Source organism: Gymnoscopelus braueri, assembly GCF_963280865.1.
Source record: "Gymnoscopelus braueri genome assembly, chromosome: 8".
NCBI classification, from domain to species: Eukaryota; Metazoa; Chordata; class Actinopteri; order Myctophiformes; family Myctophidae; genus Gymnoscopelus; species Gymnoscopelus braueri.
Genome location: NC_137609.1, coordinates 55,403,357 through 55,475,445, shown reverse-complemented (window position 1 = coordinate 55,475,445; position 72,089 = coordinate 55,403,357). Strand labels below are relative to the sequence as shown.

Genomic DNA, 72,089 nt, shown 5'->3' with positions numbered 1-72,089 from the left:
AATAGTAAAATATGGCTAATTAGTTTAGGCGTAAGGGGTAAGGCCCCTGAAGTTCCCTCTTCAGGTTGTTCCACATCCTGCGGTGCATGATTATAAAAGCAGAACGCTGTTTCTCCTCTCTCTGAACGCAGAGCGCTGTGAGCTCTTAGATCGGCTGTGTTTGGCATGCGACGCTGACGTATGACTTTTTTTTTATCAATTAGTCACCCAATGGAGAATTCATGGATATTGTTTATTTTTTGTCTCATTCCTAAGCCAATCATTTGCTGACCGGCAGCGGTTCCGATAGGAGACACAAAGAGTCTCCTTTGTGTCTCCTATCGGAACCGCTGCCTACCGGTCCACTGGTCATGAAATTATTGGCTTAGAAATGAGACAAAAACTATAAATATCCATGAATTCAGGTCTCCATGGGGTGAGTAATCCATTTTGGGTGAACTATCCCTTTAAGCTGGTTTTGAACTAGTCCGTAACCACTTAAACCCCATATGGTTGAGCCCCTCAGGGCTCTATGCCAATATCTTTTCTGTTTTCTGTTATTGTGGGGAAAGCTTGTCGATCTGCTATTTTCAGCCAAAGTTTTCCCCACAATATGGATGCCGGGGTTTAGGTGGTTAAGCTACAAGGTGTAATGAGGATTTGCGAGCCATTTGAATGCCCAGCCCTGTGTGACTGTCTGCCACCCTGCCGCCATAGTTTATTTACAGACCCTTTCCTGAAAATGCGATCATAAGATAATAAAACATTGTTTGCTAAGCCACTGCCAGCAATTTTTAGTTTTCCTTACCTTTTTAACACACCGGGTGCCAGCGTTTTATTAAAACAGATTACTTTGAGTGCCAGAGATCTCACCGTTTGTAGCGCTGTGCTGTTTATAGCTGTGGACTCACACCCACACGCAAACAATGGATGCGTGCACGAAGATCGATGGTCCTGGCTAACGCCTGGAACAATAACATCTCTCACGTGAGTCGCCATTACGGAGTAATCGGCCATCGAAAATGACTCGTTTTCCCCCATGTAAAAAGTTTCGGAGCTGCAGAGGTTTTCATCAAGGAGATAGAACCGGAGCGGACGGGGAGCCATGTTTTTTGGCACAGTGATCCATCCGTCCCTTCCTTCTCAGAATCACCGTGACATGGAATTTTATTCAAAGGACTAATGACTAAACTAAATGTGCTGTCAAAATTATCAATACAGAACACTTAATACTATGTCCAGAACACTTTTTACTAATCGCCCGCAACATTCAAGCCTATCAAGCTGTTGCTGTGCTCGAACGCTTGTCCTTCAGATGTTTTATTTATTTATTATTGTTTAATAATAATTAGAGGATGAACCCATTGAGATGAATCATCTAATTTTCTCAAGGAGGTCCTCAGGCACAATACATGAATAATGATGATACATTAGTTAATCCAACAACACAAAACGATCAAAGTGGTGATAATATCAACAAGGACATAAGGGTAATAATAAGGGCTTCCAGTAAAAAAAGTTAACAATGTTAAATAAGAATAGAGAAAATTTCCCCACGAAAGCTTTCCCCACAATACTGACCCTGCATGGGGTTTAAGTGGTCAATGCTCACACACGATCAGCACGACGAATGAACCTGTTCTACACATGCAACACTGTGTCACACGCATGTTGCTTTGGTCACAATGGAATGGGAAATGTTTACTGAATGCCTGCCCTAATAATCACTGAATGACTCACGTCCACCTGTACTGTATTTGTTCTTTGTGTGTGCGCGTGTGCCTTCCCCCAAAGACACTGGTTAAGCCCCCCCCACCCACCCAAATAACTCCCGAAACCCCAATTTGCCAGCTGCCTCGGTGTCGTGTCGAGATAAACTTTAGACTAAAAGTTTCAACGTCGTGGAATCGAATCGCACTCCTGATGCTACTTTTTCCCTTATCTAAAATGTGTCGCCAATTATTTTATTTGTGAGGCTAAGTTTAGGTTTAGGCATAATTGTACCACATCAGCCATACTTTCGCAAAATTAGGGATAGTTTCAAAACGCATTATTTTGCCACATTAGGCTTAATTACAGGGCAGGCTGGCCAGTCAGGGCGGGGCTGCTATTTCACTTGGCTCAGTTACAGTAAAGACACGTTAACATGCTCTGGTGTTTGATTTCTCTCTGAACGTCTGTCTCTGCATCAGCTTCTGTTTAGCGTTTTCTGTTCTGTGTGCCAATGTTTATACATGTCTGATTCATTTCACTGTTGACTCCCTTTTCTTTCTATTATTGATGATCCATGCTGAATGAATGAAAAGGGACTGGAGGGAGGGAGCACACACACTTGACACAAATCTCTCTCTGTCAACTATATGGAGACGCTCTTCAAGTTAAGGCCGTGACACACTTAGAAGTGTCACTGACGCTTATTTTCTAAGAGAATGTTTTAAGATAAAAAGAGGTTACATTTCTGCGATGCTCCAACTCAATTCAGATGGTCTGTTCTGTGCATCAACGCTCCAAAATAGCAGTGAGCTCTGAGGACAGAGCTCGTACACAGGTTTTGCCGCATCCAACTGACACATCCAGTGTGGCTGCAGCCATTATAAGCAAGGGATAATCAATGGGTAGCAGGTCAGTATTGAGAAATAAATCCAGACAGGGTGATTATTAGACCCCGACGCGATAGCAGAGGGGTCTAATAATCACCCTGAAGGGGTTTATTTCTCAGTAATGACCCGCTCCCCATTGATTATCCCACTTATTCCATAGGCGGCGGGTAATGAAGGCTAGGCTAGGCTAAGCCTTCCCAAATGTTATTCTGGGAAATTCTGGAAATTGTGCAAATTTTATTTAATATATGTGCGCAGCATTATTTAGTTTTTTTTTTTTAATAATAAATCAGTAAAATCAGGCAAAAATAAGAATTAAATAACAAAACCCTAACCTAACCCTAAAACCGAAATAAAGTAACCAAAAACTGAAAAGAAACGTAACAAAATGATGCAATTTTTTGTGCCCGTGCGTGTGGACTATTTCGGCGCCCGCGCGCGGCCGACCCCCCCGGCCTCAAGCCAGATCTCTTAGCCTTCCCAATTGTCAGGCTCACCCGCCGCCTATCTGTATTACACGGCTACTAATACATTCATTATTAAATTGAAAGTAACAAAACATAGGATTTCATTGCTTACGGTAACAAAAGTATTCCATACATGTCTGCCAGTTGCCTCGGAAAACAACGGGAAGTGTAGATAAAAAAATAATATTAGGTTACTGCATTGTCTATTTTTCACTTCAACGGTTTTCAAAAACATTCTTGAGAGCTATGTTTAGCTAAATAACATTAGCTGAGGTTTCCAAAAAGCACAACCATTTTGCCATGAGGGCGGGAGGTTTTTATTTTGAAGGCCAGGGAAAACAGGTGCGTTTTAAGTCTGCTTTTAAACATATCTAAGTAGGTTCAGCTGACATAACCCGTAGAGTTAAAGCTGTTTCACAATGTTAGATCGGCGACTGAAAAGGCAAGAGAGAGGTTTGTGTTGGGCTGTGTGCTTCAGAATCCTGGGGTAGAATCACAGTTTAGAGGCATGGGATTGTGATGATGTAACATAATAACAGGTTTAATTTTTACCAGGACAATTGATGCACTTTTCCACCCTTGTCCCCCTCTCTTGCTGCACCCCCCTCTCCCCCCTCCCCCCTTCTTCCCCCCAATTTGGAACAGCACACTCACTTTCCCCCCCTCATTCTCTCACCGACAATATTTGTTCTATCGTTTTCAAGAAGTGCGGTTAACCTGGCCGTGTTAAAACTCAATGAACAAGGCCTGTTGGACAAATTGAAAAACAAGTGGTGGTACGACAAAGGAGAGTGTGGAAGCGGAGGCGGGGGCGAGAAGGTTAGCCACCACCGCGCCGTGCCCACGTGTTGGTTCACCAAACATGCGGGTACACTTTTTATGTTTGCCCTGGCAACAGGCGGCATCTGCCGGGTCGACGACCCCAACCGTCTGGAAAAAGACCGAACTGGCGCTCCGCCGCGGGCTGGCACTTGCTCGCCTCGGACAAAATGGCCTAGCGCGTTATGTTGGTGTGCGAGTGCCTCCCTGCGTCCGAGCGTCGGACTGTTAATCCTGACAGAGGAGGGCAAATACTGTCGAGGTGAAAATATTTGCTATAATGTTTGCGTGATGATATACGCAGTAAAATATTAATTTGTCTATTTGTGAAATGGAGAGTTAAAAGAGTTCAAGTCAATACTGTGTAACCTTTTCAACTAAACAAATCTTATTTTTTCATATTCACCTGTTTCCTAGGCTGTGTGTTTTCCACTTCCTGTCGATTTCATTGGATGAACGACAGGACGACAGGAAGTGGAAAACACACAGCCTAGGAAACAGGTGAATAATCTTTCTCAGGTATATTTTTCACAATAACCATTCCGCATAGACGCGTTTTTGACAACTTCTTCAAACACTGTTTTTAGCGTCCGTCCCCCAACACTCCACGCCAAAATGAGTCCCTCATGGCTCTATACTAGTCTTTCCTGTTTTCTGTTATTGTGGGGAAACCTTTTGTTGAAAATAGCCGCAGTGCAACGCCTTGTGTGCTTGTCGAGCGGCTATTTTCTGCAAAAAAAGCTTTACCCACTATACGGATGCTGGGGTTAAAAGTTAACACATTTCCAAACATATTCTCCTCTCTAGACCATGCATTCATTTGTTTCGGGTGCTTCCGTGGTTTTGTTTGGAACAGACTTCTGGGAATCGTAGTTCTAACTGACCATAGACAAGACGCTGTAAAGACCAGAGCTACCAGAGATGTCGCCAAAAAGACTACAACATTGAAGGTTACACAGTAGGAGGACATTAACTTAACTTAAGTGTCACGCTGCATACAGTAATGACATGTTCACACGTCCCTTTGTGACTTCAGTTAAATCAACACGCTATGGCGTCCACTTCTCATCGGTCCATATTTTCCTGTTGACAGTTCCGCCCTCCCACGCTTGTTGTGAAAAAAAAGGTCCCGGCAGTATGTCCCTGTTCCAGAAAGCCATGGAGTCGGGACCCCTACGTACTGTATGTGTCTGTTAGCTCAGAACCCCTCAAACACCCCCCACTCCCCCCTATCTAAACAGAAAAACGCCTTAATTAGCCCCCCCCCCCCCCCGCAAAGTATTTGTTCTCAAAGTGGGGTCCACAGAGGGTCCTCCAGCTAAATAATTAATAGTTGGCAACTGAAAGGACCCTTACAGTTCTTATAACTCTGAGAGTACAAATATAACCAAATTCTATTTATTTTTTAACTAAACTTATAACGTTTGAGAACCACTTGCCCCCCGAAACAAGGTGTTTGCCCAACCAGTTCACACAGAGACATGTACACTCGTCTTCCCGACTCCGTCGCTTTGTTTATGTGAAGAAAGAGTAGAGAACTGCTCTTTGTTTGTGGGTCTTCTTCTGAACTGTGAATAACATAAAATAACATGTCCTATGATGTTATTTATGTTATTTCCCCCCTCCCTACCTCCCCCCCCGTCCGTCCGTGATTTGAAGAACGCCCGTAAACCTTGCCGTATTGAAACTGAGCGAAGCGGGAGTCTTAGACAAACTGAAAAACAAATGGTGGTACGATAAAGGGGAGTGTGGACCCAAGGACTCGGGAAGTAAGGTCAGTCTCTCCAACCAACCACCGGATACCCCCGAAGAACCCCCCCACTCTGTTTGTCTCCATGCACACAGGGGAGGAAAAAAAAAGAGTGTTCATTTAACTCTGACGCTGTAGAAATGGACCCATAAGGGAGCCAGTGTTAAAATGGACCCGTAAGGGACCAGGTATGAAAATGGACCCGTAAGGGACCAGGTATGAAAATGGACCCGTAAGGGACCAGGTATGAAAATGGACCCCTAAAGGGAACCAGGTATGAAAATGGACCCGTAAGGGACCTGAAAAGTCAGAGTTAAATGAGCACATGGTCTTATTGCCGGCAGTACTGTTATGTTAATGCGACAGGCTGGCTAATATGACACACGCGCTCGCACACACACCCACAAAGACACACACACACACACACACACACACACACACACACACACACACACACACACACACACACACACACACTCATAGTCTCGGAGGTAGTGACTCGACAAACAGGTATTGACTGAGGCCGTAGCTTGAGGGATACAGCATGGCAGAACCGCGGTAGGACGTGGCGCTAACAGTCTGTTATAGCAGCTAAGCTAACGTGCTATGGCTAGGCCTGATTCTCGTTTTTCCCCCCATGCACTTCTGCACATAAACCACGCCTACAGGTAATGTCATTGGTTGATCTAATTGTCGGCTTGCGGAACCTAGCACAAAGACAGACTGGCGGAGAACGATAACCCATGATAACCAGTCAGTTGTCCATCAATCTCTTTCACGCCGTAGACGCAATACAATTAGTTTATGGGAACATTTTAGATGATAATGACTTTTTTCAGCACTTGACAACAAGACGGGCACACTCACAGAAGTGGGCTTGATCCCTGTGAGGCGTTAGCTGAGTGAGTAACGGCTAACGCCTCTGTTACTGTGCGGTAACAGCGACCACTGTAACCGCTTAGTATCAGTGGGCACTGTCAGCATCATCCAATGACGCGCTATCCAATGACAATCGCCTGGGGCGTGGCCTTTGCAGAAGTGCGTTTGGTTGGGAAACAATGGCGCTGTGGCTACAGAGGGGCTGGCGCTCCACATCGCTCGTCGCCTGTGGTCTTGGGGCATGTTGGGTTATGTCACACACCATGCTAGTGAGCTACGCCGCACATTCCCGGTTGATCCTCCCATGTTTGACGCACCGCACGGTAAAATCTGAAGTGTTCCTTTAACTCTGAAAGTGTAAAGCCTGGTTTATAATCCGTCACAAGATGGTGTTGCTTGCCAATACGAGCTGATGTGCAAGATCTCGTGTGCACGATGCAACGTGTTGTGAGCACGATGCGACGCATTGTGAGCACGATGCGGCGCATTGTTAGGGCGATACAAAGCATTGTGAGCTTGTACATCAACTCTTGTAGGCAAGCAACAACGAGTGGCATTGTTTTACCACAGACTAGATAAAATACGCTTAAAGAAACAGTTCACCCACAAAACTTGTTTTCTATGAATCACTCACCCTGTGATGTCTTGACTTCATGGATAATTTCAGTTTGTGTCACATTCCCTCACGGTGAATGAAGATGAATGCAAAACACTGAGAATACTTTAATAGGCGACCAAGATTAACAACAGCAAAACTATGTCAAAAATATTTGTATAAACTTCACACAGCTCTCACTGTATAAAAGGAATCTTGATACAGTTTTGCTGTTTTTAAATCTTAGCCGATTACTTCTCCTTTATTTCAAGACTCCAAAGGGTGGGTAATTGTTGGGAAAAAAAGTCATTTGGGATTGAACTCTTGCTTTAAGGGTCTTTTGACGTGTTTACCCTTTCAGAGTTGAAGGAACCCTCCAGACAAGCGCACGCCAAGAACCTGGCACCTTCCAACGAAGCATGCATGAGCAACCTTTCACATTAACAACCATTTTGTTTGCACACAAAGACGGGACGCACGACTCGGACCGATCAATCCTCTTTAGAGACCACTGTGGACAGGATAAGGAGGAGGAATTTAAACGTCTCCTGTTGCCTCTGCAAGAAGCCAACAGGCTTTAGACTAGTGCTTAAGTCACATAAATATATAATTAACCTAAAGGCTTTAGACTAGTGCTTAAGTCACATATATATATAATGAGGGAGGGAGCTTGTGAGAGAAGTAAAACTCAAATGAACACAATCATTATTTCCTCTTTAACGCTGACGGCCAGGTATAGCGAAGGGCATCACAGTGCAGTGAGCGATTGGGGGGGTGGGGCTTATACAACAGTAGACACGGGGGGCTCTTATCAAGTGAACACGTGAAATGTTGTAACATTCTGTGTTCGTCTGTGTTCGTCTTCTGTGTTTGTTTGTTTGTTTGTTTGTTTGTTTGTTTGTTTGTTTGTGCGTGTGTGAGTGTACTTGTGTGTGTGTGTGTGTGTGTGTGTGTGTGTGCTCACGTGACTGTGTACGCATGTGTATAAATAACAATGGTGTTGCATCCGTCTCTGACTTTGCGTTTGTCTTGTGTGTGTGTCCCTCAAACTCCCCCCCCTCCACAACCCACCCCCCCTCCCCCCCCCCCCCCCCCCCACACACACCCCACCGCAGGACAAGTCGTCCCAGGCCCTGAGCCTGAGCAACGTGGCGGGGGTCTTCTACATCCTGGTGGGGGGCTTGGGCCTCGCCATGCTGGTGGCCCTCATCGAGTTCTGCTACAAGTCCCGCAACGAGGCCAAGAGAATGAAGGTGGAGGCCCCGTCATCACCCCCTCCCCCCCCCGCACCCCCATTACCCCCACCCAACATCCAGCCCCCCCTCCTGCCCTAGCCCCAGTCCCACCCAGAGCCAGAGCCCTGGGGGTCCCGGGCGGCTCAACCAGAACCCTGGGGTTTCCACCCCAGGTTCCCGAAGCGCCCGCAATTCAGCCCAGTTTAGCGAGGTTCCCGACGTCGATAATGTGTAGTCGTTGATTTTTATCGTAAAAAAAAGTTCCGTCCCCTCGCCCCTCCAACCCCCCACCCCCCTCTCTCGACCCCCCCTCCCCCCTTCTCTAGCGCCCCCTCAGGTCTGAGACTGTAAGTGATATTTTGGTCATTATTGGCTGTGCTGGCTGTGTGCGCGTCGTGCTGCCGTGGCTGTTTTTAAAGTGACCCCCGTGGCAAATGACGCTTTGTTGTTTTCCCCACTTTTATCTGTCGTTCTTACTCGCTCATCTGTTGGTTGTTTGTTTGTTTGTTTGTTTCACAAATACAACAAATGACAAGTGAAATGTGAAGGAGAATGCAAAAAAAATACAAAAAAACTACGGCTTGAAAAGTGGCATTCGACAGGAAAAGACTAAAGTAAAGACTGAGTCGCTAGCCACGCCCGATAAAAAAATATTCTGGCGAGTCAGGGGTCTGGTAAAGCTAACGAAGGCCGGGTTTTCTCGGTTGAAAATCTAACCGGCCCGATGGGGAAGATCCAGAATGAACCAATGAATTGAATACCAAGGCCCTCATTGGAAACAAGTCCGCAAGGACTTTTATGAACGGACCTGTTAGGCAAAGTATTTTAAATGTAACTGTGCTGTTTTACATGTTTTGCCTAATAAAATAATCAATCAAAAAAAAAAAAAAACATTGCCAAAGAGTGCCACTTTGGCCACGCCCCCATCTCAGAAAACAGCTGCACTGAGAGACTATAACAAAAAACTAAAACAAAAGATTTATACTTTTCATTTGCACATCGTACAATGAAGTCGCGCGCTGGAAATAGCCAATCTATGTGTAAGCTCGACACGTGACACGTTATTGGCCTTTTCTGTAGGCAGAAAACAGTCAAATCTAATAATGATTCATTTTGTTATCTTGGAAATAATAACTTGGATAGAGACTTTGTTTGTACATTTTTATTTAACTATGATGTTTTTGTTATTTTGTTAGTTTTAGTTAAACGTTTTATTTGTTTAGATTCATTAATAGATTTTTTACCACAAAGTCAAATCTCCAAATGTGGTTCCAAACACAAGCATTGACGGACGATGGGCCCATATTTTATTCTGTACGCTCGCATACACCCATGTCTCTGTGGTTGTACCGTACTGTAGCGTAGCGTACCGTACCGGGCACCAGGACATTGACTTGATTCACATTCATCCCCCATAACCCTCGGCCCCTGGAAGGCTCCGTCGTCCTGCTTCACTGACTTAAAATTGAGCGCTGCCATTTCCAATTCTAGAGGACCTTCCATCATGTCTTTATCCTTGTGAGGACGTTTAGCTCAACGGCAAGATCACGCACGTACGCACACATCTCTGTCTGCTGGCGGGCAGAAAACGTCCAAGTTGATCATACCACAGCTTCACACAAAAACACCAAACTACCAGTGGTGGAAAAAGTACTCAAATTCTTTACTTAAGTAAAAGTACCAATACTGCAATATAAAAATACTCTGTTACTAGTAAAAGTCCAGAATTCAAAATTTACTTGAGTAAAAGTACAACAGTATTGGCATCAACATGTACTTAAAGTACCAAAAGTAAAAGTACTAAAATATTTGAAAATAGCCGATCTACAAGCTCACAACGCGTCGCATCGCGACGCGTTGTGAGCTTGTAGATCTGCTATTTTCAAATAGCCTATGTATAAAATAGGGCTAAAGAGGTTAATGTATGTTTCATAATGTAATAATTTATATATGAAAAGTAACTAGTAACTAAAGTTCTCAAATAATTGTAGTGGAGTAAAAGTACAATATTTGTCTCTGAGATGTAGTGGAGTAGAAGTAAAAGTATTGGAAATTGGAAATACTCAAGTAAAGTACAAATACCTCAAAATGTTACTTAAGTACAGTACTTAAGTAAATGTACTTAGTTACTTTCCACCACTGCAAACTACTTACTTTTACTTTTGATATATTTGAATCCTGAAAAGTATCAGTTTTGGACATACAGTATGATGTTTCCACCCGACAGAGATGACTTGTGTCTCTGTACTTGTGAGTATATCGACATTTTTAGGATGGCAAATTTATGAATTCCACTTTTTTATTCATCGTTTGCCATTCTAACCCTAAAGCCGACAATAGCCGATCTCCAAGCGTGCCATGCTGTGAGCTTGTACATTGGCTATTCTTAGTGCGTGACAGACACCCAGCAGAACTCTGAACTCTATCCACTAAAATCGTCCTTCGCTGTCCAGCGACGACGACCCTTAATGTAATGACAGAGCTGTCCTGTGCTCACAGCATACTGTAGAGGAACCGTAAGCAATATAGAATAATATAATCTACAGTATTATCTTAACACTGTGTGGGGTCACTGTCGGGCAGAAACCTTGTATTTCCATATTTCAACTTAACTCTCTCAGTGCCAAGAGTATTTTCATAAAGTACTCCCCCAGTGCCAGAAATGTGCGTTTTTTTTAATTTTTTAATTTTTTAATTTTTCATTCAAATAAATGATCTGATTGGGTTTTTAAACCCATAATACAGTTCTACCAGTAGAGAGCAACACATCGACACATTGATGACCTCGCTGGCTCACTCGCCCCCTCCCAAACAGGCTCACGTCACATCCGGTCATAACCGGATGCTGACATTTTCGACAATCGTTGATCGGGCTAAATTACGATGCGATACACGACTACGATGACTGATCGTCACCCAGACCAAAGAGAGTAGACGTGGACCTCTCCGTTCGTTTTGTATACCGTGTGAAAAACCGTGACTTTCCCTATTCTGGACAAAAATGACCGCGGGAAAAAAATGAGAACCGGAAACGGAATCTGCGTCATGAAACCGGAACCCAATGAGTCTGAAGGAGTCAGGAAGCGAAAGTGATCATGAAAAATAAACAGTATAGCGCGACCACAGTCAAAAGTAAAAACTCGGGATTTCTCGTGCTGGCACGGAGGGTACTCGGGAAAAACTCGGGATATCTCGGGGCGTGGCACTGAGAGAGTTAATACATTTTTTTCTTCACTGTAAATGAATGCCCTATACTTCGTCATATGACAGTGTCACGCAAACATAGCTGATCTACAGATGTGACATTCCAAAGTTTCAGTTTTCCTGAAAAGCACCGGCTCCATACTGTACAAGGTTTCCCCCCCGACAGTGACCATAATAGCGAGGAGTGATGAGGGCTAATAAAGTCAATATAATCCATAGACATCTCAGGAGATAAAGCTAAGCTACTGGTGTGTGTCATTTTCCGTGTATTAAACCCTCAGATGTGTTCAGTGTCCAAGTCCATGTGTGTCGTCCAACGTGGTTCTGTGCCCCGTCCACACTTCCACCATCATGTCTTCAATGTCATTAGCTTTGATGGTAGATGGTTGGTCAGCTCTCCCCGTGTCCCCCCCCCCCCGTGTCCCCCCACTGCCTGAATCTATATCACCCTACACTGCATGCTTATGACAGCTACTTGTGCCGTTGTTGTACGTCTTTTAATGCACAAAGGTTATGTTCAGAGAGAAGATGAGTGAGTGATGGCAGAATTGCATTACTTTAGAATAATAATATATAATGATGCAGGATCTGAAGAACAGTGACACTTTGGTAGAGGTTGTGTGTTGTGTAGTGACCATGCCATGATGTAACTCCACATGTCGGTGAGATATCAATAGTTGCTCCATTGATTTAGACATTTACATTACACAATCATCTTGACTTACGTTGCGTAGTGAACGTCACTCTTTTAGCATGAAGACAAGATTATTGTAACATTAAAAAAATATATATATACATTAGTTGAGGATCCGCATTTACAGGTCCAGTCAGATTGTTCTTCCGAATTATTATTATTAACAATGATTAGATAAGATATTTTGCCAATATTTGGAGTTGCATCGTGGCAAGGTAACTAACTACACAACACAAGCCTCTACAAAATGTTGCGTTAAACATCAAAGTGGTGACGCTAGTGTGAGCTAAATGTCTTAGATCTTCTAACCACGCATGCCATTATATGCGAAAACTGTAGCGAAAATAACAGATCTACAAGGTCACAACGTGTTGTGTCGTGACTCATTGTGACCTTTTAGATCTGTTATTTTCACCGATATTTTGAGGCAATATAAAGGTTCTTTCACTGTTTGAAAGTTCCTCATGTACATGTCTCTTTCTTTCTCTCTCTCTCTCTCTCTCTCTCCCCCCCACCAGCTGACCTTCACAGAAGCCATGAGAAACAAGGCCCGCCTGTCCATCACGGGCAGCGTGGGGGAGAACGGGCGGGTTCTGACCCCCGACTGTCCCAAGGCGGTCCACGCCGGTCCCATCCGCCAGAGCTCCGGCCTGGCCCTGGTTTCCTCCGAGCTCCCGTGAGGACCAAAGAGCTCCAAAGTGCCTTATTCCCAAACCACACCCCCTCCCCCCCACCACCGCCACACACCTAACCTCGCGTCACCAGGCTTTTCCACACCGCGGGAAGCTTGTTTTTTTTTCGAACTGACCAGTGTGATCCGGTCACACGCCTATAAGCCAATGTTTCTAGAAATTGGCATCCGGTTAAATATATCTGGTTGGCGCAACTTTCTTCTTTTTTTTTCCCTCACATGGATGCCGAATCGAGTATTTTGCCAGTTTGCTCGCTCTACGAGTCGGAAATAAACCATGGAGACCCAACCGAAGTATTCCAAGAAGCACTTGAAGTAACTTCATCAAATTACTGCATTTGATGGCCGGGGGGGGGGGGGGGGGGTCATTTTGGGAGGAGCAACAGGTTGATCTTGTTTTTCCGCCCGCCTGGTGACGCAAAGTTATGTCCGCTCTCTAGACCGGATCTGAAAAAAAACTGAAGTTGATAAGCAGTCGACCCACACACACCACAAACTACCGCAAAGACTACGGGATAACGTGCGTAACGGGATGCCGCCAGCGGACCGGACGGATAGACTTAAAGGCACACGACGACGCGGACAGAGCTAAAGACGTAAAAACTGACCGTGGCTCAGCGGCCGCTCAGAGGGACGGACGGTCTTGACGTTACACTTGGTGGCCACACGGAGGGGAGAGGGGAGGGGGGAGGGGGGGGGGGGGGGAACGTACATTTGAATCCAAGTGTCATTTTTTTGGGGGGGGAGGGGGAATTGCGGCGGCCAAGTCCACCGGAGATGCTGTGCCAACCACTGTCCCGAACTGTTCCCGAGACAGACATGGAGGGTGACAAACTACGAGAATTATTATATCATAAATATATGATAAACGGAAGACCAGAAAACTGTCTACTTGAAATTGAAACTGTGTATTTTCTTTTTTTTTTCTCTTCTTTTGATCGCTGTGAATTTGGCAACTCGAGTTACAATGGAGATTGTTGTCGTTTTTTGTTTTTTTTCTGGACAGTATTTTGGTAACCAGACATGAGCAGCGTTCAAGAGACACTTTTAAGGACAGTTAATCTCATGTAATATCAATAAAGTGACACCGGGGAGGGAGCTGTTTCTCCCAGTGCCATGAAGGAGATAACGATGAAAAGTATTTGTACTCATAATAAATAACGAAAGAAAAAAAAACGCTAAACAAATATATGACAAAACGTAATTAAACTGTGAAGATAAGTGAATATGTATATTACATGAAAACAAAAGGACAAATCTAGCTGTACATAGACCAGACTGTACAACATGCTTGCTTTGTAAACATAATGTACAGTACATAGCAGATACTGTAGTGGATAGACTCCTCCTCTTTTTGTAATCATCTTTAAATAATTGACTCATCGCAATAACGAAGAAAGACGCCGCTTGACAATGGAGACGGGTGTGAGGAAGACGACGTTAAATTGCGTAACGTTGCTCAATACATACTGTACGATGTAGGGACATTAAAAAAGCTCAGACGAGAAGGGTATCGACTGCCCAAATATTCTGATACCCGTTATCTACGAAATCCATCTATTCAACTATGAATGTTAATGTAGCGCCAATCCCTACAACCACACTCCTCACTGTGCGGCCGCTGGTCAGAGGGAGAGCTTTAGAGAAAGAAAGGGCAAAAGAAAACTATTTTATTTTTCATTGTTTGATCTATTTTTTGTACTGAGCAATTTTAAGGAGAAAGAAAAAAAACTAAAAAAAACCTAAGCGGTCTGACTGCTGGTTTTAAGTGTCGACATTTAAATCCTCTTATCTGGTTAGAACTTTTAGACCATGTTGTGTGTGAAAATGAGCTGGAATGAAACGAGAAAATGATGTGGTTTTTTTTCTAAGTGTTTGCTCCTATAAAAGGCACCGAGGCCGTGTTAACGAAGTCACTGTTTGTACGTTGAGCCACGCTCCTTGTTGAAACACTGTGGATTCTCATGCTTTGTTTACACGTCGTTGCACGGCGGGGGTTTGCCCGCCGGAATTAGCCAAACTAGAAGTTTACGATGTGTCGCAATGCAACCAGGGGTGTAGTGGAGGGGTAGCACAGGGGAGCGACACTCCCCCACTTGTAAAAATGTGGATTTCACTTTTGGTCGATTGATTAAAACCACTTGAGCTCCAGCATCCATATTCCGGGAGGAACGTTAGCCCAAAAATAGCCGATCTACGAAGCTGAGATCTGCAGCAAAGAGAATTGGTGTTAGGGTTTCCGCTAGGCAATTTTGGGGCCGGCCACCTTGACTGACAGGATTATATTTTACCAGCCAAAGAATAAATTAATCAGCCGTATTATAATTAACGTCACATGCGTATTTGCAGATACGTCCACCCAAATGACAATTACACCTCGTTACGTTAGCGCTGCGCTTCTTTCCACTTTATCACAGATGCAATCTGTTTTTTAGAGTTAAAAGTATACTAGGTAAGATCGCAGATCAGTGTGTGTGTATACGCAGTGTGTGTGTATACACACACACACTCCCCCCTCCCCTCTCAGACAGCTATCAAAGAGAGTGTTGTCTTTGATGCATTCTTTGATTAGAGAGAGCACTAACGAGCACGGAACGAGTTTGACACTTTTATGGCCCAATCAATCAACTCAGTGCACCAACCCCTTTGAAGTTCAACGGGATCAATTAAGAGCTCCGGCCGAGCTCCCCTGATTCCACGCATCGTAGGCTTTGTAGTTCGGCTAGTTCCAGCATGCGACGCTGGTGCACAACGACGTATAAAAGAGGCGACAGTCAGGTCTGTGGCAGGGCAGGCTGGGCACACTGGCATAAATATATTCCTTCACCCTCATTGACTGTAGCGTCCTTGTCTCTTTGGCAACGGCAGGACAATCTTTAGGCCTTCGGGCTGCAATAGGATCCATTTAGCCTTCAGCAACACCAGCCACGGGCATCGTTTTGTCTCCAATGTTTTTTTCATTTGGTCCTTGTTATACCTCCATCCAGCCAGGCCCCTTGTACGTACTTTGGCTGGCTGGAGACGTAGCTTTCAGTGGCAAGACCAGTTTGAATTTCTGGCCACGATGCCTTTTGGTTCAGCCACTCATTATGTAAAGCTCCAATGGAATATGCTGTCTTTTTATTTGTTTTTGTTTTAATTGTACATCTTGGTTTTGATTATAATTTTTTTAGTAAAAAAAAGAAAAAAAAGAAAAAAGAAATGTCTATGGTTTGTGAGTCGTTTTTGTGGGTCGATATGAAGGGGTGTTTAATACAGGATATGTATAACTGACAGGCCACGTCCACGGCCGGAGATTATGTTTTTACCCTGTGTGTCTGTGTGTCCGGAGCTGATCTCACAAACTAGACGGATAATCATCAAATCTTCAGTAGGCCAAGGAACTTAATATTCAGGCCAAGGAACCAAATATGTTTCCAATCAGTCAATGGCGAATATGTTATTTAATTTGTGTGAATTCATAATCTCAGACCCACCGTCTCTCCAGGCTATGGGAAGCGTGTTGGTAAGTATGGAGTGGAACTAGTCAGTAAGACTAGTCGTTAACAAGGTTAACTGGTCACTAGTTACACCAAGTTGTCTGTGAGACAGAGAGACAAATGGGAAGTTTTCAGTTGTAGTTTTACGGCGTTGTTTACATACAGTGTTCTATACTGTATGTAAACAACATGGGGTCTGCTAGAGGTTCTGTTTACATACAGTATTCTATACTGTATGTAAACATGGGGTCTGCTAGAGGTTCTGTTTACATACAGTATTCTATACTGTATGTAAACAACATGGGGTCTGCTAGAGGTTCTGTTTACATACAGTATTCTATACTGTATGTAAACAACATGGGGTCTGCTAGAGGTTCTGTTTACATACAGTATTCTATACTGTATGTAAACATGGGGTCTGCTAGAGGTTCTGTTTACATACAGTATTCTATACTGTATGTAAACATGGGGTCTGCTAGAGGTTCTGTTTACATACAGTATTCTATACTGTATGTAAACATGGGGTCTGCTAGAGGTTCTGTTTACATACAGTATTCTATACTGTATGTAAACATGGGGTCTGCTAGAGGTTCTGTTTACATACAGTATATATACTGTATGTAAACATGGGGTCTGCTAGAGGTTCTGTTTACATACAGTATTCTATACTGTATGTAAACATGGGGTCTGCTAGAGGTTCTGTTTACGTACAGTATTCTATACTGTATGTAAACAACATGGGGTCTGCTAGAGGTTCTGTTTACGTACAGTATTCTATACTGTATGTAAACAACATGGGGTCTGCTAGAGGTTCTGTTTACGTACAGTATTCTATACTGTATGTAAACATGGGGTCTGCTAGAGGTTCTGTTTACATACAGTATTCTATACTGTATGTAAACAACATGGGGTCTGCTAGAGGTTCTGTTTACGTACAGTATTCTATACTGTATGTAAACATGGGGTCTGCTAGAGGTTCTGTTTACATACAGTATATATACTGTATGTAAACATGGGGTCTGCTAGAGGTTCTGCCGATCCTTCTATCAACCAGAGTTTTACAATGTCTGACATCAATGACCCACAATGCATTAGGCCAAAAACCTTTTATCTCCGTGACCCCGATAACGATGTCAAATCCTAAGTGTTCAGATTACAGAGATATAATTATGATGTCCGAACCACAATAAAGGTGGCGGTGCATCTAAGTGCATACAGTATATCATTATAATGGTAAATGGTAGATTTCTATAGCACATTTTATCCAAAGTGTTTTACAATGTGCATTATATTCACACAGTTAGTGGTTTCGGTGTGTTGCTCAAGGACACTTTGACACTAACTCAGCGGGAGCCGGGGATCGATCATTCCCAAGCGGTTGCTTTCCCTGCCGGCCCTTTTTGTTTGAGTACTTTTTCTCCTTATTTTCTGCCTATATCACATGCATTGTTGTTTTATATACTAATTATAACTATATGATTTAAACTTCAATATCCTAATTGTACATTTTTTAACTCCCATACGTTATTTATGTGGTTCATGGTTTAACATTGTGTAGGCCTACATCTAAAGTCTTATTTAATTACATCAGGAAGGGGGAAAACACTGAAACAAAGTGTGCAGAAAACAAAAGGCTACCTTAATTAATAAAAAAAATCCAACACCAGAAGCCCAACTCTAACAAACAATGTTATTTTTATTAGGTTAATTAAAAACATGTTGATTAAAAACAAATGGTCAACTTATCATTGTTAAGGACATTTAAACGTAATAAGAACTGATTTCTGTGAAAACAGTTTATCATTGCTGTCGGGTGGAACATTTGTATTTCCAAAACCATATTTTTAATATATTTTAGAATAGTGAAAATAGCCGATCTACAAGTTCACAACGCATCGTGATGTGACACATTGTGAAAAGTAGGGCATTCATCTAAAAACATGTATTAAAAAAATATGAAGACATGATTTCTGCCCGACAGCAAGTATATAGAGCAGTAAATGAAAGAGGATAATATAACACACCAAAACTCTACATAAGAATAGATCATAATAATATAATGCATAATGTGTAAATATGATTTCAGATGCAGATGAAGTTTCTTTCTGACTGACAGGTCATGTTTCAGTAGCAGGAAGCTTGAATATCATAACATCACATCATACTTTAACATCATATAAAAGTCATAATAAAACTAAACAGTAAACTAACTTTAACATCATATAAAAGTCATACAGTAAAACTAAACAGTTTATAAACTAACTTTAACATCATATAAAAGTCATAAAGTCAAACTAAACAGTAAAACTAACTTTAACATCATATAAAATCATAGGCAGTGACAGCCAGCTATATTTGCTGTATAAAAAGTCATGATACATCAAAATCACACAATGACGAATGTTTTCTTCAATGAATAATAAGAATGAATAATGAAATAAAAATCAACACTAATATAATACATAACTACTGTTTTGTACTTCCTGTCTACCCTCATAGCGGCTGCTGTTTTATGCTCCATTTGTATATCTTTGATATATCTTTGAAATGTTCCTTTTTTCAGTTTTTTCTCTCTCTGCCCCAACCCCTTTTTTTCTTTCTTGAAACACAAAAACAAATTTCACCCGCTTATTTACACCTATAAACATGTGATGTGACAGTAAACCTGATTCTGATTCTGTTACTAGTGCTACTACTGGGAACCGGAACGCTCGCCCACATTTTTTTTCACGGATCGCTCGCCCCAATTCTTGTATTCATTTTACTGAGGTTCGGGTGGTGCAGTGGTTAAGTCCCAGGTTGCGGGCTCGAATCCACCGTGGTGCTTCCGGCTTTGCCGGGCGTCTATGCAGAATTGGAAATTACAAAATGCAATGTAAAGATGTTTTAAAATATATTTGCGTAAACGGAAATGACAGATGCCAACTTCCGTGTTCTGATTTCAGGAGGTGTAGCTTCAGGCTCTATATAACATTCAGGAGGTGTAGTTCCAGACTCTATATAACATTCAGGAGATTGTGGAATAGTCGTCTGGCTACGCGAGACTAGGTCCAGTGTGGACCTCAAACTGTCGTCTCTGTGATTTCACTTCCTGTGTCCACGTCATCATACACCTCCTGTGGGTCCTCCACCTCATAGATCACACTGTCTGTATATACACACACACACACACACACACACACACACACACACACACACACACACACACACACACACACACACACACACACACACACACACACACACACACACACACATTATTTTGTTATTTCATTGTTGGTGTGTATTATTTATTATTGATTTCATTATAATTACCTTCTCATTATTATTATTAGTATTAGTATTCATTGTGTTCTTTGAAACAGGTTTTACCAGTGTCTCCAGACTTTGCTGCAGGTTGAGGAGGTCGTGGATGAAGTGGAGCTTCCTCATCGATGTCATCATAAGACAAGGAGGACGTATCTCCTCCGTCGCTCTGTGTGAGTGCTGCCCCCTCTGGTCTGGATGCTGCGGCGTTCAAAATGAAAAAAAAAACACAAAAACAACAAGTCAAACTCATAACTACTCAAAAAAAAAAAACTTTCCATTTATCGCAACACCGCTGCAGAATTTTATCCTAGCCTTACTGCAGCAAATGACAAAACTATAATATAAACAATCAGATCAGACTATCAGATCTCTTTAATTTCTTTAAAGAGACAGAAGATGAAACCCTAGTTTGATTCTGTAGTTAGTTTTCCAGTTCAGTTAAACAAGAAAACTACAGCAGGGTAAAAACAAGACTGCATAAGGCTGACCTTATAGTACACAGTTATATCAGCAACACAGCTACAGCTAATCAAATTAATAATCAGTGTTTTAGATTTAGTTGTGCTAGTGTGCAAGCATAGACAATACTGTTGACTAATATCAATGCTTGCACATTGCTCTTTGGACACACTTACATCTAGCACACCCATTATTAACTCTTTGCCTGCCAATGACAAGCTTTCTCGTCGTATTTTGCTACGGCGCAGCGCGCCAATGATGAGAATGACCAGAATTTGAGTTTTCAGTGGTTTACTATTAGAGGGCGCTGTGCCGCAGTCTGTGATTTGCGATCGCCTTGCGGACGGTAATGACGGGAATATTCCATGATTTTTGAAAGGTTAGTAATATCGCTCGGATTCACTGGCAGTGGCTTGACATTTTTCTGAAAAACTGTCAGTTAAAGCGTTAATGTGATTATTTACAGCTGTGTTACCATTCTGTAGTTTTTAAACCTTCTGTAGTTTGTAAACTACAGCATCAGCCTATAGGGTGTCATGTCCCTTTAAGTGCTGTTTGCATCACTTCCTGTGCATTGGATAGATGCTTCATTCAACATGTAAACTCTTTATGTTAGAGATATAATATGATTCATACCCAGTCTGTCAGGATCTGTGTCCACATCATCATAGACCTCCTGTGGATCCTCCACCTCATAGATCACACTGTCTGTACACACACACACACACACACACACACACACACACACACACACACACACACACACACACACACACACACACACACACACACACACATATTACATTAATTACATTACATTACATTACATTACATTACAATACAAATACAAGAATTATATTTCAAGTAACGTTTGTTTGTGTTATTATTTCATTGTTATTGTATAGTACATCATAGTAGTTTAGTATAGTATAATATCAGTATAATATACTATATTGCTTTTAGTTGCTCTGTGTTGTAGTGTATTAGCAATTATTATTGTTATTATTATTAATTGTGTTCTTTCACACAGGTTTTACCAGTGTCTCCAGACTTTGCTGCAGGTTGAGGACTGATGGTTTTACCAGTGTCTCCAGACTTTGCTGCAGGTTGAGGACTGATGGAACGGGGCTGAGAGTCGTGGATGAAGCTCACTTCCTCATCGATGTCATCGTAAGACAAGGAGGACGTATCTCCTGTGTCCTTCTGTGTGAGTGCTGCCCCCTCTGGTCTGGATGCTGCGTTCAAAACAAATACAACACAAAAGCAAACAAGTCAAACTCACGACAACTTGAACAACTTAAATTTATCCCAACACTGCTGCACATTTTATCCTAGCCTTACGGCTCTAACTGACAATATATTGTAATATAAAACATAGAAATCAGAAGAATCAGTCCATTTCTAAAGGCTATTGAAACCCTAGGCTGCTTTTGCAGTTAGTTTTCCAGTTCACTAAACATGTAAACTCTTTATGTTAGAGATATAATATGATTCATACCCAGTCTGTCAGGATCTGTGTCCACATCATCATAGACCTCCTGTGGACCCTCCACCTCATAGATCACACTATCTGTACACACACACACACACACACATTATTATTATTATTATTAGTAGTAGTATTAAATCCATTGTGTGCTTTAGGTTGTAACAGAGGCTCTAAACTTTCCTGCAGGTTGAGTATTGATGTAACGGGGCTTGTGGATGACGCTCTCTTCATCATCATCATCATCATCATCAGAGGAAGAGGAGGAGGAGGAGGAAGATCTTCCTCCATGGTTCCGTCTCAGAGCCTCTGATCTGGATCCTGCATCCAGAACTAAAACAACACAAACACAACAAGTCAAACTACTTACAGTTCAATGATCTCAACATGCTGCTGGTTTTATCATAGTCTTACGTCTGACAATGACAATATAATGTAATATAAACTATACATTGATAATGAATGTGTATCATTAACACGTCTAATGAACATATAAATATCACTCACCAGGAAGACCCAATGCTCTCCTTTCATTTGCAGTGACGCCAATATCCTCGTATTCAACGTCTTCATTCACTTCATATGTCTGTGAAGATGTGTTTACTAGATAAGAACAGAGTTATAGTTAGTACATGACTGGTAAGTATGTAAATGATTATTATTTTTTTGTGCGTGGAACAATCACTGTGAACATTTAAGAATGTGTTTTTCTCTTTTCACCCTTAAAATAGTTTTCAGGCAATATGCTCAAAAAAGTTGAGTTGTAACCGAGAAGGCTGACTACTAGGGCAACATGATACTAAAATGTCCAAGCACTGCCCTCTTGTGACCAGATAGCAGCATTACTGCATCTATAGGACAATCAGGCTGTGTGTCTCTATTAAATATCAGTTCCTTTCTTTCAAATGACTGGACAAGTGTTAAAACTTGTCATTCAGACACTTGAGACAGGGCTATCATCTTCAGGACTCAATGACATTAAAGTACACATCCTGTGAATTTACATAAATAACATAACAGAGTACTGGATGATGACCATCTGTTCACATGGTTCAAATCAAACAGAGATGATCACATTACTACAACCACTGTCACACCCAGTGGATCTCAAACTTTCCCAAATTAAAATGTATTTGGTCGTGGAACCCCATCTAAAAAAAACATGACTGTTTAAGGGCACCATGAGGGGTTCAAGTTGCATACTGACAGGGACAGAGTAGCACATAATATGTTATCAGTGATAATGTACATCATTTACAATTGTTCACATCTAGAAACAATAACACGTTCAGCTATTATCCATTAAAATATGTTAGGTTGTAGGGTGCTGCTGTGTTACAATACTGCTCCCTGTCTAGCCTTTCTCTTTAGCTAACTGCTAACATATGTTACAGTACTGCTCCCTGTCTAGCCTGACTCTTTAGCTAACTGCTAACATACGTTACAGTACTGCTCCCTGTCTAGCCTGACTCTTTAGCTAACTGCTAACATACGTTACAGTACTGCTCCCTGTCTAGCCTGACTCTTTAGCTAACTGCTAACATATGTTACAGTACTGCTCCCTGTCTAGCCTTTCTCTTTAGCTAACTGCTAACATATGTTACAGCACTGCTCCCTGTCTAGCCTTTCTCTTTAGCTAACTGCTAACATATGTTACAGTACTGCTCCCTGTCTAGCCTTTCTCTTTAGCTAACTGCTAACGTATGTTACAGTACTGCTCCCTGTCTAGCCTGACTCTTTTGCTAACATATGTTACAGTACTGCTCCCTGTCTAGCCTGACTCTTTAGCTAACTGCTAACGTATGTTACAGTACTGCTCCCTGTCTAGCCTTGCTCTTTAGCTAACTGCTAACATATGTCACAGTACTGCTCCCTGTCTAGCCTTTCTCTTTAGCTAACTGCTAACATATGTTACAGTACTGCTCCCTGTCTAGCCTTTCTCTTTAGCTAACTGCTAACATACGTTACAGTACTGCTCCCTGTCTAGCCTGACTCTTTAGCTAACTGCTAACAGGTACAGTACTGCTCCCTGTCTAGCCTGACTCTTTAGCTAACTGCTAACATACTTTACAGTACTGCTCCCTGTCTAGCCTGACTCTTTAGCTAACTGCTAACATGTTACAGTACTGCTCCCTGTCTAGCCTGACTCTTTAGCTAACTACTAACATATGTTACAGTACTGCTCCCTGTGTAGCCTGACTCTTTAGCTAACTGCTAACATATGGTACAGTACTGCTCCCTGTCTAGCCGTTACTCACATAGAACATATTAATATTAATGTTACTCACATAAAACAAATTAATATTAAGGTTACTCACATAGAACATATTAATATGAACGTTACTCACAGTGAACAGTGATGAGTTTTCTCAGGAAGAAGCAGATGATGATCATGATCAGAACAACCACAATGACAGTGGTGATCCTAGGGAGATCCTCAGAGGTGGGAAGATCTGAAATCAGGTGATTAACCACATGGAACTTAGAGTCTGTATTTTAGTCATTTCATAATAGGTGAACATTCTGCAAAAATACATTCAAGTTCACAATGCGCCTATTTTAACTATTGACCTACAACAAAGCACGTAAGATCACTGGATTTTAACGACTTAGAGCCCTATATATGACAAATAGCGGAACATTGACGATCTTCAGGCTTGTGACACATTGCTTCACCTATAATACCAGGGTTAATGTGTAGTTGATTTTTATTGTCATCAGCATAAACATATTAATTAATAATCGGTTTATTCATAAGCGATATGAAAGCAGGTTTGGTACCTTCACAATAGATTTCAGCTGGTTTGATATTCTTACAAGACTGCAGGCTGACACAATCTCTGATGTCTGACTGATTGTTTGTGCAATCCAGGGTCGTTTCCAGATCCTAAAATCAAAATCAAAACTTTTCTAAAAGTGTCTAAAAGACACTTTGAGTACTTATCAAAGCATTATATAAATCTGAGGTATTCTTCTCCTTCTTAATAAAACCAAGGGTAAACAGTAGTCTACCTCCTCTGTGTGATTCAGGTCTGTCTTAAAGTCCTCCATGACGTCACCACATCCAAGCTGCTTGCACACGAGGTTGTTGAAATGCTTTGTTAAATTTAGAGGACACACATGATGCTCCCACTGATCTCCATGTTGGACCTTAAGTGTTCCTCTGCACTTCTCTGTGGTGTTGAACTCTATGCCACCTGTAACAAGTTAAAGGAGTAGTTTCACCCAAAACATGATTTATTTTCTATCAATTACACACCCCATGACGCACTGAATTCATGAACATGTTTTAGTTTTTGTCGCATTCCTAAGCTAATAATTTGATGACCGGCTCATCAATGGATGTAGTTTAGTAACAGTACAGGACAACTATGAAGATTATTCATGCACTAAAATAAGAACATTATAATAATTGATGTCTCATATAACCCTGTTACATATTATGTATTGGAACTAGGGAATACAATACATGCATGGATTAAAATCTTATATTAATCTAACTTTAGTTTAATATAAGATCAAGTTCCTAATAAATCGATCAAATGTATTCATATCATCAAAGTCTTTATCCACGTAAAATGTCTATGGTAGGGAGACTAGGGTCTGAAGTAACAGGGAGCAAACGTAACACACTCAATAATTCTAATTAGAAATAAGCTATAGGGGTGATTTTTGTGCACATGCTCAGTAGGGTCCTCTCTCTGCCTATGGAAAGATAGAATGATTGTGAGGTGTAAACGTACTTTTGAGTGTACGGTATGTTCCTTCTGCTGTCTAAAGATAAGATGTCAGCTGATTTAAATGAATTGTATCTCTATGTTATTGGTCACAAATTAACGTCAGCAGCCTATGCTAGTATAGGTGTTTCTAGCTAGAATATGGGAATTTATCACGGTTGTCCCATCGGGGGGCAATTGTAACACAGTGACCAGGGTCAATTGTGTATGCGTTTTCAATGCATTTGTCTGGGATTACATACTTTTATGTTAGTAAATGAACATATTTCACTAAATGTCACTACATTTCAAAGTAAAAATACATTTAAATAAAAAATAGACACACACAATAACATTGACAAATAATATAATTCGAAAATAATTGTAATTATGTATATAAAGCATTTGTAAAAATGTTAAATTATTAAAAAAAAACATTAGTGATGTGCTTTTATTTGAGATAAAGTGTGTTAATATGATTTATTTTTACAGTGTTACAATTGCCCCCATGACGGGGGCAATTGTAACACTCTGACGTATTGCATTAAAAGTAATATTTTAGTCTTGTCCTTACTAGTGAAAGCTTATAAATATAATATATATTATAAAAGATGACTAGTATATTTCAAGTATTCTGTGAACTGTGAAGGAAAATGTAAAAAAGCGTTACTTTTGTCCCCAGTCTCCCCCTACAATAATTAATAGATGTAATTTGCTAAATAAAATAATAGTAACAAATACAACTAAGAAATCCTAAAATTAATTTTAGGAATGACTGAAATAAGTAATTCCTAGACTAAGTCATTCCTGAATATTCTAATATACGGTTTGTTTTTGTTGCTTCCTCTTTTTCTCCCCAATTTAGTTAATGCCAATTAATCCCTCTCCCCACACACATGTGTGTGTTGTCACTGCTGTTGTATCCTACTGACCCGTCCTACTCCTCCCACCTAACACTCGGGTATTCGGCTTCCCTCCCCTGAACACGGGCCAATTGTGTTCGTATAGACACTCGACAAAGCCGGATGCACCACGGTGGATTCAAACCCACAACACAATCATACAGTATCTACTCAAACAGACACTTTTCCTCTGCAGGTCTTAATCAAAGCTATCAGAATAGTGACAGTAATCACACATATTCACCTGTACAGTAGACAGACACCAGTCCACCATCACACCGGCCTCTCTCCGTCTCACACTGCATAAGGTTGGACTCAAAGCCGTGGCAACGGACGAGGTAAACATCTGACCCAGTTCCTCCATGTGTCTTAAAGTGGAAGGCGTTGCCACAGCCCAGCTCTTCACAAACTATCTGTGAGTGTTTGTTGTCCCAGTGATCGCTGCACACTGTGAGACCATCCATCTTCACCTCACCAGAGCAGTTCCCTGATAGGGTAACCACTGGGGATTCTGGGAAAACACATAAAATCTCAACAAATCAACCAAAATAAAAATGTAAAAAAAAAACATATCCCACAACCATACAGATCTGGTGCATCTGAATCATCATATTTATTTCGGACTAATAGTATAGGTAATATTAATATATTACCTGGGGTCACAAATAAATGTTATTCAAATTGTGTACTTAAAACAGCACTTAGGTTTTTATCGACTGTGAATGATAAGGCCTAAGTAACCCTCATTCAAAAATGTTCATATGAACAAAAGAGAAAGAGGAAAACGGTCCTTTTCCTCATTTCAACATCGATCAGTCTTTATATTAAATGTTTGTACAATCCTTTGCATTAATTTATCTCTGAATATGTAACAATGTAGTATTTTGGAATGTCGGATTTGTGAACATGCCTATACATTTAGTCCATGTTCAGTCAATCCTCGGTTTAATTTAGACTACTAACAAACCCTAAACCTAACCCGAATCCTTAACCATAAAACCTAATCATAAATCTATTCGTTAAAATGCAACAGCACTAAAATGTAACGTTTTTGTTAAACTATTCTGCAACAATTTACCATGACAACGTTTTATCTGGTGATTGGGTTGTAATAATTACCTTTGCATTGGAGATAGACTCCTTGGTTCCCGGAGGGTCTCTTGTCACGCTCACAGTCCCAGATCCTCTTTGGTTCCTTCACATCAGTACAGTTGAAGCTCTTCTCCCACATATCAGAAGAACCTGCTGATGCTGTATGGTTTTTATATCCACCAAGGTTGAGATCACGGCACAGTTTCTCTCCCTCTGTTTCTGTCCAGCCGTGGTTAGAGACCATCCTGGAACCATTCTTACTGTAAACAAACACATCTCCTCCAGAGGCTCTTCCAGGCTCTTTTGAACGTTGTAGTCTGATCTTCTGCCAGTCTAAGAAGAGAAGGAGCAGACAGAGCATAGTTAATGAAAACCAAAACATTGTTCATATATATAGTATACAATACAATATTCATTCATAGTATTTCATGAGCTGTTACACTAATGTTAAACAGTATCTCTACAATTCATATTTGGTTAAATAAATTGATATCAGAACAAAGCATTTTAGACATACCAGAACACTGGAGGACACCAAGAGAACAATGTCCTTTGTCCTGTAAAGTAATGTTACGGTCTATCAGTCCTGACACGACTTTACTTCGTGGCAAAGGTCCAAAGAATCCAAGAGTCTCTCCAGTCTCTCCACATTGCAGCTCCTTACAGATGGTATTTCTGACATCAGCGTTGGTCAGGCATTCTTTACAGACAGGGTAACGTTGGCCTCGATAGAGTATCTTCAAATTCCCAGAACAATGATCTCTGGAATCCTTGAAATCAGCCTTGACACTGGCTGCATGGAAACAGTATCAACCAACATATTGTGTTTTTCTATGCATGTACAGCACAGTGATAACAATGTCACTAGTACCATTGACATTTTATTATAAAAGACAGTTCATTGAATTTCACAAAAATAAATCCATCCAAGTTATGAAGGTGTGCAGTACAAGTGGATACAAACAACATACATAGCTTAAAACAATCAGCTAACATGAAATGTATACATATTGTAAATGTAGTGGGTATTTCTTCAAAGTATCCTTTACCCGAGCAAACCACAATGGCCGATTTGTTGGAGCAAGGCAGTTTAAGTTGATTATGCCTTGGGTCGTGGTGTTCATTTTTCACAATGATGCTTTCAGTCAGGTTGGTGGTGTGTTTGGTCGGGTACATTGCCAGGATGGTTACATTCCCCTCGCTGTTCTGGTCGATGCCGGTGAAGGCGTGTCCACATCCCAGGTCTTTACACAGCATTTCAGAATTGGCATCAGTCCAGGTGTGTGCACACACCCCCCCACAGCCTGCATGGGTGCACACCTGTACTGTCCCCCAACACTGCTCTGTCAGGGTTGCATTTTTAGTACCTGTTGAAATGCAATGTGTTGAAATCAAATGACAAATATCACATAGGTGTTCTGTGGATTACTGGATGTCATTGTGAATGTGTTGGCAGAGAAATTAAGTTATGATGATAAACAGGAACATCTAATCTAAACATGATGAAAGCTAAGAGCCCACATCACTTAAATCAGAAAAAGAAAACGTATTTTTAGCTGAAGGTTATTTAAAAAAAAATATATACAAATTCCTAGCAGCAACATTTAAAACACATTACCTGAACATTCCAGCAAAGCAAGGCTCTGATTGGATGACGTTGTGTTGTCCTTTGGACAGTCAAAGAGTGACCTCTCTGTGGAGGAACAGGTGTAGGACTCACTCCAAGTTTCATTCTCCATTCCTTCTCCAGGTTCTCCAGAAGGAACATGAGGGAACAGGGTGACGTCAGTGGCTTTCCCACAATGCATCTGTTGACACACCACATCAGCAGTGTGGTTCCACGTCTCATTGGCTCCTGAGAGCCAGTAGTCCTTCCCAGCATGCTCTACTGCCACCAGGCCAGAACAGGACGTTCCATTCTTCATGAACACTACCTTGTGATCTGAAGGGTTTAAATGAAAATCATGATTTCAACCCATTATGTCTAGGAACTAGGATATAGGTTCATGGTTTATAATTCATTTATTCATTATTGAAGGTATTGTAAGTGATATGCTTTGGTTAAAACAAAAACGAAAAGTTAAAGCTCTATAATATGATAGTAATATCTGCTTTTATGTTTGCGTGTGTGTGTGTGTGTGTGTGTGTGTGTGTGTGTGTGTGTGTGTGTGTGTGTGTGTGTGTGTGTGTGTGTGTGTGTGTGTGTGTGTGTGTGTGTGTGTGTGTGTGTGTGTGTGTTGGGGGGGTGCAAGCAGCATTAACTTAACCCTGTAAGACCCGGACATATTTCTACTTGCAAAAAAAAAAAAAAAACCTTTCAGATGGTCTTGTAGGAGTACTTAGGAGAGGAAAATATAATGTTTTTTTATTTTTTATGTTTTGGTAAGTTTTTACGCAAATGTTTCCATATGGAAACGTTGGGTCCATCAGGTAGCAAAATTTCCTATAGGCCATTTTTAAGGATAACATGGCAAATGTGTAATTACTTCACTAAAACAACTTAAGGATTCATTTATATGGTTTATTATTTGGCCTCAGATCAATTATGAATAATATTTAGCCTCAGAACAGTATACATTATGAATAATAACACCAATAAGCCATATTTTTTAATCAATTTTATTAAAAGAACAACAAAATAAAAATCTGTACAATATATGTAGTAAAGAAACCTAATAACCTAAACCATTGTCAGTGGTCTCACAATACTGTCTGGCCAACTCACTGATTTGCATTGATCAAAGGATGCAAACTGATCTCCACCCAATATGACCCTGCACATTCCTGACAATTCACACCTGCTCTGCAAAATGACACAGGCACCCCCAATCACTTTCTTTTCAGTGGTGATAGTCCCAGAAACAGTTTTTCCCTTCTGCAATGCACAGGCGGACATCACACTTGTCGCAGCTCATACTGGTGTAACTTGAACAACCAGTACTCCTGCAGCGCCCTTTCTGTGTCTTCATTGGGAAGTGTCCAACTTGGTCTTTGCAAACATCTGATGGCTGATGCGGTCGTGCCACCTTGTATGGAGTGTGGCTCTTCTTTTCTCTCTGAACGAATCCAGCCATGGTCGGAGTTTCCAGAGTTTGTCCTTCTTGTCCTTCTCTGGCACGGTCAAGTTGTCAACCAGATGTAACGAGGTCAACAAAGACTGAAATCGGTTGCGTGCCATCACATCAGCTACAGCCGCGTTTCGTGTGTCTGCTTCCCAGTACATCCGGCATCCATTCATTGGAGAAAGGCCCATTCTCAGATACATCCCCAACATTTGCTCAATTTCTTTTGGACTTGTGCTGACTGATGTTCCTTTTGTTTGAAGGCTGTAAATGTTTGTGTTCGTTGTGAGAGAGTCAATCATGTCTTTGGACACAAACTGGCGGAAGTACTGCAGTGGTGTTTGGAGAGAACTCATATCTTCAGAGGTCAGAGGTGGGCCAGAAAAGTCTGTATTAGGGCTGACGAAGTCCTTCTTCAGCCACTGATATCTTGAATCACGGCGCTGACCGGGTTTGGTCAGTTGGGGCGGCTGAATGTCTGCTGGGCGGTCAGTGGGTTCACTGGGTGGTTCACTGGGTGGTTGGTTTTCTTTGGACCCCATGCCACAGTCCTCTTCATCTGACTCTTCATCAGTCTCATTGATGTCTATGTCAACATCACTCTCTCCGTTCATCACGATATCCAGAACATCCCTGGCTGTGAAGCAAGGCCCTTTCTTTAGTTGTGGCATTCTGAAATGAAATAAAGACACACCATTAGTACATTTAGTAGTGCTTACACATCACTGCAGTAAACAACATTTCACAAGTCATACAATACTGTCTGGCAAACCATTGTGTGATGATGATTGCCCCTAAGTGGGCATCATTCCATTGCCCCTAAGTACCCACCACACCTTGAATAATAATGAACAACCCCCACAACCCCCAACAAGTACCACAGTGGTCCCACTGTCCTTGTTGTATTGAAAGCAAATTAAACATACTGAGAAATAACAAGGGAATATATTGGTTAAACTATGGTTGAATATGTATTGTTTAGGGGGAGAGAGAAAGTTTGGGTGGACATTTTCTGAGGCTTACTGCTCAAAGCAAACAATTCAGTTTTTGTGAACAAAGGAACCAGCTTGTATGGTTCTGACTGTTAAAACAATGGTTACAAATATCATTGGAAATTAGAAATTAAAGTAAAAATGCACATATAGCCTACTCTCTCTCACTGTTTCTCTCTCTCATATATATATATATATATATATATATATATATATATATATATATATATATATATATATATACATATATATACATATATATATATGCAAAGTGGGGGAAATACACATATAACTGTTTAAATCTATTGTGAAAACTATATATAAGGCTGAACAGTAGCAGGTGAACATTAGGCCTGCCCTTGTATTTTTTGCAACCAAGAGGGCCCAACGATTCCAAAAAGACACAAGTATGAATCAAGCTCTAATTTAAATTTGGGACATATATTTCACAATAATAACATATGTACATGTTCTAGACATTGTAATGTTCACCAAAACAATTATTACAGGCATATTACTTACGTTTTTGTGAGGAATATCTTCCAGAGAAAAAAAGAGATCTGTTCCAACAGAGATGTTTCCAGTTGTGATGATTCCCTGCTCTGTGGGGGGTATTTATATGCAAATATCCTGGCCAATGGCATTGTAAGACTAAACAATAGGACCCAATGAGGATTTAGAGGTGAAAAAATAACAGAAAAAAAAAAGATTTAAACATCTTTCTTTATAAAATATAATTGTTTCCAAAAGGGATCGATGGGTCTTAGAGGGTTAAAGGCCAGCCGCTGTGCTTCACTTTAGAATCCCTGGACAATTAACAAACACATCATTAAAGGGATATTTCACTTTCAAAAAAACTTTTGGTCATTTTATTATCTACTCAGGCCTTTGTGAACCCCCCAGACAGTTTTTAAGTTGCTCGATTCAGTATTTAGATATTTGATATTCATTTTATCAGACACGCCCCCTTCCTATACAAACCCATTGTAACTTCAAACTCCAACACCCGTACTCGGTTCTGGTGACTCACCCTTCCCTCTTAATGCGTGAGGGGGCCGTGTTTTTCTGATAATTTTTTTCATTTATTTGATTTAAATTCTTTATTGTTTTTTTTTTTTTCACTTTCTAAAAAAATATTTAAAATACAGGAAAAAAGTAATTGAAAAATCACGGCCCCCTCGCGTATTAGGGGGGCGGTATGAGTCACCAGAACGAATGGCGGGTGTTTTTGATGAATCTAACATGGTTAAAATGGAGTTTGAAGTTACAATGGGTTTGTATAGGAAGGGGGCGTGTCTGATCAAATGAATATCAAATATCTAAATACTGAATCGAGCAACTTAAAAACTGTCTGGGGGGCTCACAAAGGCCTGAGTAGACAATAAAAGGACCCAAAGTTTTTTTGAAAGTGAAATGTCCCTTTAATGTGTCATCATAATCAGCGTGAGATTATTCTTTTTCATAACGGTTTGATATTGATTTTGCATTTTTTTTTATGTCTAGACACTAATTATGATGAATTGCACATCTGTAGTATTAACAGGATATTGTGACTAAATCATAACTACATTGGATCCATTGGAACACTCTTCCTTTTTTCCATGTCCTGAAAAGTAATGGTTTGTATAAGGTTCCCACCTGACATTAACATTATATAAAATACTAAATGTAAAATTACAGACTCAAAACAGCTCAAAGAATCATATCTACTCAAACAGACCCTTTTCCTCTGCAGATCTTTAGTAAATCTAAATGTGAGGCCATAGCTGAATGGTTAGAGAGCCAGCCTGGGAAACCAAATGTCCCAGGTTCGATTCCAGGCTGCAGCAATTTGTCGAAGTGTCTCTGAGCACACTTTACCCCTAACTGCTCTCTGAGGCACTGCCCCCGTAGAGCCCATTGCTCCTGATACTTAGGATGGATACCTCATGTTACTGTGTATGCAAATATATAGTGGCACATACCACAAAGGACTGTGAACTATATTATCATATTATTACATTATAGCTACCAGAAGAGAGACTGTTATCAAAAGTATTCACCTCTACAGTAGACAGACACCCACAGGTCATCATCACACAGGCCCCACGCTGTCTCACAGTGTCCCAGTGTGGACTCTGAGCCGTGGCAACGGACGTGGTATGACCAATATGACCCATATGACCTATATGACCTATATGACTTCTCTCTCTGAAAGTAGAGAGCATCACCACAGCCCAGCTCTTGGCAAACTATTTGTGAGTGTTTGTTGTCCCAATGATCACTGCACACCGGTCTGTCATTGATCCTCACCACACCAGAGCATCTCCTTGATGGCCACAGGGTAACCACAGGGTTTACTGGGAAAACAGAAATAAAAATCTCCACAAATCAACAAAAACAACAAACAAACAAACAAACAAACAAACACAATCTCTAATCCCACAACCACACAGATCTGATGAGTCTGAAATAAACATGTTATCTGGAGTCACATAGAGATGTCATTCAAATCATCTACTTTAAATAACAGCCCTGAGGCTGATAAGGCCTAAATAACCATCATCCCTCAACTGGTTGATATGAAGGGGAAAATACTGTCCTTTTGCCCACTTTAGTCTTTATATTAAATCTGCTTTTGTGAGTAAATGTATCTCTGAATGTGTAAACATGGACAAACTAATTTAGGAGTATAATTTTGGATTTGACTGTGTAGTAATAACCCATTAAAACTGGGAAAGCATCGTTGTAGGTTTTAGTTTCACAGAAAACTCTTAGGATTTAGAACAGTGGTTCTGAAAAATAGCAGATCTACAAGCTCACAGCGCGTCACTTCGTGCCACGTTGCAAGCTTGAACATCTGCATTTAAAAAAAAAAAAGTGTTTGTAAATATTTAAATCATTTTTGTATTTTTTTTACACAAATCTTCTCTTCTGGGGGTCCCTGGCACAAAACATTTTCAGATGGGGGTCCTCGGCCAAATACATATCATTCTGGGGGTCCTTGACACAACAAAGTTAGAAAGCTAGTGATTTAGAAGGTATTTGTAGAATGGGCCTCAGGTCTTAATGGGTTAATTGGTATTACCCCAGCATTGGAGATAGACTCCTTGGTTCCCGGAGGGTCTCTTGTCACGCTCACAGTCCCAGATCCTCTTTGGTTCCTTCACATCAGAACAGTTGAAGCTCTTCTCCCACATATCAGAAGAACCTGCTGATGCTGTATGGTTTTTATATCCACCAAGGTAGAGATGACGACACAGTTTCTCTCCCTCTGTTTCTGTCCAGCCGTGGTTAGAGACCATCCTGGAACCATTCTTACTGTCAACAAACACATCTCCTCCAGAGGCTCTTCCAGGCTCTTTTGAACGTTGTAGTCTGATATTCTGCCAGTCTAAGAAGAGAAGGAGCAGGGACAGAGCATAGTTAAAGGAGCACTTCACCCCTGGAAGAAGTTTTCGGTCTTTTAATGAAGTTTAGGAGTCAAGAAACAAGATCCTGGGTTTTTTTTGTGAATAATCTGTGTTTTTAGATATCTAGTAATCTTCGCAATATTCGTGACGTTATTTGCATCATGAGAGATTGGTCTCATTCCTTTCCGCACTACATGTCTCGGCGTGTCTCAGTCAGACCATCTCAAAAGACAGCCCCAATGGGGTGTCCGTAACACTTTGTTCAACCTTCTTTCGCCACTCGGCCACTCCCATTAGCTGCGGCCAGCGGCCCTTGCAGAGTGAGACATTACTTTACCTGAGTTATCTTCTGATAGTTGTACTTGAATGTTGACATGAAATAATAATCCTGTGTAGTGTTTCATAAGCGCAAGCTTGAAAAAAAAAATACAGCGTGGAGTAGCAGCGCTGGTAAACAAACACCGTCACGAAAGGCTAGGATCATAATACCAAGGATGTGACAGTGATGTCAATACTATGCGACACGGAAGTGAAACTGCATGAAGATACTTATATGTCCCAGTGATATGACATCACTAACGAATCCTTGGACATAATATATAACTAGATGAACGTTTGCGAGGACAGCCAGTGTTGCCAGATATTGTGAGAGAAATAAGCAGCCAGGTCTATGAAAACAAGCCCAAAAGAAAAATAACTATGCCAAGAGCACTTTACCTAGACATGGGATATTATATATTTGAAAATTGCTGATCTACAAGCTCACAACGCTTCGCAACCCATTGTGAGCTTGTAGATCTGCTATTTACAAAAGAATCTTGAGGGGGAAAAAGTCCAAAATGTGGATTTTTTGCAAAATATTTTTATTTGCTTTTCAAAATGTGGAATATTTTTGACACATATTTGTTAGGGGCTCCCTGCCACAAATTATAATTTCAGATGGGGGTCTGTGGAAAAATACATGAACATGTTTGAGAACCACTGGTTTAAACAGCAATCAAAACATTTGGAAACAAGCCCAAATATCAACTACATTTTAGAAAGAAGCCGCTTATAATAAGCAGACATGGCGACACTGGCATGCTGTGTGGATGTTATTGTTGGAGATCACACCCACATGGAACCTCCCCTGCCACAAGGCACCAAAGCATTCTGGGAGTTGAAGTTATAGGCAGTGATACGCTGTGGTCCCCCTGTGGTCCCCCCTGTGGTCACCCCTGGAACTTCTTCCAGGGGTGAAGTGCTCCTTTAATGAAAACCAAGAAATATTCATGATTGTCTCAGGTCCAGAGATCATAACCTACAACAGTCAACATTAACAAGTGAGCTGAATTTAATGCAATGTTAAGTCATACATATCTATACATATTTGGTTAAATCATTTGGAATCAGAACAAAATATTTTAGACATACCAGAACACTGGAGGCCACCAAGAGAACAATGTCCTTCATCCTGTAAAGTAATGTTACAGTCTGCCAGCTTGTGACTGTTTGCAGGACAATTCAGTGACACAACTTTACTGTATGGCAAAGGTCCAAAGAATTCAAGAGTCTCTCCAGTCTCTCCACATTGCAGATCCTTACAGATGGTGTTTCGGACATCAGTGTTGATCAGGGATTCTTTACAGACAGGGTAACGTTTGTCTCCATAGAGTATCTTCAGATTCCCAGAACAATGATCTCTGGAATCCTTGAAATCAGCCTCGACACGGTCTGCATGGAAACAGTATCAAACTGTAAAAATGTCATCAGAAACAATTTCCTATGCATGTACAGGACACTGTTAACATATGTCACAAATACCATTGAAATTAATATCATTATAAACAATTTTGTGAATTTACCAAAAATAAATGCATTCAACTACACTACAAAAACAACATGCTTATAACAAGCTGCAAACAAACACATATATACATATATTCTAAATGTTGTGTAGGTATTTGTTATCTTTTACCTGAGCAAACCACAACGGCCGGTTTGTCATTGCAGTAAATGTCTCTGTCATGTTTCACAATGATGCTTTCAGTCAGGTTGGTGGTGTGTTTGGTCGGGTACATTGCCAGGATGCTCACTGTCCCCTTGATGTTCTGGTCGATGCCGGTGAAGGCGTGTCCACAGCCCAGGTCTTTACACAGCATTTCAGAATTGGCATCAGTCCAGGTGTGTGCACACACCCCCCCACAGCCTGCATGAGTGCACACCTGCACTGTCCCCCAACACTGCTCTGTCAGGGTTGCAGTTATAGTACCTGTTGAAATGAACATGTTGAAATCAAATTGTAGCGCTGCCACACATGTGTAAAAGAGGATTTGGTTTTATAATGGCATTTAAAAGTTTATGCCATCCTTTAAGGGTAAGGTCCTATCTTTTGTAATGTTTATGTTTTCATTTTGTTATTGTTTGGGGGGTTTAAATGTTTGTTTTCATTTTGATGGATTGATTGATTGATTGACGGGTCGGGAAAATGACTGACGTACGATAAAATGTGCGGAAGCTGCCGGTTCGCGGCCCCGAAACGAGACAACAAACCGACAGGGAGTCCACGGGAGACCTGGTCCAGTTTGATTATTTATTTGTCTAGTTCTCTAAGCTATAGGTGGAACATAGCAAAGGCCACATTAACTGTCAATACTCACCGTGTAAAGGGAAGAGCCGCGGGACATTCTTCTGACTGGTGAGACCGTTTATATTTTGTTTATATCCAGCGTGGATATACTTTCCTTTTCTCCGTGGAGATCCGAGCTTTTCACTTGGATTACACCGCTTCTGGAGTGGATTAAGTTTCTTTTGGATTTCTTTTGGATTAACTTTTTCGTGCTGTTTTGGGAGCATTTGGAGACGCTACACGGAACTATATTAGAACAATAGGAGCGTGCGCGCGAGCGTGCGCGAGACGCGGACTTTACCGTTGGCCGCTTCATGATCTGTTATATTCGGGCAAATGCATGTATTATTTTCCTGTCATTGATTTAGATAAAAGGGTTAAACTTGACACAAACTTTTGTGCTTTATTTCTGGCTGTGTTTATTTGCTGTTTATTTATTGAAGTGCACTGCATTCAGCTAATCAATTGTATCTGAAGAGATCATTCACAACCTGTGATTTAAAAAATAGTAATAGTCAAATATATAATATCTGACCGTTGCAAAATGACAAGTAGCAAGGATATCACACAGGTGTTAGCAAACTATGTTCTGTGGATTACTGGATGTCATTGTGAATGTGTTAGAAAATAAATCAAGTTATAGAGATAAACTAGAAAATCTAATGATATCTGAAAATAACTGAAGAGCTATGAGCTCACATCACATATGAGTTACTTTTGGTACAAATAGCCTACTCTGCAGCAGCATTTAAAAAGACTAACACGTTACCTGAACATTCCACCAAAGCAATGCTCTGATTGGATGACGTTGTGTTGTCCTTTGGACAGTCAAAGAGTGACCTCTCTGTGGAGGAACAGTTGTAGGACTCACTCCAAGTTTCATTCTCCATTCCTTCTCCAGGTTCTCCAGAAGGAACATGAGGGAACAGGGTGACGTCAGTGGCTTTCCCACAATGCATCTGTTGACACACCACATCAGCAGTGTGGTTCCACGTCTCATTGGCTCCTGAGAGCCAGTAGTCCTTCCCAGCATGCTCTACTGCCACCAGGCCAGAACAGGACGTTCCATTCTTCATGAACACTACCTTGGGGTCTGATGGGGGTGGGGGGGGGGCGGGTATATGAACTACAGTATTAGGGAAACATTAACATGTATGTCTGTATGTTTTGTGAAGTCTGCGTTATATACAATGCCAAACACAACAACCTGAATCGATCCAGACATGGAGAGTTGGAGCAACGGCGCCAAGTACGCAACATTGAGTGAAAGGAACATAAACGTGTGGAAAAGGGAAACTCCGAAACAAAAAGTAATGTGCCTATAATAATGTGTGTGTGCCTATGATAATGTGTGTGTGTGTGTGTGTGTGTGTGTGTGTGTGTGTGTGTGTGTGTGTGTGTGTGTGTGTGTGTGTGTGTGCGTGTGCGTGCGTGCGTGTATAAATTGTGATGCTACTACCATGAGCCAGTTTAGTAACATCCACAGCAATTAACTAAAAGTTACAATTAATGACAAAACACCTGCAATAATATACAATAATGACTTAATGCATAATTAGCTTACCGCTACAGTTGACATGAGCGTTGGAAGTGCATGGGACAGAGTCATTGTACTTGGCCATGCAGAGCCACAGTGACTCCTCAGTGCCTTTACAGTTCATGTTGTCCAGTATTCCATGTTGTTGAGTCCTTGTGGTGCTGGTGGTGCTGGTGTAAATCACCTGCAAGAATGCATTTCAGTTATTTATTCTGAATACATTTAAGGGATATCGCCGTCTACGTCCCCCCATACACTACAGTCTAGGGGAGAAGATATAACATACAACAGAAGTAGAAGCAGAGGTAGTTACCGGCTTTGGTGACATTCATACATTGTATATCTATATCACTATAACTATTGATGCCATAACATAGTAACAGCGGGCCTCAGTGCACCTCAACAGTGCATGCTACTCCCCAACCCCCCCCCCCCCCCTACATTAAAGGCACAACGTAAAATAAATAAATAAGTCTGTTCATTTAATAAAATGTATTTCCTTTGCAATATAAATGTATGATATAACATTGGTATGTTAAAGGTAGGGTAAGTGATTTGCATTGGTTAAAATAAGTGTTAAATAGTGTTTGTTCAGTATTAGGAGTCTCCTTGTCTCTCCACCTCTTTATTAAACAGAAAATGCATTTTCGTTTCAGTTTCAGTTTCATTTCCAATTTTATCCAACCAGGACAGAGAACTCAATCAGGATATAGATTAAACAAGTGATGACACTAAGAAATGAGCAGACAAAATTGGAACTGGAACACTATACAAATTAAGCTTAAAAATGGGTACTTTCTCCTGATTGGCTGAGATTTTTACACCTACCGAAAAATGTATTTTCTGTTTATTAAAGAGCTGGAGAGACACGGAGACTCCTGTTACTGAACAAATTCTCTATAGCAATGATTACTATCACAATATAGTATTTTAACCTTTTAACAAAATACTTTTTGTTTTAACCAAAAAATATCACTTACCCTACCTTTAAAGGTAGGGTAAGTGATATGTTTTGGTTAAAACAAAAAGGTTTTTGTTAACTATATTGTGATAGTAATCATTCCTATAGAGTGTTTGTTCAGTAACAAGAGTCTCTCTGTCTCTCCAGTGCTTTAATAAACAGAAAATACATTTTCAGGTAGGTGACACCATTTCAGCCAATCAGGACAGAGTACCCATTTATCAGCTTCATTTCTATAGTGTTCCAGTTCCAATTTTGCCTGCTCATTGATGTGTGTCATCACACCGATTGCACTTGTTTAATCTGTATCCTGTCCTGATTGGATACAATTGGTATCCTGACCTGAAAATGCATTTTCTGTTTAATAAAGAGCTGGAGACACATGGAGAACAAACTCTATAGCAATGAGTACTATCAGAATATAGAGCTATTTAACACGTATTTTAACAAAAAGAAAATCACTTACCCTACCTTTAACATAATCAAGGACCAAAACATAATTGCGACTGGACATACCATGACACAATAAAATGTAATATAAATGTGGGCTTAAAGTGTAAAGAAGGACCTGTAAGGTCTGTGTAACACAGATAAGTGATCATTCATATATTAACCATATAGAATAAGATCTCACCTTGCCACAGCCCAACTCTCTACAAACCACTTCTGCATCCTTTCTGTCCCAATCTGAGCCACACACAGGCTGCAGACCCATAGAACTACTGACATGAACTGTACCAGAGCAATCACTGACACTTCCATTGTCCATGAGAGTTATGTTGATCCTTTCTGTTAAATGTAAAGGTTAGGACCAAGTTAAAAGATCATTTAAAGATATAATGCTCTTTTTTTATCTGTTTCAAATGATCTTTGAAAACTTCTTTAATGTGCAGCATTTTGTATTCCAAAAAAGACTGCCATCAAATAGATCTTATGGCTTTTGTATAACTAAAGGTTCGGGCCGACAAGCAGCCCTCACAACTAGAGTTCGTCGCACCGCCGATCCGACCGATATGCCCATATATGGCCGTATGAGAGGCACCCAGGGGACACATGCACAAATCGGTGTTGTCTATCATCATCATCATCATCATCATCATCGTCGTCATCATTTCATCAAACCAACATATCTAACTAGAAAAATTTCTATTTTAGCCAATCAAGATGAAACATGAAAAATCGGACAGATCTGTCTTGATCACATGAGATAATATGTACTGAATTGTATGATGTATGCATGACAAAAATCTCCCTCTTGGTGGCGCTATTACAGACCCATGTGAACATATTGGGACAGAGGTTCTGCTCTGGCCTCCAGAGAGTGTGTGTGCACAGCTTCAGGCAGATCGGTCCAACGGTGCCGGAGATTAGCTGCTCACAAACAGACAGACAGGCACTGTCTGCGCGCGCGCGCACACACACACACACACACACACACACACACACACACACACACACACACACACACACACACACACACACACACACACACACACACACACACACACACACACACACACACACACACACAAACACACACACCCCCACACACACAGGGGTGAAAACATAGTCTCCAACCACGGCCTTCTGCCTGGTTGAGACAACTAGCCTAAAGTTTAACACAGGAGTTGACCTGGTTGAGACAACTAGCCTAAAGTTTAACACAGGAGTTGACCTGGTGGAGACAACTAGCCTAATGTTTAACACAGAGTTGACCTGGTGGAAACAACTAGCCTAATGTTTAACACAGGAGTTGACCTGGTGGAAACAACTAGCCTAATGTTTAACACAGGAGTTGACCTGGTGGAAACAACTAGCCTAATGTTTAACACAGGAGTTGACCTGGCGGAAACAACTAGCCTAATGTTTAACACAGGAGTTGACCTGGTGGAAACAACTAGCCTAATGTTTAACACAGAGTTGACCTGGTGGAAACAACTAGCCTAATGTTTAACACAGGAGTTGACCTGGTGGAAACAACTAGCCTAATGTTTAACACAGGAGTTGACCTGGGGCCTGTTCCTCAAAAGGTGAATTAAAAAAGCCTGGCCTTAAGCCAAATCCAGGCTTGACAAAGTCGGGTCCGAAAAGCCTCATTTATTCCGTTCCTCAGACGCCAAGCCAGGCTGAAAAGGAGCAACTTTGTCGAGCTAGGCTATGTCAAGCCAGGCTGTGTCCAGCCAGGATAATGAAGCCAGGCTGAATGGGCGGCGATTCGCCAGCGACGTATTTCTATAAAAGACCATGAACTCGAGCGCAGATTCCTTGAACTTGACCAATCATGGCAGCGGGGAACAAAACTCGAGCAGCGTTTTTCTCTGTGGCCGAACAGCAGCAGCTCATGCAAGCATATGAGGAAGTGAAACATGTTATCAACAGAAAAGGAAACGCGACCGCAATAAATAGATCCAGGGAGAAAGCGTGGCAATAGTAGGCTATTGCAAGTAGGCTATTGCAAGCACACACTGTGTGTGTGTGTGTGTGTGTGTGTGTGTGTGTGTGTGTGTGTGTGTGTGTGTGTGTGTGTGTGTGTGTGTGTGTGTGTGTGTGTGTGTGTGTGTGTGTGTGCTTGCAACGGACGGGCAACAGGACGGACGGACGGACGGGACGGGACGGGGGACAGGGGGGTTGACCACGACGGGATGAACGGGGGACGAGACACGTGTCTTCCATTCCAATAAATAACCCCACATTTGCAAGACCACTTTGGTATAGAGATTTGGGTTGTGTAGTTACCTTGCCATCATGATGTAACTCCAAAGGTGGACAAGAAATACAAAATAATTTCTCCATTGACTAGAAATTGATCATTTAAAATATGCTCCTTATTGACTTACAAAGAGGCTCCTTTAAACCTGTAACTAATAATTTATATATATATTTAAATATATGTATTTATATATATATATATATGTATATGTATGTGTTAGACATTTTTTAGAATATTTAAAAAAAAAAAGTAATATATTATCAAACATCTAACAACAATATGAACTATAGTGTTAACAGAGTGACAATGACATATCACATGAGTCATTGTGAAACAATTATGATTCATGGTCACACACTATTTCAGTAATATAATTAAATTGATTATATCTTATTGTATTTATTTCATTTTATTTGAATGCAAGGTCATTAAAATGAGTCCATATACAAACACATGTTTTGAATTAACTGTGGAAAAACTTGAAGAACAAGGCACTGGATTAAGTAAGCTTGGCTGTTAGCCTGCTCCTGACCAGGCTAACTTCACAGCTAAATTGCCATGGTAACTAAGATAGGCTTGCTTCAATTCTCTTTTGAGGAATCGGATAAGGCTAAACTTAGCCAGGGTGAACTGGCTAAACTAATCTTCAAGATAATTCACCTTTTGAGGAACCGACTCAGCTCTAATCCTGGCTAAATTAAGCCAGGATAGGTGGTAAAGCCAGGCTTTAGCTCTAATTCACCTTTTGAGGAACAGGCCCCTGGTGGAAACAACTAGCCTAATGTTTAACACAGGAGTTGACCTGGAGGAGACAACTAGCCTAATGTTTAACACAGGAGTTGACCAGGAGGAGACAACTAGCCTAATGTTTAACACAGGAGTTGACCTGGTGGAGACAACTAGCCTAATGTTTAACACAGGAGTTGACCTGGTGGAGACAACTAGCCTAATGTTTAGCACAGGAGTTGACCTGGTGGAGACAACTAGCCTAATGTTTAACACAGGAGTTGACCTGGTGGAGACAACTAGCCTAATGTTTAACACAGAGTTGACCTGGTGGAGACAACTAGCCTAATGTTTAACACAGGAGTTGACCTGGTGGAGATAACTAGCCTAATGTTTAACACAGGAGTTGACCTGGAGGAGACAACTATAGCCTAATGTTTAACATAGAGTTGACCTGGTGGAAACAACTAGCCTAATGTTTAACACAGGAGTTGACCTGGTGGAGACAACTAGCCTAATGTTTAATACAGAGTTGACCTGGTGGAGACAACTAGCCTAATGTTTAACACAGGAGTTGACCTGGAGGAGACAACTAGCCTAATGTTTAACACAGAGTTGACCTGGTGGAGACAACTAGCCTAATGTTTAACACAGAGTTGACTCCTTTAAGTTTCTGTGCTGAAACTACCAGTTCTATACATTAGTGTTATCCTACCTGAACATGTCAGTGTCGGTGGAAGTGATTGATTCCTGTCACAGTTAAAGTGGTGTGTGACACTGGTTCCACATCTCAGCTGTTTGCACATCATATCAGCACTTATTCTGGTGCTTTCATTACAGGTGATCTTCCACATGTCACCATCCTCCACCTCCATGTTTCCAGAACAGACATTATCCCCGTCTACCAGCCGGAAGATGGGATGATCTGTTTAACATGAGTCCTTATGTTTAAACACTTTGGCATAAAACTTTTGACCGTTCATTGAATTGCGTGTGTGTGTTTGTGTGTGTGTGTCTATGTATGTGTTACTGACACAGCTGTAATAATATGTTGATGAAGACTACAGAGGTAAACAATCCTACCTGAACATGTGATGAAAGCAGGTTTAGAACAGTTAGCAGGCTGAGGGTTACACTGCCCCAGATGATCCTCATTCCTGGTTCCTGTACAATAAATGCTCTTGCCGTTGGATTTGAATCCCTCTGGTGATGTCATTTTCATGGGGTCAGGCACATCTCTTGCGGTTCCACATTTGAGATCTTTACACACGAGGTCAGCTTGTTCCTTTGCTTTATGCCAGAGGAAATCAACATTATCTTCATGTTATTTTATTATATTATTTATATTTTATTATTTTCATTTGGAATCATATGAAGTGCATTATCACTAGTAATACTACTACTACTACTACTACTACCACCATCAACAACAACAACAACAATGGAGACAGGGGCGGCCATAGCTGAGTGGTTAGTGAGCCCGCCTAGGGAGCCAGAGGCCCTGGTTGCCCTAGGTACGATTCCAGGCCAGGCCAGCAAATGTGTCGATGAAATGAAATTTGTCCCTGAGCAAGACTCTTAACCCCTAATTGCTCACAGGCCCTCATTGGAAACAAGACCGCAAGGACTTTCATGAACGGACCTGTTAAAGGAATTATCCTTATCCTTATGTTGTATATTTCATATAACATAGTTACAGATGTTCACTTCACAAGTACAGACAGAGGAGTGTATTCAGGGTGACTGTTGGCCTGAGCCGGGTGGGGGTTACAATTAGCAATTGGGGAGACACAAGGTCTAGGCATTTGTCATCACCCCTCCTTTCCTGGCCCATACAGTTGCAAATGTAGTGGGCCAGGAGGTGGGGTCTCACCTTTCAGGGCTGACACACCCACACATGTACCTCCTCTTTTTGTAAATGTGGTCACTGCTATAAAGATTGACTAACATGTAAGCTTAGTGTTGTGTGTCACTCAGAGGCCGAGGGGCCGATGGGGGGAGCTGAGGCTCCATAGGAAAACTGTTTGTACTCGGTTGTACTATGCAATACATCGGAAGCAAGTAACCTCACTGACTGGAGTGATGCCTCAATTCATTCTCCAACCATTCATACACACCTCTGGAACATCAAACTAACTACAATATGGCGTTGTTGGCAACTACAAAGGTACAGTAGAACCTTTACCAAATATAGTGAAGTCTGTGGTTTCAGATACCACAAATGGCGCTGTGGGCAGGAGATACCACAAATGGCGCTGTGGGCAGGATATACCACAAATGGCGGTTAAGTCGGCAGTCGCATTGGTTTGGTTATTTGGGGACGCCAGTCTCCAGGATTGCTGAGCCAGGCGTGGAAAGAACATGCGCGGGCGGTGATGTCTGAATTTTTGCCTTGCGGTGGATGGAAGGATCACGTTCTCTTCCTGCGACGTGGGGGGACCACATTTGTCCAGTGCATTATGGACATCGGCACGACTACTTTTCAACTTCACAACTTATCTTCTGCGATCGCTAACAGAGCGCCCTGCGGTGTTGACGGCAGAGCGGGGAACTTGCGATGGACAGGGGTTCTTCCTGGGGAGTGTGTTAACACATCTTCTGCGATCGCCAGTAGAGCGCTCTGTTGTAAAAATGTAGCTATCTGTTGGAAGAATCTGGAACTGCACTGGGCAGCACGGCTGGGGTGAGAAAATGACATTGAGGTAGACTACGAGAGCAGCATTATCGAGTGGCGTTGTGGGCAGGATATACCACACTTAGACCAGACAGAACACATCCACCAAAAAGGTGAATCATTAATGCTGTTCAAACTCCAGGTAAAGGTCTTTATCACAGTATCACAGGAATGTATGATGACAAATGGGAACATTTAAAGGGATATTTCACTTTCAAAAAAACTTTTGCTCATTTTATTATCTACTCAGGCCTTTGTAAGCCCCCCAGACAGTTTTTAAGTTGCTCAATTCAGTATTTATATATTTGATATTCATTTTATCAGACACGCCCCCTTCCTATACAAACCCATTGCAACTTCAAACTCCATTTTAACCATGTTAGATTCGTCGAAGACACCCGTCCTTGGTTCTAGTGACTCACCCTTCCCTCCTAATGCGTGAGGGGGCCGTGTTTTTCCGATAATCTTTTTCATTTATTTTATTATATTTTTTACTTTTTTTAATTTTCAAAAAAATATATTTAAAATAAATGAAAAAAGCAATTGAAAAATTACGGCCCCCTCGCGTATTAGGGGGGCAGGGTGAGTCACCAGAACCAAGGACGGGTGTTTTTGATGAATCTAACATGGTTAAAATGGAGTTTGAAGTTACAATGGGTTTGTATAGGAAGGGGGCGTGTCTGATAAAATGCATATCAAATGTCTAAATACTGAATCGAGCAACTTAAAAACTGTCTGGGGGGCTCACAAAGGCCTGAGTAGACGATAAAATGACCAAAAGTTTTTTTGAAAGTGAAATATCCCTTTAAGTTCAAGGAAACATTGTACACTAGAAACAAATCAAAGCATACATACAGGCAGTGTAACTCTTACCAAAGTTGTCAGAACAAACATAGTATTTTGAATTGCTCCCATTTGAGGTTGTGTTGAACTGGACAGCTCCAGCACATTTAAAACCATCCAAACTCATTTCAATCTTATCTACAAGTAAAACAAACACACAAAAAAACAACACAATTTTAACAGTGACTGGGAAATTAAACAAAAACAAATGTGTCAGTCAGCTACAATACCTTAAATGTGCGTGCGTGTGTGTGTGTGCATGCATGCGTGTACACACACACACACACACACACACACACACACACACACACACACACACACACACACACACACACACACACATATATATATATATATATATACATATATATATATATATATATATATATATATATATATAATACACAGCTTGGTTGAATGCTCGATTCTGATTTGTCAGTCATCGGTCATTATTTCTGGATAATGACCGATGAGCTCTATAACGGGCCGCTGTGTAATCAGAGACTCAGAGCACCTGCTCATATCAACCTGCTCTGCTTGGTTTTATGCTTTATCCAACATGACAGCCATGTAAACAAACAACCAATGTCATTTACAACTAAAAGTTGCTCTCAAGAATGTTTTTGAAAACATTTGAATTGAGAAATAGACGATGCAATAACCGAAAAGTCATTCTATTTGATCCACTGCACTTCCTTGTTTATCGTGGCACAACAACAGGGGAATACCAAAATGCTCGCCCCAAAACACAGTTGCCCCGTTGCAAATACGGCGGTATTACAGGCAAATCGGCGGTATATAGAATGGGGGGCGAGTGTGTTTTGGGGCGAGTCTTCCCCTTACCTTGTGGAATACAGTCATTTGTTTTCCGAGGCGAACTTGTCCGCCCAGCCCAATACTTATGGAATACTTTCATTGCTGTAAGCAAGGAAATACTTCGTTTTGTTGTTACTTTTGGGTAAATGTATTTATGTATTTATTAACACATTGACTGCCAGAGTTTATTCATAATGGACTCACCCCCTTGCCAGCGATTTGCGTGTTTTTTTGTTGTTGTTATTTTGTTATTTAAATGCATTTAAGTTTCTCCACCAGAGAGCAGCAAAATGACACCTTGATGACTCGCTGAAAAATTCAAAGAAAATTCAAAGCTCTTCAGCGTGATTATGCACCGAGGCGGAGCCGAGGTGCATAATCACCCTGTCGGGCTTCAAATTTCAATAATGACCACCTCCCCATGCATTATCCCTGCATGCACACACACACACACACACACACACACACACACACACACACACAAACACAGACACACACACACACACACACACACACACACACACACACACACACACACACACACACACACACACACACACACGCGCACACACACACACACACACACACAGCGTTGTGATCTTACCTGAACATGTAATCCATCTCACTGAGTCCTGGTTGGAGACATTGACCCCCCAACCACTGAAGTTCTGACATTTCCACAGCTGATCCTCAGACCCGTCACAGCTCACCTCATTGATCCAGACCTTATCAGATATACTGGCTTTATCAGGTTTCATTGTGTAGGACTGTCCGCTCACAGCCTGTCCACAGCCAATGCTCCTACACACCACATCTTCATTGTTCTGCTTCCAGTTATCGTCTCCAACGATGACCAATTCATGGTTATGAAATATGTGAATGTAGCCTTCACATGGGTTGGAACCACCTTTAAGGATCAGCCTGTTACCTGCAGGGTTACACTTTATGTTAATATAGCACAATGGTCTTCAAAGTGAGGTCTTTGAGGAGGTTTCCAGGGGATATCTATGATCGGTGGTCATCCTACTAGTGGCCTGTGCGGCCGACGGCGAAGGTCCGCAAACGGGGTGGCCTGCGTCCGTCCTCAGCGCCCGCGCGCTGGTCCACATATCCGGGCTGGGAAAAGTTGGCGATTGGCTTGGGAGAGAATTTCAAAGGAGGGGGCCAGGGCAGAGCCCAGGGCTCGCCGGGCTCCCTCCGGACCTCCAAGACGACAAGGGCGCGCCCGCTCGCCTCGCCTTCCCCGACCGGAGGACTCTCTCTCTCTCCCATACGCCCGCTTTCCCGAGTGGCCTACCGTTTTCTGGTTCTTTCCCCCCCTTCAAGGGAGGGGGAAATGGACCCACGGCCACCACCACGGGCGCCCGTGCTTGGCCCACCCATTATATTATATTATATATATTATATAACAGTGTTGGGCTAGTTACTTTTATTTTTTTTATTATATAACATATTACTTATTACCTTCATTTTAAAGTAATACGGGGGGGGGGGGGGGGGGTGGTGGACGTCACAAACGTGTTGCTCCGATCCACACACCAAACTCTGCACCAACACTGGTCAGAGGTCATACTGATATTAGAATAGTCACACCAGGGACCACCTGTGGCACCCAGGGTCCCCTATGACCCTAATTTTTTTTATTATAATATGAAGAAATAAGCAATGTCAATCAAAACAGGCCATAAGAAATGTAGAAACTTACGTTTGACCACAAGGGTGATGGTGGTTTTAGGACCTGGTTCCATGGGATGATGGTACAAGATGTGACATACATAATGCCCGCTGTCCAAATTGGTCAGATTCCACATCTGTATGGTTCTTCTGGTGTGGTCCACCTGACTGCGTTGTTGATAATCAGAAGTAGGTAAAGGCTTTGATCTGTGGTACCCACGTATGAATTTCTCATCAGACCCTTTTCCAGTCTTTTTCTGTAAATAGAGCAGCTGCAGTGTCCTCCGTTTGTCAGATCGGCAGTGAAAGGTGACATTCCCACCAACCTCACCTTGGATCACCTCAGAGCCTGAAGAAAGACAGACAGACTGGGGGTCAAAGGTGAACGGTTACTATAATGTTTAGGATTAACGTGTGAGGGTTGATGGATTTAGGCTGGAATTATGATATCAGGGCTACTTTTGTCAGGCAGTGTGTGGATTTGCAAAGTGACTACAGTGAAACATTGATTGCTAGGGTCTAATAGGCAGTTGCTAGGGTAAAACTGTGGTTGCTAGGGTATGATAGCCAGTTGCTAGGGTCTAATAAGCGGTCACTAGGGTCTAATAGGTAGTTGCTAGCGTAAAACAGGTGGTTGCTAGGGTTAAACTGGTGGTTGCCAAGGTCTAATAAGCGGTTGCTAAGGTCTAATATGCAATTTATATGGTCTAATATACGGTTGCTAGGGTAAAACTGGTGGTTGCTAGGGTAAAACAGTGGTTGCTAGGGTCTAATAGGCGATTGCTTGGGTATAATAGCTGGTTGCTAGGCTCTAATATGGTGTTGATAGGGTCTAATAAGCAGTTGATTGGCTCCACTGTAGCTAAATGGCATTTCCCCATTGAAATGAATGGGATGTTTTAAGCAATTAAAAGGGAAATATCTCTAAAAGTACTAATTATTTCAAAAATCCAAATGGTAGCCAAAATGTCCTAAGTAGGCCGAACGTTGTAGAGTTGGAACAGAGTTTATATTCAAAAGTATGAAGGACTAGTTAGGGGCCAAAAAATGTGTGGAATATATAAATAAATAATAAATAGTGGCAATAACATTAGTGTGATCGCTAAAGCAATCCCACAATTATCGCTAAAGCGATCCCACAATGATTATTATTGTGGGATCGCTAAGGCGATCACACTAATATTATCTTCACTATTTGTGTGATCGCTAAACCACTGTTATCTTCACTATGTATTATTGTGGGATCGCTAAGGCGAGGGTGGGGTGGGCGGGTGGGGGGGGGGGCGCACATGCCAGATAAACTTGTCGGCTGCAGATGAGCAATTTTTTTAATATAGTATATTCTGTATTATTTTTCTCTAGATCAGAGACAGTCATATTAAAACACAATAAATAGTGGTCTGATAGTGGTCTCGGGCGTATCAATAGTACGGTCTACAGTGATACTCAGACCTCTACAGATCACCAAGTCCAGGGTATGGCCATGTTTTTGTGTTGGCCCAACAACATGTTGAATAAAGTCAAAATTGTTTAATAACTGTAAAAAACCCATAGATAAAGGTTCTGATATTTCTGTTTGAAAAAAGGCTTTGCTGCACTTTGGAGGACGATACATAAGCACAGAGGATTGACTCTCCGATATGGTGGCCTGGTATTCAAAGGATTGAAAGCAGCCAAGGGTCAGAGGCTCGAATTTTAAAGTGATAGAAAACATATTCGCCAGACCACCTCCTCTCTTACCCTCGCATCCTGAGTGAATGACCATCACCCCAACAACCATCACCCCAACAATCTGTCACCATCACCCCAACAATATGTCACCATGACAAATGCTTGTCAGTTCAATTATGATTATTTTAGGGGTCCCCAGTTCAAATTTGATTATTTTAGGGGGGTTGTGGCCTGACAAGTTTGAGAACCTCTGTTCTCTAAAGTATCATATTTTCCATTCCATAATCAGCGTTGTGAGCTTGTTGATCAGATATTTTCAGTGAAGATATTTAATGTAGAGTGAAAACAGAAAAGACACTAGTATAGAGCCCTGAGGGACTCAACAACATTTGAAGTGGTTAAGTATAAGTAGTAATACCACATTATAAGAAATTTAAAGTACAAGTCCTGGATTCAGACTTTTACTTCAGTAAAAGTGCAAAGGTACTGGCATCAAAATATCCTTAAAGCTGAAACCAAAGTAAAAGTACTAAACTTTTTCAGAATAGCTACTCTATAAGCTTGTAGATCAGCCATTTTTGAATAGATTAAGTTTATAGGACTTAATTTGTTAATGTATGCTTTGTAATAATAATGTAAATCTACCAAGTAACTTGTAACAAATAATTGCAGTGGAGTAATAAGTACAGTGTTTGCCTCTGAGATGTAGTGGAGTCGAAGTAGGCTATAAAATATAATACTAGTAAAGTCAAAGTATCTGAAAGGTGTACTACGTAATATAGTATAATAAGTATAAAGAAACTCTGTCACTTGCCTTCTGATGTCACCGGGACGGTAGCTGCTGCGTAGAGCAGCAACAGGAGGGGGAGGGGCCACATGGTCACTGTGGCTCCTGACTGCAGAATGACTCACAGGAGCCTGTGCTCTGCTTTATATGATGGAGGCTCCACCCACTAAGCATCTGATTGGTTCATTTAAATATGTGCTTCTCAACATCAGGTCCGGGGACCATCAGGGGGTACAGGTCTGTAACTCTGAGAGTGTACACATGTAACCAAATGGACCCTTACAGGTCTGTAACTCTGAGTGTACAAGCAGAACCAAATGGACCCCTATGGTTCTGTAACTCTGAGAGTGTACAAATGGAACCAAATGGACCCTTACAGGTCTGTCACTCTGAGAGTGTTCAAATGGAACCAAATGGACCCTTACAGGTGTGTCACTCTGAGAGTGTTCAAATGGAACCAAATGGTCCATTTGGTTTGGCAATCTGAGAGGAGAGGAAAAATAATAAGTCCTAAAAAAAATAATACCCTCACCCTTCATCTCTGTCATAACAGGTGGACATTCAGCAAAAATAAATAAATAGCTGAATGGCTTTTTTCACCGTCTGACGTATTTATAAGGTATTTAAAAGTGGTTTAACTGGAAAATAAAGTGCGTCAAACCTCTAGTCATGTGACACAGTACCTCAGTCTATTTCTGACGTGTGTTTCTTCCTGTGAAGCTGAATGAGGGCTGTGGTTACATGTGGTTACAGAGACATCTACCTCTCAGGGTACAGAGACACATCTCACTAACTCATCTAGAGCAGGTACTTCTCAGGCCCCGACCCCCCTAAATAATCATATTTGAACTGGGGACCCCCCAAAATAATCATATTTGAACTGGTGACCCCCCAAAATAATCATATTTAAACTGGGGACCCCCAAAATAATTATATTTGAACTGGGGACCCCCCAAAATAATCATATTTGAACTGGTGACCCCCCAAAATAATCATATTTAAACTGGGGACCCCCAAAATAATTATATTTGAACTGGGGACCCCCCAAAATAATCATATTTGAACTGGGGACCCCCAAAATAATCAGATTTGAACTGGGGACCCCCCACCCTGACAAGCACTTGGAATTGTAGGCATTGAACTTTGTTTGACTCGATTCCACAGATAAATATTGTGAAAATAGACAAATACAATACTCGCAATGCGGCCTTGTGAGCTTGTATATCGGCTATTTTCACAATGTTTGCCTCTTTTTTTTTACATCATATTTGACAATTTTGTAATAAAAAGGCCTTAAAAGTCCCTACATGGTCACTTTATAAATGTGCAGATACCCTGTATACACTTATACTGTATGTTGGTTTGTTTACTGTTGAGTGAGAAAACAATGTTGCACATTAAGCTAATCATATGGGGACCCCCCAAAATAATGTGGGAAGTGTGGGAACCACTGATCTAGAGTTCCATTGAATTAATAAAATAAAATAATAATAAAACATGATGTGATGTGAGGGTGCAGACTAGCAGACATCACCTCAGGACTCCTGAATCACTGCCCTCCACTCCCTCCTGTCTGGCATCATTCTACATTTTCCAACTGTTTCAAAAATAGCAGATCTACAAGCTCACGACGCATAGCCATGTGATGCATCGTGAGCTTGTAGTAGGAAGAGGCGTAGAACGATTATGAGAGCAGCCATGCTGCGATCCGGAGGCAGTGACACCGGTTGAAAGACAGGGGGCAGAGCTGAGGGCGGCAGCATTGAGGACGCTGCCGTCCTCATTAAGGAGTAACAATAAGGAGGAAGAAGACCAGAGATGACTATAGGGAACCAGAACAAGATGGCAGGTTTGAGGATGGAGCAGGAATCCAGGTGTCCAAGGGAGGAGGACCCAGTAAGGGAGATTGGATGGGGACTAGAGGGTAGCACGGGTCCAAAATGGGACCCGGACCGAAACGGACTCTTGGATAACTTGACCGGTCCGAACGGACCCGAAGAAATTAATGGACCCGGCCGAAATGGACGAGGATAATTCAAATATATATTAGACCGGTTCTCTAGACCCGTACTGGACCCGATGCTCTTTTAATGCTAAAATCACTGTGTTATTCAGATTAGCCATGTGTGTCAGTCACCTCCTGCTCAACTACTCCCCCCCCCCCCCACACAGAGTAATCACAGACGAGCAGCGTAGCGTACGTTCTGCTCTGTGTTGCAGACAGACGGAGAACATTTTCGCCGACTTCATAATGTATTATTATTTATTTATGATTATTTTCACAATATTTATCTGTGGAACCGAGTCAAACTAAATTGAATGCCTCAACTCTGACAATTCCAAGTGCTTGTCAGAGTGTGTGTGTGTGTGTGTGTGTGTGTGTGTGTGTGTGTGTGTGTGTGTGTGTGTGTGTGTGTGTGTGTGTGTGTGTGTGTGTGTGTGTGGGGGGGGTTCCCCAGTTCAAATATGATTATTTTGGGGGGTTGCGGCCTGAAAAGGTTGTGAACCACTGCTACGATACCAGGGCCAGTGTGTTGGAGAGGATTAGACCTAACCATGGAACAAAGACCATATAAAGGTATCCATATACGGGGCCGTCCGAGATCCCCATACAAGGAGCAGGCTTAGCCCGATCTGGGTCACTGAGACTAAAGTCATGGACAGTGACATCACCACAGCTGGACCTAACCCTAACCTAACCCATGGACAAAACACGCCGTACGAGGAGAAACAAATGAAGAATAACTAATCATTAATCGTTATATTTCATTTGTGTCATAACTACATTAAAATTTGCTGAATAAAACAGATTTAGCGACTGTTGTATAAAACATAATAATTTAGGCTCTCTGTGGCTGCTCTCAAGACATAAATGGTTTAGTCTGCTGTTGAGTACGTTTGTATGAGATCAATTTGCTTTGCAGTTTGCACTTCTGGTCTAGAGCGGATACGGAAACCATCAGTGTGTTTACATGTATATGGATGAGGAACTTACCGGATGCAGTAGGTGTGTCTAGACTGATATGATCACTGAACAAGTCATGGAAAGCAGTCTTTTCATTGGCTCTGCGGAAAGCCAGCACTGACTGCAAGTCGCAAGCGTGTCTTTCATGCTGCTCAGCTAAAAATAGATTGGACTCACTGAAGAGACACCTGATGACTGATGCCAACAGTAGATGCAAAAACTAAGTAAATAATCATGTCTTCTTTACCCAAACAAGGACAATCAGGGTCTCAGAAAAGAAAAGAAAGAATAGAAAGAGAAAGAAAACAGTGTAAGGGGAAACAACTGACTAATTAGAATGTCTTCCAAAAGACAGGTGAGCACTGAGTGAAGTTTAAAGATCATTCAAAGATAATAACACTCATATCAGCAAATATTCACAGTTCTGTTCTCACGTGAACCTCCTGTCTCTGTCATAACAGATGGACATTCAGAGGTTAAACGTACATGTAACATTGGAAAATTATAAATCAGACCTAGCCATGTGAGAGTACCTCATTGTGTTTTTATTTTATTATAAATTAAAGTGCGTCAGACCTAGCCATGTGAGAGTAGCTCAGTGTGTTGTTGACGTGTGTGTTGTTCCTGTGAAGCAGTCAGTGAACGGGGGCTGGATGTGGGTTTGGTGGTGAAGCCGTTTACACTCCTAGCCGTGCCGTGGGTTGGCTCCTCCCACCGTATCAGTTCTGGCGCCCGGCCAGCCTTATCGTTCATCAGATACTGTGGTGGAAAAAAAAGTATTCACATGTTTTTACTTAAGTAAAAGTATCAATGCTGCAAAGTAGAAATACTCGTGTTACAGGTAAAAGTCCGGAATTTAAAATTGACTTGAGTAAAGGTGCAAAAGTATTGGCATCAACATTTACTTAAAGTATACCAAAAGTAAAAGTACTCATTATGCGGAATTCCCCTTTTCACAAGTTTTCTAATGCATTAAAATATTTTGAAAATAGCAGATCTACAAGCTCACAATGCGTCGCATCGCGACGCATTGTGAGCTTGTAGATCTGCTATTTTCAAATGGCCGAAATGCACATAGGGCTGAAGTGGTTAATGTATGTTTTGTAACAATAATCAAAATCTACAAAGTAACTAGTAACTAACGTTTTCATATAATTGTAATGGAGTAAAAGTAGAATCTTTTCCTCTGAGATGCTGTTGCGTGTGGCCATGACATCATTCCCTCAATCAATCATTAACCCCTCACTGTCTCTCCTTTCAGCCAGGCTGGCACACCTGCAGCTGATCTGGTATTGCTGCCTCGCCCCAATTACAGCCTCTATAAAAGACAGATTCAGTTCCACTGCAGACACAGACCCAGCAACAACCTCAGAACCCACATCATTGTTTATTCAGGCTAAAAAGCCTTTTCTTTAAGTTACTTAGTTTACTTTAATTTGGCCTGGAGATATTGGCCGGTATTTCTCTCTTAGTTTTTAGTTCAGTAGTACTTGGTTTTGTTAGGTAGGGAGGGGGGAGCAGCTTCGGCGTCCCTATCCACCTGTTTCCGCGGGAATTTACTGGAGCAAAAATCCTGTGTGGGAAACATCCTGCGGGGGGACCGGAAGTAGGAAATAGCGGCTCAGTGTGTTTACATTTGCCAGCAGAACGTAGCTGTACTGCGAACGGGCCTTTTGCATGTAGTTGAAGCGCAAGGGGGCGGGGGGGGGGAGAGAGTCAGCGCACTGAAGTCAAGGCACAGACTACTGTGTTGTTGACGGACAACGGATGCACGCTTATGAGAAACAACACAAATAAAACCTGGAAAAACAGTTGCGTGCATTAGCGCAAGATGAGGATAAATGAAACATTCAGTCTAAATGTCCAGCAACTACTACCAATACTTTTGTATTTGAAACCTTACATTTCTCTAAATATTATAAACTCTTAGGACAGCCTAATACAAATATAATTTATGAAAAGGCTACTATAGGCTACAGTGAAGTCGGACTGAATGACTGAAACGTTTTTTATTTTTTAACTCTCTTGGTGATTATCTGGCACAGTAGTTGTGGATTAGCAAACTGGACATTAATGTTTCCTTTTCGCGTGCGAATTACTGGACATTTAGACTGAATGTTTCCTTTACCCTCATCTTGCACTAATGCACGCAACTGTTTTGCCATGTTTTATTTGTGTTGTTTCTCATAATAAGCGTGCATCCGTTGTCTGTCAACAACACAGTAGTCTGTATGTGTGCCTTGACTTCAGTGCGCTGACTCTCTCCCCATGCACCGCCCCCCCCCCCCGCCCCCTTGCGCTTCAACTACATGCAAAAGGCCCGTTCACCAGCTGCGAACGAGCTACGTTCTGCTGGCAGATGTAAACACACTGAGCCGCTATTTCCTACTTCCGGTCCCCCCGCAGGATGTTTCCCACACAGGATTTTTGCTCCAGTAAATTCCCGCGGAAACAGGTGGATAGACGAATCCACAGACGCGCTGCCATTGCTGCGGTGTCGCGGTGCGGAGCGTCGACACCGCAGCTATGGCTGCCTACAGGCAGCGCGTCTATGGATTCGTCTATAGGGCGTGGTCTGGTCCCCCCCTCCATTCTGTTTAGTTTGACCGGTATCTCCAGGCCTCCTTTTGAGTTCCTTCATTCATTATTTGGTAACGTGTTTGTATTTGGTTTCCATCAAGTTTGTTCCTCAATATTCTATTTTGTGTTGTGGGAAGTAAATAAAAATGATCTAAATCTTTTGTGGTGTCCATTTTATGTTGGGGTCTCCAATTTGAGCCATTGGTTGTTGTGCTTTTGTTTGGAGACAGTAACAGATGTAGTGGAGTAGAAGTAAAACTACTGACAATTGTAAATACTCCAGTAAAATAAAAAAATAAAAATTCCTCAAGTGTGCTTAAGTACAGTACTTAGTTACTTTACACGTTTTACAGATAACAAAACAATTGCCATTTACAAGCTCACAACACATTGTGTCGTGACACGTTGTGAGCTTGTAGATCTGCTGCTTTTTGCTTTTTTAATTAAAAACAAATTTGGACAAATGTACCTAAAATATAAGACACCAGGGTTAATGTGGTTCACATCCATTTATTAAATGGCTCCGAGGCCAACGGATCAAACGACATGGTGCTGCTCCACGTCTCCTTACAGTTTAGATTTCTTTGGCTATTGAAAAATAGCAGATCTACAAGCTCAAAGCGCGGCACTCGGTGCCGCGCTTTGAGCTTGTAGATCTGCTATTTTTTGAAAAATCGTGACAATTTGTGCAAATCTTTGTGATAAAAAAAGCAGCAGGTCTACAAGCTCATCGCAGCACTGCCGCGCTATGAACTTGTAGATCTGCTATTTTTTAATAGCCAAATGATAAAATATGGTTAAAGCGGTTGCTTTCCCCGTCTTAATGGGTTAACCACTGAGCCGCTGGAAAATAGACGATCTACAAGTTCACATCACAGCGCCTTGCATTGTGAGCTTGTCGATCGAAGAAAATATACCGTTTATGACAAATATGCTCCCTATAGCACTGTGGTTCCCGGGGACCCCCAGGGGTCCTGTGAAGGGGGTTCCACAAAATTGGTGGATATAGCTAGCCTGGTTCCAAACCATAGACCCCGCCCACTCTCTGAGTGGACTTTCCTCTTGGTCTGGTGTTGTAATGTGAGCCTAGGATTTCTTTCATACCGTCCAATGAGAGTCGGAGGTGGGGGTGGGTCTAACGACAAGCCAATCAGCGAATACCTGCTAAAACAAGCTGTGTGATGATGTCAGATGTAGGCGGATTCGTGGATGTCTTGTGATTGGTTTAGGGAAATTTGAATCCCCTCCCCCTTGTAATCGCCGAGACTGCAGCCAATGTCAGACTGAAGCTCCACACAGCTTCAGTCTGATCATCAGGCTAGAATATAGCATTACTATCAGTGTGACCACTTTAACCCTAGAAGCTCACAACGAGTCGCATTGTAGGTTCTCACCTACAGTATAACACCCTCCCAGACACCAGGAGACTGAGATTTTAACAACGTTCCTGAGCTGGAAGAAGCATGATCGTACAAACCCCTGTCCCTGGACCGTTGAAGGACAAAGTGTGTCTATAGCAAGGGTTCACACACTTTTCGGTCCATAACCCCCCAAAATAATCATATTTGAACTGGGCCCTGCCAAATAATCATATTTGAACTGGGCCCCCCTCAAAATAATCATATTTGAACTGGGCCCCCCTCAAAATAATCATATTTGAACTGGGCCCCCCTCAAAATAATCATATTTGAACTGGGGACCTTCACTCCTGACAAGCACTTGGAATTGTAGGATTTGAGGCATTACATTTAGCTTTACTCGGTTCCACAGATATATTTTGTGGAAAATAGCCAATCTACAAGCCCACAACGCCTTGCACTGCGAGACTTTGTGAGCTTGTAGATCAGCTATTTCAAAAATCTTTGCCTTTCTTAGGTAATATTTGTCAATGTGGCCAATATTAGATTTTTTTTAATAGTATAGATACATTTGACACATTAATGGTCTTAGTTTATTTATTTATTTATTTATCATAAATGACAGAATCGTAAATCAAGTCAAGTTTTCGGGCGAGCGTTTGCCCCAACTGCCACTCAAAGTGACTACTGGCCAATCACAGCGTGTCTTTTCCCTGTACTTGTAAGAATCTAGTTGTCACGCAGGGTGGCCGCGCCTTTGCTGCTCCTCTAATGTGTTTTAAACTATTTACATATTCGTCTGTGCGCCGATGGATGCCTTTTGATGCTTTGTTTGTCTCGACCTTGTGCAGCACTTTGGTCAGCTTCTGTTGTTTTAAATGTGCTCTATAAATAAAGTTTGATTTGATATACTAGGCTGTGTATGTTGTGACAGAATACAATATTATGTATATCTGGCTCTCAGTCACTTGAATTAATATTTGTTTGATTGTTTCTTCCTTTCTCAGAGTGGAGACGGACTGTGCCGAGGTTGATCTTTGTGCCATAAATGCCCAGAAGACTGAGGTTCTCACCTACAGTATAACACCCTCCCAGACACCAGGAGACTGAGGTTCTCACCTACAGTATAACACCCTCCCAGACACCAGGAGACTGAGGTTCTCACCTACAGTATAACACCCTCCCAGACACCAGGAGACTGAGGTTCTCACCTACAGTATAACACCCTCCCAGACACCAGGAGACTGAGGTTCTCACCTACAGTATAACACCCTCCCAGACACCAGGAGACTGAGGTTCTCACCTACAGTATAACACCCTCCCAGACACCAGGAGACTGAGGTTCTCACCTACAGTATATCACCCTCCCAGACACCAGGAGACTTGAGGTTCTCACCTACAGTATAAGACCCTCCCAGACACCAGGAGACTGAGGTTCTCACCTACAGTATAACACCCTCCCAGACACCAGGAGACTTGAGGTTCTCACCTACAGTATAAGACCCTCCCAGACACCAGGAGACAGAGGTTCTCACCTACAGATAACACCCTCCCAGACCATCCACCTCTAATGACGACACAGAGGTTATCTGGTGAAGCTACAGATGTACTTAGGATGGAGATGGCGGGAGACGCCCGCTGGAAGGCTCAACCCGAGGATGCCCTTAGAGAAGGAGATCTGGAGATCTCTCTATCCATGGATTTGTCTGCATGGGGGGGGATTCCTCCGCACCGATGGCCCTGGTCTTCGGTGGTCTCCGCCGGTGGATGGATTGCTGATTGATCCAGAATTCCATGTGTGTATGCATCTTCGGTGTTCTCCGCCGAAGACCTCGGTCCTCCGTGGGTTTCCTCTGAAGACGGCTCAAAGTAGGAACCTCTTTAGGGCTGTCACCATTATTACAGTTAACTTGACGCTTGATTAATTGTCGCTCAAATAATTGCGATTAACGATTTAATTGCGTCGTAGTAACATCATGAATACAACTTTGTCTGGCTTTCTTAAGGCGGTTACACACCGGCGAATATGCGAATATACGCAAAATTCGGACTCGTTCCGAATAATTAAAAGACGCTTTTTTCGCTCCGCGAAACTGGTGTGGAAGCTTGCATTGACTTTATAAGGTTTAAAAGAAAAACGTATTATTCGCATGAAAAAAATCGTCCCGGTGTGAAAGGACCTTTAGGCTTCGTAAACAAAAGCTGCACAGGGATATGATGCAGATTTATTGCATAATTCAATAACTTAAAAAGAACAAACATGAATAGTGGAAATAGACGATCTACCCACTCAAACGCGTTTTGAGCTGGTAGATCGGCTATTTCCCCTTTTTTTTTTATGTTTGAAAATATATCAACATTTGTCAACATGGAAACGATTATGACGATTATGACTATTATCCCCCAAAAAGTATTGAGATTATCTCAAATACTTGTGATTATGTAATAAATGTGACAGGCCTAATTTTTCCTATTCCTTTGCTGGATGCTGCAGCTGCTTCATGCTGCAGTTTGTGTTGGAGCTGCTTGTGGTGTATGTGTGCTGATGTGGTTAAAGATGTTGCTCTGCTGCTTTTTTTTGTATTGGACAATTATCCAAACAGCATCTTGCAAGACTAATTGTATATTAATACTAACCTGGATAATTCACTAAGTAGTTGAAAATGTTGGGATATGTCACTCTTCCATTTAGTTGGGTTATTTCCCCAACTACATTTAGGCAAGTCGTACGGACAACACACTAAACCAACAAGTTTAGATTGTTCTTTGTACCGTCGGAGCTCTGTGACAGAATTCATATACGTGTTCACACCATTCACCACACACACACACACACGCACGCACGCACGCACACACACACACACACACACACACACACACACACACACACACACACACACACACACACACACACACACACACACACACACACACACACACACACACACACACACACACACACACACACACACACACACACACACACACACACACACACACAATTTGTCTCTTCGAAACCGGTGGCGCTTGTAGCGACAGTCATGTCACTGAAAAAGCTCTGTTAACATTATGGATAACCCATTGGAGTGTTAAATTAAATGTGAAACCCATCATCTATTGAGAAAACAAGAAGATATGTTGACAAAGACGTTCCATACATTTGGAAACATACATTTTTATTTAAATCAATATAGTCTTCAGGTCATTTAGGATCATTTTAAAAGTCGTCTAACTCTCATATCCTCTCATAGGGATTGCATTGACAGCTGCAGTACACCGTTCTCCCGGACCTCGAGTGGGGGCGCCGTCTCAACTGTGGGCGTGAATGTGTAGGCGGTGTGTCTCTATCTGATGAACGATAAGGCTGGCCGGGCGCCAGAACTGATACGGTGGGAGGAGCCAACCCACGGCACGGCTAGGAGTGTAAACGGCTTCACCACCAAACCCACATCCAGCCCCCGTTCACTGACTGCTTCACAGGAACAACACACACGTCAACAACACACTGAGCTACTCTCACATGGCTAGGTCTGACGCACTTAATGTTCCAATGTTACATGTAGTTTAACCTCTGAATGTCCATCTGTTATGACAGAGACAGGAGGTTCACGTGAGAACAGAACTGTGAATTTGAGCTGCTATGAGTGTTACTATCTTTAAGTGATCTGTAAAATATACATCCAAAAAGTAACTAGTAACTAAAGTTTTCCAATAGTTGTAGTGGAGTAAAAGTACAATATTTTCCTCAGAGATGTAGTGGAGTACAAGTAAAAGTATTGAAATTTGGAAATGCTCCACTAAAGTAAAAAAAATACCTCAAACTTTTACTTAAGTAGAGTACTTGAGTAAATGAACTTTCCACCACGGCCGAAAAGTAGCAGATCTACAAGCTCACAACGCGCCACATGCACGACATGTTGTGAGCTTGTAGATCGGCTATGTTCGGTGTGCACCGCCGTCATACGACGACGTATAAATGTGTCTTTAGTTGTGTGTTCACTCACTGCTCACCTGTCTTTTTGAAGACATTCTAATTAGTAAGTTGTTTCCCCTTACACTGTTTTCTTTCTCTTTCTATTCTTTCTTTTCTTTTCTGAGACCCTGATTGTCCTTGTTTGGGTAAAGAAGACATGATTATTTACTTAGTTTTTGTATCTACTGTTGGCATCAGTCATCAGGTGTCTCTTCAGTGAGTCCAATCTATTTTTAGCTGAGCAGCATGAAAGACATGCTTGTGAGCAGTGTTGCCAGGTCAGCTTATTATAAGCCAGGTTGGGCTTGGTTTTTCTATAAAGTTCCTTGTAAATAATGGTGGTTGCGGTTGTGAGCTTGTAGATCGGCTATTTTCAAATAGCCGACATATGTAAATATGCAGATTGCTTAATAGCCGACGTATATAAGTTTTAAGTGCTGCTTCTTTTGGGCTTGTTTTCATAGACCTGGCTGCTTATTCCTCTCGCGGTATCTGGCAACACTGCTTGCAGTAACTGCTGGCTTTCCGCAGAGCCAATGAAAAGACTGCTTTACAGATCATATCAGTCTAGACACACCTACTGCATCCGGTAAGTTCCTCATCCATATACATGTAAACACACTGATGGTTTCCGTATCCGCTCTAGACCAGAAGTGCAAACTGCAAAGCAAATTGATCTCATCCAAACGTACTTAAGTCTTAGAGGGGCCATAGAGAGCCTACATTATTATTATTTGTTATACAACAGTCGCTAAATCTGTTTTATTCAGGTAATTTTAATGTAGTTATGACACAAATGAAAATAATGATTAATGATTAGTTATTCTTTATTTGTTTCTCCTCTCCAACACACTGGCCCTGGTATCATAAAACACACACACACACACACACACACACACACACACACACACACACACACACACACACACACACACACACACACACACACACACACACACACACACACACACACTCTCTCTCTCTCTGACAAGCACTTGGAATTGTCAGAGTTGAGGCATTCAATTTAGTTTGACTCGGTTCCACAGATAAATATTTTGAAAATAATCGTAAGTAAATAATAATAAACTCCTCGGAGCACAGGTCTCCGTCAGGTCAGGTAGGTTATTGTGGCCTCCTGGTGACGCTATAATAAGCCAATGTTTAAAGGGTGCCATTTGTTCTTAGGCCTTGCACGGCAATCGGACACAGCATTCATGGTTTGAGGCATTTTGTGCAAAAAAGGTTTTGCTAAATTAGACCTGCTGGTGGCGCTATAACAGGCCAATGTTAAAAGGGTGGCATTAGTTCCCAACATAGTGTGAATGTGCGTGAAAAGTTTGGCAATCGGACACTGCGTTCATGATTTGCGGAATTTTGTTCAAAACAAGCCACTACTGCAAACTTTAGATGTCAATCTTAGCCAATCAGGATGGAATATGATGAATCAAATCTTGATCACATGACTATGGAGATCATGTGTACCGATTTGCGTGATATTTGGATAAAATCGGAAGGAGTAATATAAAAAGAAATGTTTTACATAAGTCGGCCTCCTGGCGGCGCTATAAAAGGCAGATGTGAAAAATGCAGGGCAAAGGTTTTTCCTTGACCTCTAGGGAGTGCGCATACACAGTTTTACACAGATCGATGCAGTTATAGGTAAAAATATGAATCGGCCTGTTATAGCGCCACCATGAGGCTGATTAGAAAAGTTTGAAGTGGCATTTATTCCTCGGCATAGTGGAAATATGCGTGCAACATTTCACGGAAATTGCATGCTGTGTTCATGATTTGAGGCCTTTTGTCGAAAACGGAGCACTCCTGCAAACTTTGGAAGCTATTTTGAGCCAATCAGGATGGAATATGAAAAATCTTGAAAGACCCGTTTTGTTTAATGACTATAGAGATACTGTGTACCGATTTGCGATTTGGACAAAATCTGTAGGAGTACTGTCAAAAAATATGTTTTGCACAAATCGGCCACCTGGTGGCGCTATAAAAGGCCCATGTGAAAAATTTGGGCCAGAAGTTCGGAATTGGCATCCAGGGAGTGTGTGTGCACAGTTTCGCTGCGATCGGGCCAACGATGCCGGAGATTAGCTGGTCACAGACGGACACACGGACGGACGGACGGACGGACAGACAAACGGACAGGGGGTAAAACATACTCTCTCGCCATGCCTTTCGGCCTGGCGGAGACAATAATGAAGTCGGCGAAAATGTTCTCCGTCTGTCTGCAACACAGAGCAGAACGTACGCTACGCTGCTCGTCTGTGATTACTCTGGGGGGGAGGGGGAGCAGCTGAGCAGGAGGTGACTGACACACATGACTAATCTGAATACCACAGTGATCTTAGCATTAAATGAGCATCGGGTCCAGTACGGTCGGGTCTAATGCCGGGTCTAATGCATTTTTACCCAATTTTTTTCATAATTTTATTTATGCCTGCCATTTTCTCTACTATGGCTCAGCCTGCCATCGACGAGAAAAACGAGTTTAAAAATAAATACATTCATCTATATTTTTTTCGTTTATCACAAAGGAACCAGGAGATAACGTTATCCAAAAATGTTCCTGTGTTTTACAACATGAAACATGCTATCTTCAAACATCAGACAACACATGTCAACGAGGTCGTGATGACCTCGTTGACATTTGTGAAACCACACCTGAAAACCCTCAGTGATTAGCAACCATCAGGGGATCAATTATACTGGAGATAAATATTCTGTGACTTGAAAAAGTTATAAAACACCAACATCTCTGCCAGTGAAGGAGGTATATGTTGTATTTACTCTGGCAGTTAAGATGGAACTCTAGATCAGTGGTTCCCACACTTGGGGTCGGGACCCCCAGGAGGGTCCCCACACTATCGTGGGGGGTCCCCAGATGATTAGCTTAAATGTGCAACATTGTTTTCTCACTCCAGAGTAAACAAACCAACATACAGTATAAGTTTATACAGGGTTTCTGCACGTTTATAAAGTGACAATATAATGACTTTTAAGACCTTTTAATTTGGGGGGTTCGTAGTTCAAATATGACTATCTTGGGGGGATCCAAGTTCATATATTCATGACTGTTTTGGGGGGTTGTGGCCTGTAAAGTACTTAAAGTAAGATGTCTGTACCCTGAGAGGTAGATGTCTCTGTAACCACATGTAACCACAGCCCTCATTCAGCTTCACAGGAAGAAACACACGTCAAAAATAGACTGAGGTACTGTGTCACATGACTAGAGGTTTGACGCACTTTATTTTCCAATGTAACATGCAAGTTTAACCACTTAAATACCCTATAAATACTTTGATGAACGTCAGACGGTGAAAAAAGATCATCTATTTTTCCAGAATGTTTATCCCTTTTTTGCTGAATGTCCATTTGCACTCTGAGAGTTAGAGACCTGTAAGGGTCCATTTGGTTCCATGTGTACACTCTCAGAGTCACAGACCTGTAAGGGTCCATTTGGTTCCATTTGTACACTCTCAGAGTTACAGACCTCGTAAGGGTCCAGTTGGACCCCCTGGCGGTCCCCGGAACTGATGTTGAGAGCCACATATTTAAATGAACCAATCAGATGCTTAGTGGGTGGAGCCTCCATCATATAAAGCAGAGCACAGGCTCCTGTGAGTCATTCTGCAGTCAGGAGCCACAGTGACCATGTGGCCCCTCCCCCTCCTGTTGCTGCTCTACGCAGCATTCACCGTCCCGGTGACATCAGAAGGCAAGTGACAGAGTTTCTTTATACTTTATAAATGTTCTGTTTATGAACAATACAGTGGTGACCAAGTACACATACTTATATTAAGTACATTATAAATGTTCTGTTTATGAACAATACAGTGGTGACCAAGTACACATATATTAAGTACACCTTTCAGATACTTTGACTTTACTTCAGTGTTTCACATGTATTACTTATAGCCTACTTCTACTCCTCAGAGGAAAATAATGTACTTTCTTCTCCACTGAAATGATATGAAAACTTTACTTAGAAGTTACTTTGTAGATTCAGATTATTATTACAAAGCATACATTAACAAATTAAGTTAAGCTCCGTATACTTCATTTTTTAAAACACAATATACTGACGCTTTGTGTCAGATACTGACACATCAGTGCGCTTAACGGAGATGATGTGTGTGATGGTGGTAGATTGTTGGGTCGATGGGTTGTTGGGGTGATGGTGACAGATTGTTGGGGTGATGGTGACAGATTGTTGATTTAAAAACCCTAAATCCAACTTAGCAAATACCTACATATGTGTACACTTTCTTAAATTGTTAAGTGAATATGCAATATTGATCCTTTGATCCTTTGATACACAAAATAGCAGTTAACAATACAATTCAAAATATCAGCTTTACAATACCATATCAGTAACAATATATATTTTAAAATATTACAGGAACCAGCAGGTCAGTGTAGTACATTACATTAAAGTCCTTTTGTGTGATTTACATTTTGGCTTTTTTTTATTTTAGGACTGGCAAAGGTAAAAGCTCTTAAAACGTGTTTGTATAATTGTTTTCATCGCACGAAAAAAAAATTGCTAATTTTTCCAATTTTCTTATCCACAAAGAAATGTGGAAAATGCTAAATTTTTGTGATTTATATTTTGGCATTTTTTGATTTGGGACTGACTAGGGTAAAATGTCTTTGTTCATCTTTGTTTTTCTTAATTCAACTGGCATCTTAAAGCCTGAAATGGTTATTATTTGAAATATCAGTCATCTTTTAATCATCCTTTCTCTGAGGACATTAAAACCATTCCAAAACCTGAACAAACCAGCACACCCCAGTCTGAAGTGAACATGAAGTGGCTTGCTAGAGGGGTGAGCTAGGGCTAGGGGGTGAGGTGCATGTAGTGATACAAGGAGAAAAGAGTGCTAGGGGATGAAGTGGGGTGAGGTGCATGTAGTGATACAAGGAGAAAAGAGTGCTCTAGGGGATGAAGTGGGGTGAGGTGCATGTAGTGATACAAGGAGAAAAGAGTGCTCTAGGGGATGAAGTGGGGTGAGGTGCATGTAGTGATACAAGGAGAAAAGAGTGCTCTAGGGGATGAAGTGGGGTGAGGTGCATGTAGTGATACAAGGAGAAAAGAGTGCTAGGGGATGAAGTGGGGTGAGGTGAAGTCTGAAGAGGTGAGTTTTCATACTGTGGAGGATAATGGGGACGTCTGTGGTCCTGACTGAGAGGCCAGGTCAGAGGTCATTCCACAGCTTGGAGGCTAGAGTAATGAAGCGGCAGGAACCAAAGTGAAACCTGCAAACAACCATGTTAAGACAGACGTAAAAGCAACGACTAATAGGAGTGCAAACACAGAGAGGAGACCACTGGGCTGGAGGCTGAGGTGTTTCAGGGAGCAGTAGCAGTTGTAGCCCCTAGCCTTAGCAGATCAGTAGTATTAGTGGCATCATTTACAGTAATAGTAGCAATAGCAGCAGTAGGAGTGGTTTGTGATGTTTTTTTGTTAATTATTAAGAACAGCTACTTAAAACATGACATTTAATTATTGGTATTACAGTTGTAGGCTACAACACATTTGGTATGAGAGCCGAAAAAATGCTATTTTTGTTTAAGGAGCCCCAATAAACTATTTGAAAATAGAATCATTCAATTTCAAATAATGTCTCTGCTATAACTACACATTTGTAAATGGGTCCACAACATTGTTTTATGTTGGCCTTCCAACACACCAACCAGTCTATTTTATTGAAATGATGAACAATAATGGAATATTCAGAAAATGTCAATGATTCACAATCATATATGATGAATGTTTAAACAAATATTAGATTTTGTATTTTCTTTTTTAAACTACCTTTTTCATTATTATTTTCTAATATCCAAAAAAGCAAATTTACATGGTGTAGCCAGCATGACATTTCATCTCAATCACTCGCTGCTTCCAGACACCTGACATCTCTTTGCTTTAACCAACTTGTCAATGTCAGGGACCAGTTTCTGAATCTGCAGTTGCCAGTTATTTCCATAATATTAATTAATGTCTGTTGTTCTATTGTGTGTCACCTATGAGTGCAGTTTGGATATTGCGGTCCAGGTAGAATGACATAGCCAGATATTGTTCAGCATTTCTTGCAATGCTGTCGTGTGTTTGTGTGTGTGTGTGTGTGTGTGTGTGTGTGTGTGTGTGTGTGTGTGTGTGTGTGTGTGTGTGTGTGTGTGTGTGTGTGTGTGTGTGTGTGTGTGTGTGTGTGTGTGTGTGTGTGGTGAATTGAGATCATAGTGGATTACCCAACTTTCTACCGTGCTCTTTTTATTTGGTAAAAAAAAACCTCTTGGAAATGAAACTCACTTTTTAGCTGTAGCTACAAATATGGTTCTTAGCCTCTCCATGTCTGTGCCAGGCCTACTCCTGTGCAGTGGTGTAAAGTAACTAAGTACTTTTACTCAAGTACTGTACTTAAGTACAATGTTGAGGTAGTTTTACTTTACTGGAGTATTTCCAATTTACTTCTACTCCACTACATCTCAGAGGCAAATATTGTACGTTTACTCCCCTACAATTATTTGAAAACTGTAGTTACTAGTTACTTTGTAGTTTTAGATTGTTATTACAAAACATAGAGTAACTACATACAGCCCTATATACATTTCAGCCATTTGAAAAGAACCGATCTACAAGCTCACAATGCGTCACGATGCGACACATTGTGAGCTTGTAGATCTGCTATTTTCAAAAACATTTGTAAACATTTTATACATTTGAAAACTTGTCGTTAGAGGCAACATGATTTACCTTTTGTTTAAATCATGTTGAGGGCCACAGTGGTTTTGCTATTGGGTTTAACACATTGATTGCCTAGATCGAGTTGACTCGTTTTTCAAATCCATCGCTTGCGTGCCGCAATTCTGAACTCGTTTTTCAGAATTTTCATTTTTTAATCTGTGATCGCGCTGCTCTGTTTATTTTTCATCATCACATTTTCGTTTTCCACTTACGTCACACTCACCCGGAGCCGGAAGCATAACGCAGATTCCGTTTCCGGGTCACATTTTTTTCCCCCGGTCATTTTCGTCCAGAATAGGGAAAAACACGGTTTTTCACACGGTATAAAAAACTAAAGGATAGCTCCACTTCTATTTTCTTTGGTCCGGGTGACTAACAGTCATCGTCGTCGTGTATCACAACGGTCTGAAGGCCGATCGGGTATTGTCGAAAACGTCACATCCGGTTATGACGTATGGCCCAGGGCGTCACGGCCATTCACTGTGCGTACGACGCGACACCCTCACTCTCACAGATCCATGATTTCATACCCCCCACTTTTTGAAGAAAAAATAAATAAATAAATAATTTTTTTTTTTTTTTTTTTTTGTGATAATAAATCGGTAAAATCAGGCAAAAATAAGAATTAAATAACCTAACCCTAAAACCGAAATAAAGTAACCAAAACACCGGAAAAAAACGAACAAACTAACAAAATCCACCCCAAAACCGGATTAAAAAAAAAAGACAAAATTCGTTTACATTTGACAGTTACAAATGTTCCTTTGAAAAAAATGATATTAAAAAAGGTGTACAAATTTTCACGATTAAAAAAAAATAGCAGATCTACAAGCTCATAGCGCGGCACTCGGTGCCGCGCTATGAGCTTGTATATCTGCTATTTTTGAATAGCCAAAGTAAAAAATAAGGTGTATAGTCCACCGGAAGTCCATCCACCCCACCTTCTGAGAGCCCATGACGTCCCTGCGTATGGGCTGTTTGAGCCTGTTTGGAGGGGGGGAGCGAGTCAGCGAGTGATCGAGTTGTCTACTTGTTCTCTGCTGGTCAATTGTCGTATGTGTTGAAAAACGAAGCCAGATAAGCTATTTGAATGAAAAATGACGGGAAAAAAAATATATATAACACAAAAATCGCTGGCACAGGGGTGAGTACATTATGAATAAACTCGGGCAGTCAATGTGTTAAGAGGTTACGGTTAAGGTTAAAGGAGAATTTTGGACTAAGTTTTTCTTACCTTTTCTATGACGTTATGATATCTTAGGATGAATGGTACAGTAGAAAAATGTCATGACTCGATCCCGGGTCCGCCACAGCTTAAAACGTGCACGGATAGGCCTTGCGTTAGATCGCATATTTTAATAGCTTTTTTGGACAGAACACTGTCAAAAAAAAAAAAAAAAACAGAAGTCTCGCTAGACGAGATTGAAATCTCAAGATTTCAATCTCGTCTAGAGAGACCTTTTTTTTTGTTTTGGTTGCATAGTGTTCTGTCACTATGAACGTCAGATCTCACAAAAAAAAGCTAAAAAAAAGCTATTAAAATATGTGATCTAACGCAAGGACTATCCACGCACGTTCTAAGCTATGGCGGACCCAGGATGGAGTTATGAAAATTTTCTACTGTACCATTCATCCTAAGATATCATAACGTCATAGAAAAGGTAAGAAAAACTGTGTCCAAAATCATCCTTTAAGTCTAGAGGGTTTAAGAGGTTAAGGTTAAGGTTAGGTTGGGGTAATGGTCAGTGGTGGAAAGTAACTAAGTAAATTTACTTAAATACTGACATTTTTTACAACATTTTCCAGTACTTTTACCTTACTTTACTCCACGACATATCGGATCCAAATATTGTACTTTTACTCCACTACAATTATTTGAAAACTTTAGTTACTAGTTACTTTTCAGATATAAATTATTACATTATGAAACATACATTAACCACTTTAACCTATTTTATTCATAGGCTAGTAGTATAAGAGGACACCACTTTACCAAATCCTACCGCTAGGGGAAATAGTGGCGCTGTTGAGCACATTCCTGAAATTCCTCACATTCCTCACATTCCTCACATTCCTCACATTCCTCACATTCCTCACATTCTTGACATTCCATAATCCATAATCCATAATTCATAATCACTTTCCAGTACCTGACCCTACCGCTAGTGGAAATAGTGGCGCTGTTGAGCACATTCCTGACATGTTTGACATTCCTCACATTCTCGGCATGTTTGACAGTCCATAATCCATAATCCATAATTAATCATTTCAGATGTATTATTTCATTACTCAGTCAATTTAATTAAAATCGGTGTTGTCACAGGGCACAGTGCAATACCAAAACCTACCCATAGGGGATAACATGCTAAGCTAATATGCTAATATGCTAATATGCTAATAGCGTTAGCATGATGTCACAATGCACAGTGCAGTACCAAAACCTACCCATAGGGGATAACATACTAAGCTAATATGCTAATATGCTAATATGCTAATAGCGTTAGCATGACATCACAATGTACAGTGCAATACCAAAACTTACCCATAGGGGATAACATGCTAAGCTAATATGCTAATATGCTAATATGCTAATATGCTAATAGCGTTAGCATGATGACACAATGCATAGTGCAATACCAAAACATGGTAC

The 72,089-nt window shown here is 41.4% G+C and overlaps 3 protein-coding genes and 1 long non-coding RNA gene across 4 annotated transcripts in view; 1 reads left to right on the top strand and 3 right to left on the bottom strand.

Moving 5' to 3' along the window:
• The window catches only part of LOC308090970 (glutamate receptor 4), a gene marked incomplete at both ends in the record, with an annotated part of 92,959 nt that extends 80,057 nt beyond the window's left edge, over positions 1 to 12,902 (top strand). Inside the window, 3 exons of the mRNA XM_080436242.1 lie at positions 3,751 to 3,865; positions 8,205 to 8,342; positions 12,741 to 12,902. Of these exons, the coding sequence (XP_080292368.1) occupies positions 3,751 to 3,865; positions 8,205 to 8,342; positions 12,741 to 12,902 (415 nt within the window). The remainder of the gene's footprint in view (positions 1 to 3,750; positions 3,866 to 8,204; positions 8,343 to 12,740) is intronic.
• A 6,518-nt stretch (positions 12,903 to 19,420) lies between these two features.
• LOC308090969 (scavenger receptor cysteine-rich type 1 protein M160-like) lies at positions 19,421 to 30,430 on the bottom strand (the record flags this gene model as incomplete). Its single annotated transcript, XM_080436241.1, has 16 exons — positions 19,421 to 19,540; positions 19,765 to 19,899; positions 20,797 to 20,868; positions 21,198 to 21,395; positions 21,659 to 21,726; positions 21,826 to 21,979; positions 22,154 to 22,249; positions 23,995 to 24,099; positions 24,428 to 24,533; positions 24,659 to 24,843; positions 26,509 to 26,775; positions 27,384 to 27,689; positions 27,874 to 28,149; positions 28,406 to 28,600; positions 28,975 to 29,298; positions 30,298 to 30,430. The coding sequence occupies 16 exons, from the start codon at positions 30,428 to 30,430 to the stop codon at positions 19,455 to 19,457; spliced, it is 2,706 nt and encodes a 901-aa protein (XP_080292367.1). The 3' UTR covers positions 19,421 to 19,454.
• Positions 30,431 to 33,542: 3,112 nt separating this feature from the next.
• LOC308089734 lies at positions 33,543 to 36,424 on the bottom strand. The gene is made up of 3 exons (XR_013933544.1): positions 36,216 to 36,424; positions 34,478 to 34,783; positions 33,543 to 33,749 (listed from the first exon to the last, which is right to left on the bottom strand). It is a non-coding gene; the product is annotated as an uncharacterized lncRNA (long non-coding RNA).
• A 324-nt stretch (positions 36,425 to 36,748) lies between these two features.
• On the bottom strand, positions 36,749 to 40,661 carry LOC308090968 (CD5 antigen-like; the record flags this gene model as incomplete). Its single annotated transcript, XM_080436240.1, has 4 exons — positions 40,543 to 40,661; positions 38,975 to 39,131; positions 38,180 to 38,503; positions 36,749 to 37,053 (listed from the first exon to the last, which is right to left on the bottom strand). The coding sequence occupies exons 1-4, from the start codon at positions 40,621 to 40,623 to the stop codon at positions 36,749 to 36,751; spliced, it is 867 nt and encodes a 288-aa protein (XP_080292366.1). The 5' UTR covers positions 40,624 to 40,661.
• Positions 40,662 to 72,089: the final 31,428 nt, after the last annotated feature.